The sequence below is a fragment of the Phaseolus vulgaris genome, chromosome 11, assembly GCF_051622355.1.
Source record: "Phaseolus vulgaris cultivar YP4 chromosome 11, ASM5162235v1, whole genome shotgun sequence".
Lineage (NCBI taxonomy): Eukaryota > Viridiplantae > Streptophyta > Magnoliopsida > Fabales > Fabaceae > Phaseolus > Phaseolus vulgaris.
Window position 1 is genome coordinate 53,751,511 of NC_143508.1, and position 69,644 is coordinate 53,821,154.

Consider the following 69,644-nt stretch of genomic DNA (forward strand, 5'->3'; position numbering starts at 1 on the left):
TTTCAGTTCAGGTCTAATTTAATCCCAAAAAGTAACTCTTACGGAGAGAGATTCCTTCCACTTATTTACATATTCTTAGCCATATCACTAGTGGGCTCTGATTCTGTTAATGTTGTAGTTGAAGTTAAGTAAATACTTAAGGACAGGACAATGTTGCAGTGTTGTGGAGTTAATGTCTGTCAACTGATGTCAGGAAATCTGTTAAGAAATGTCCCAAATAATGCTCTAGGACTTGCTCATGATGCCCTTAGCTTTGAACTTCATTTTGTTGGAGATCACACATCGACTAGAGATTGAGACATTTCATTCTTTATAAGTAGGTGCAAACCTCACCTCATAAGCTGATTTTATGAGGTTGAGTTAGGCTTAAAGTCCATTTTTTAATATGGTATCATAGTCATTTTCGAGTCTATCTTAGCGAGTGTTTGTTGGACTTATCAGAAACAAAACGTTTTGTTGTAGATGCTCAGTATGCCTCTTGGACTACCAGTCAGAGGATAGGCTTCAACAGATACCTGCATGTGGCCACACATTTCATATGGGCTGCATTGATCTTTGGCTTGCCACCCACACCACCTGCCCTCTCTGCCGCTTCTCCTTACTAACCATAGCTAAATCTTCGACACAGACATCTTATTTGCAGGTAGATATCACCAACTTCGATCATTTTGTACTCATTTTGCAGCACTGAGTCTTACATATAAATGGTTTTGTGACTATTTAATTGATAACTGTTTGGGAAGGAGTGTTTGCAAGTTACTACTCTGCCCCACATGGTTTTAATCTTGACCCTTCTTTGATGACAAATCAATAGAATATACCTTTTCAAGATTCTAAGTGTAAACATGTCATATTAATGGATATATTGATATCTTTCTGATTTTCTACAAAGAAAGTATTGAATAAAAACAGTAAATAAATTTAATGCCTTCTTGGAAAGATAAAGGAGGATTCATAGGAAGATACTGTAGGAGAATTTAGAGTTATTCAATTGAATAACTGTTTATACTAGATTTGTGGTTATTCTCAATAGTACCGAACTGTTTAGATCACTGATCAATGGTCATGCCTCACACATATACTGACAAATGGAACAGTCACAGAACAATGAAGAAACACAAGCCGTGGAAGCATCTGAATCAAGATCTACTATGCATATAGAAACCACTGTCCTCCGAAATGTCTCTGGAGAAGTTGCAATCAGCTCTCCCTGCATTGATGTTGAAGGGCAAAATCAGCAAGACAATCAATAAGAGCATCTTGATATGAGAGACTCTTTCTGGTAATTTATTTTGCATTTTTCATATTTATTGCAATCAATGTTTGCACCTCAATTGAACAGACACTGACAAAGCTACAACATGGTATACTTGTTCTATAAAATATATGGTCTATTTACAAGGTAGCTTCGTCAGTTGGTGAGAGTTTTCTAAATGAATTATCAGTGTGTTTTAGAATTCGGTCATGTAGAAGGTTGCATGAAATGATCTGTTGTTGCACTAGACTTTATACTAAATTCATGTCTGATGAAAAACAAATTTCTTATGTTAATTTTCTCAGTCGTTAGTGTTTTTTTTTATAAAAGCTTTCATGTTAGGCATCATTATGCAACTTGACATCTCATCTAAGTTGACACTTCAAGTAACAACAATCATACATATGCTATCACGTGGAAAAAAGTATTATTAAAAAAAAGAAAATACAAAAAAAAATATGGGAGGAGTAGACCAAAATCCATATATTAACAAAACCGATATTAGCTAAACTATACATATTCATAAATAACCCAGCAGTCATTAGTGTTTGATGTTAAAATGGTTATAATGAGAGAAACAGTGACAAGATCTAAGAATATTGTGCTCAGCCTAAGATACCATCATAAATTGGAAGTACCAAGATTCCTAGAGACATATCATCCAAAAAGCTAACCTCAAGTAATAGGAACTTGAGGGTATTTTCTTACTAAATCTTTATTACTGAGTATTGTTTAATTAGTGTATGACAACCCTAAGATATTATTATTTTGGAATGGTGATTGTAAAATATTTTGATAGTACTCGGTCGTTGGGTTCAAAATAAGAAATAGAGTGAAGATGAAGTTATATCTTTATAATTATTTTGTAAAAAAATGAAAAATTTGTTTCCCAATTCAAACAAGCTTTATGTTTTAGCAAAAGATTATGAAGTTGACTTCCTTCTTCAATATATTACCTTTCTTGTTATGTATCTCCTTGGGTTCATTCATGAAACTTGAAAAGGATCATTACTTGATTTAAGATTCAAACTTTGCATATTGAGTAGTTGTTGTATCATGTTGATAATCGCTTCTATTATTAAATTGATGAATCCAGATATATTTTAAAAACATTCGCCTTAACCATTTTTTATAAGGGTTGAGACACTCCTAAAGTGTTTGTATAAGGATTAGAACACTCCTGAAGTATCTTATTTTATTTTATTTATTCTTTGCTGATAAAAAAAATTATTAAATTGATCGAAATCCAGATAGATTGGCATACTTGGATCTTCCAACTCACTTGAAGCCCTCCAGAGTGCACAACAACAATCTGCATAGATTCATACTTCACCAAGAAAATGTCTTCATTCGGGAAACTACAACTTTGATGGCACATATGAATTGACTCATAATTGTTGTAACATATTATGGTTCCCTGAATGAATGGATCTTTCAAGCATTGTAATTTTAGGTAGTGTACCTAAAATAGTTTACTTCGTAAGTGAGCACAATCTTTTGGCTTTCATTTTTTTCATTAAAATTGCAAAGGGTTTGGTATTGAATTGTTGGTAAAATTTTAATACACAAACTTACTTTTAAGAATAACCAAATTTTACAAGGCAAGTTTCATGTAAAACTATAAGACACAGTTTTAGGAGAAATTCAATGAGTGATTGAAATTCATATAAGGGATTGATATGCACCAATAAGTATAAAAACTTATCACTATATTGGCTGTGTTTTTCATCAACAACTCAAAAATGATGAGTAAGATCTGTTCCTTAAGCTTCTTAGAGTTGTTCTTTGAAGTTACAAATGTGATTCTTCATCAAAAGGTTGAGTTTAACTGTGATATATCAGTGTGGCATCAAAATATGTTTGGTTTGTGGGTAGTCAGAAAAACTTACAAAATGTATAAGGTCAACAAATTTACAAAATTTGAGTTTTCTTTTTATAATCTTGTTAGGCCATTATCCACTTTATAAAATAATAATTACATTTAAAAAATAAAAAATGTCAAAAAACATTTTATTAAACGATATATATTATAATTTATACATATTAAATAATAGTCTATTTACGTAAAACTATCAAAGTGTAATTATACTTATAAGTTAATTCATTACAAGGAGAGTTGTGAATTTATGGGTCAATCTCAACTCACTCCTATAATATCCCATTTTATTGGCCTATTAAAGAAGTGGGTTGAAAAACCCTTAATCCTGAAAGCTTCCTGGGTTAGAATCAGAACCAAAGATGGATTTGCCTGTTACAAGACTTTAATTAAATCCTAAATATTTTTAAAATTGCACAAGTCTTTTAACATGTTTTAAATTACAAATTTATCAAATATTTTACATTAATTATAGATTTATCTTTTATTAATTTTTACTATTTGCAACTTAATTGAAAGATTAAAGGTCAATCTAAATTATGTGACTAAGTTAAAACAACCCAACTTAAGTTCAAGTCAACTGATACTGTTTAACATAAATTCAACCTAAAAGGAGTTAATATGAACTTGATTCGACGTGGACTTAAATCAACTCAACTCGAAGTGAATCAGTCTCAATTAGATCTAACATTATTTGACTCAACATCGACTTAAATCAACTCAACTCGAAGTGAATCCGTCTCAATTAGATCTAACATTATTTGACTCAACTAGTTTAATGCGACCTAACTCGATTACTTTACATTGAGACCTTTTACCAAACAACAAACCCTACGAAACTTGTAGAAAAGACTCTCATATTAACTTTATATATATTCATTAACTTTATCCCTTGTAGAACCCAGACTTACACTTGCAATTTAGCAGGAAGTTTCCTTCTTCTCTTGCTGATCCATTGTATCAGAAAGAGTCACTCCTCTGGTCTCTGGTAAACTCAACAAGGTGAAAGTGGAGCAAATTATAAGCACTCCAAACACCCCATAAGAGAAAATGTTGTTGTTCCTCCCTGCAGATATCAAAAACGGACAGAATATGCAACCAAACACCACAGCTTGCCTCGCAAGTGATGCTGCAGTGTTCCTCACGCATGTGGGAAATAGCTCTATCATGTATATCAGAAACACGTTGAAAGCAATGCATGCACAGAAAAACGATGCCACTGCTACCCACACCTTCACACCTTCTCCTCCATTGCTTATCACCACACACACTATGCAACATATTCCACTTCCCAGTGAGAATGCAAAAATGGATAACTTTCTTGAACAGTTTCCCAAGAAATAGGTCACCACGCAAGAGGGTATTTCCATCAAGCCATGGAACACAACAGCAAGGTAAATGTTGTAGTCCAAGTTTCCCACTGCTAGTGGCATGCCAAAATACACCATTCCAATGCCAAAACCTAACCCCATAACTGCCACCATCCGTTTTGGAGCCCAACTTGCTCTGAACAACATGGAAAATCATAGTTTGATTACTTGTATACAGTCTTTCTTTAGTTTAGAAATAAATATATAAAATAAAGGATAAATTTATAATTAAATGATATGAACTTTTGAGAAATGCATTAGTTTACAATTTTAAAATTGTTTCATTGTACAAAATTGTTTTTCTTTCGAGTTGTAATCGTGTTGATTGTAAATATATTATTACCATACGAAAAAATATTAAAATAATAATATTTGAGAGTTGTAATATGGTTATATAAAATATTGAGGTTGAATGTATGATTACCTAAACAACATTGCTATTGAAGAGTAAAGTTGAAAAAATGAAACCCCTTCTTTCTTTTTGTCTTCACTCCTTTGAAGATAACTCTGTTTATGTTGAAGACATGATTGAGTACTAAATAAGGACATGTCTGTTGGTGAAACACTAGTTTCTTCTGCTAGAGTACTCAATCTTTGTTGGTGTAAAGTTTGTTGAGGAGGCTCTTCTGGTAGGTTTTCAGTTAAATCCATTGCTCCACCACAGCATGAGACATTAACCCTTTTTAGACAGTTATGTTGGAGACATGATTGAGTACTAAATAAGGACATGTCTGTTGGTGAAACACTAGTTTCTTCTGCAAGACAAAATCTTTGTTGGTGTAAAGCTTGTTGAGGAGGCTGGTTTTCAGTTAAATTTGCACCATTTTCCTGAACTCCTTTAAGCATTGCCATTGCTTCTTTCACTCGACCTTGCATGAGAAGCCACCTTGGAGACTCGGTGACAAAAAGGTAAGCAATGAGAGAGTAAGAAATGGCAGGAACAGAAGTCCACAGGTAAAGATATTTCCATGGAGAATTTCTGTTGGCATAAGCTAGACAGGGCAAGGACATGTACCCTGATGTGAAGAAGACAGAGTCTATGATCCCCACTGTGAACCTCCACTCAGTGCTCACTTTCTCTGTGAGTAACACCAAGCAACATGTGGAGATGGATGACCTGCAAAACCCAATGAGGAATTTCAAGGCAGAGTAGATCCAAATGTTGGTGGAGAGCATGATGGTGAGTGAAAGCATGGACATTGATAAACAAGAGAGAATGATCATGTTCTTCCTTCCAAGAGATGTGTCAGCCAAGGAGGCCAAGAGAAAGGAACCAAGAAGGCAACCAAGGAAGAAAGAGGATTGAGGTAAAGCTGTGATGAAGCTGCTGGCACATTCAAGGCCAAACTGTGATATGATTGTCCTAGAAGAGGGTCCATCCCATGACCAAGAGGACTTTGGGAGGTTGCAGATGTGAGAATGTGAGGTGCATGTTGAGGTGTGGTTGGTGCAGTGCCATGTTGGGTAATCATCAGTGTAGATTGCTATGAACAATTGCTGTGAATCGAAGAACATTGCCACTGACACAAGGATGCATTGAAGGAACTGTGTCCACCCAAAGTTTCCCAAACCCTTCTCTATCATTGACACACTCATGTTGTGTTGCTCAACAGAACTACACTCAGATGCATCTTTAACCGAATCCTCCATTTCAATTCTGTGTTTATTAGGTATCTTTGTTGATCTGAACTGAGATAATGGTTTCAAAATATATAAGTATCATGAATCTTTTATTTTTTATTTTTTTATTTTTTTTACTTGGTATTTCAAACAATTCAAATAACAAAAATCATTTAAAAAATATATTATTAAAAGAAAATAAAAAATATATATAAAAATACTAGATCAAAATTTAAATATATAGATAGATTATATGTATTTATAAAAAAAAAATTAGATATAAACCTATTATACCAATAAAATAATTCTTTATAAATAAATTTTAAATTAATCAATTTTAAATAACATTATGATATCATTGAAGTGATGGTGAAGAAAGGTTAAAAAAAAGGTTGCTGGGGTTTTCCTCTCTGATTTCAAAATCCAGATTGTGTGTACCAATTGACTTTAGAATATTTGAAAGAGTGTTTTTGGATGTCTTTTGGAGTTATTCAGAAGACTGAGTAAAAGTAGAAAATAAATGAAAATGAAATACAAGTAAATATTAAACATGTAGATTCATTATTTTCCTTAATATTAATATTCCATGAAGGTAGTATATATTATAATTAATATTTAGTTAAAAAAAATCACATATATAAAAATAATTTTCAATTTATTTAAAAACCTCATTTAACCGATTAAAATTAATAATATATAATTAAGTTTTTTTAAAACATATAAAGGCTAATCTCTTTCTATTCCTAGGTGGTGTTCTGTTTACATAACAAAAAACTAATTAAATAAAAAAAAATGTGTTTTTATTCTTGTATTTTTTTTAACTTGGTTTTCATAATTTAACTTATTTTTAGAATTTTTAAGAACATGTGAATTTAAATATCTCTTTATATTTAAATTTATCATGAAATTGAAGAAGTTACTGAATTGAAGTTTAAAAAAATATAAACTAATTTATCAAAAAGAAACAAAAATGAATAAGAAAAAACATATATGTTTTTCAAAACAAAATTATTTTACTTAAAGGTACTTTAAGTCACTTTAATAAAGTTGATGGTAGAAAGTAGTCTCCCAATTTAATATATTAAATATTCTACTAAGAAGAAAAATCATTAAATAAAAATTAATTTAAAATATTATTTTAAAAACTAAAAAAATTATTATTTTTAAATTAGTTTTTATTATTGATAAATAATTTTTAAATTAGTATCTAATTATCTACTAAGATCTTTACTACCAAATTTAGATACCAATTAAAAAAAAAATTATTAAAAATAGAAACTAATTTAAAAACTAATAATTTTGTTAGTCTTTAAAATAATATCTAATTTAATTAATATAATAATTAATTATTATTAGTCTCTAAAATTAGTTTATATTTATTGATTTTCTAGTGTAAAAAATCAAAATCTATATCAATCAATTATTTTCACACAAAACTTAGCTCAATGTTAAGTTCTTGACAAGTATCAAATCATACAAAGTAAAATGAAAAACTCAAATATTATTTTTTCCAAGAGACTTATATAATATACTAGCAAAAGTATACAATTTCTTGCAATTAAACACCTTTCCTCTTGCAGTATGATCTCACTTTAAACTCAAAATTTGCTTTTACAATGAGTTTGGCTTCATCTTTCAAAGGCTTTTCTACCTATTTCTTCAATTCTTCCTTTTTTTTCTACAAAAAATAATTTAGATTTATAGTAATGTATTAGATAAAATATTAAAGCTTTAATGATTAGAATAACACCAAATTTCATTAAACAAGCCTTCAAGTAAAATATTTGTATATATATAAAGGATTTAGGCAGTTACAATTGAAGGGTAATTATAATCTTATCAATTAAATGAACCACAACACAGGCCTAACAATGGTCTAAGTATCTTTACCACGTCTCCAATATGTTGCTAAAATTGTTTAATTCAAAGGAAACCCCTTGTGTTTTCCCAATCAACATATATAAGTTGTTCTAGAATTGATTGATATGCATGATTATAGTAAATAGCATATGTGGTACTAATAGTTCATATACTACATATATTAAATCTTGGAATTTGAAACAGGATTTGGCTCTTGTTTGTAAATTATTCCTAGAATAAATAGGGATAAGTTTAATAAATTTTGCATTACAAATATTTTAAGTATTAAGTGTTTTTGCTATTAAATTGTTTGCAATCATATACCACATTTGTTGAGTATTAAGGGTTGTCTTTTTATTTCAAATTTTACTACTTTAACTGGAGTCAAAACAAAGACATGTGTTGAGTAATTTTCTCTTGCTTTTTGATTAAAATTTCTAATGACATTGGATTAGGCCATTTTTCATTTGCTTTAGAATTATTAATTTCTTATATTAAATTAGTTAATATAATTTTTTATTAAAATACTAGAATTATTTTTATGGTGTAATCGATATTGTTAATTTTATAATTGGTAAAATTGAAAAACAATTTAATCGGTTAAGCTATTAGTATGTTTGATCACAACTACTCGATTAAATAACACTATCTGAATAATAAATTATTTACAATTTATAGCTAAACTTCAAGGAGAAGACATTGTGTGATGTTTCTTGGTTATAATAGAATAGAATAGAACTTTTGAGGATAAGCAAGTTTAACCTCTTTGTTTATTTTTATTCTTCTTAAAATCCTTAAAGGGGTTAAATTGGAATTGGAAATAATATTAAAAGTTTAGAGTAAAAAAAATTGAAAACGGGATAAAAGTTGAAGAATTTCACAAGTTACGAGATTTAGATTTAAACAAGAAAAATGATGGTTGGTTTGTCAAACTAAATTTTTTTATGGGACATGGTATAGTTAGAGATTTTTCAGAATTTATCCTCCCACTTAACAACTACTTTTATAAATATTTTATTTAATAATTTAATTTATATTATAATTAAATAACTTAGATTAATATTTTATTATTGTTGGTACCATTTACATTTATTTATCTTCTAAAAATATTGTTATTTTATTATAATATAATATTTTGTGGAATAGAAACGTTGTGGGATAGATAACTTTTTTTAAGAGGAGTGTAAAAGGAAAATTTCCTTTATTATTATATATAGTTGTTAAATATAGGGTGTCAAAATAGTTTTTTACATTTTTTTTTTATTTAAGAAAAGTTGCTGTCGTCTTCCATTTTGGTCTTCCTGTTACCACAGACGCAGAAGATAGATGGAAGATTCAGTTCCTGTTTTGACAAACTGTGATTGTGTTGTGCAGGAAAACATGATTCAGAGTTCGGAGGAAATGATAGAAAATGGTTTGCGAAGATTTGGGTGGTCAGGGATGGTGCAATGCATCCTTGTGTCAACGGCTATGTACTTTGATGCACAGCAATCCTTCATGGCCATCTACTCTGACCAGTACCCAACTTGGCACTGCACAGATCCCACAACATGCACCTCACATTCCGACATCTGCAACCTCCCAAAGTCATCTTGGTCATGGGATGGACCCTCTTCTAGGACAATCATATCACAGTTTGGCCTTGAATGTGCCAGCAGCTTCATCACAGGTTTACCTCAATCCTCTTTCTTCCTTGGTTGCCTTCTTGGTTCCTTTCTTCTTGCCACCTTGGCTGACACATCTCTTGGAAGAAAGAACCTCCTTCTTCTCTCATGTTTCTTCATGTCCTTAACTTCTGCTATCATTGTCTTCTCAACCAATGTTTGGACCTATTCTGCTTTCAAGTTCCTCATTGGCTTTTGGCGTTCGTCCATTGGAACATGTGTTTTGGTGTTGCTCATGGAGAAAGTGAGCACAGAATGGAGGTTTACTGTGGGGATTGTTGAATATCTCTGCTTCACTTTGGGGTACATGACCTTGCCTGGAATAGCTTATTTAAACAGGAATTCCTCGTGGAAATCTCTTTATGTGTGCACGTCCGTTCCTGCAATTTGTTATTCTGTGATTGCTTACCTCTTTGTTACCGAGTCTCCGAGGTGGCTTCTCATGCAAGATCGAGAGCAAGAAGCCATGGCAATGCTTACAGGAATGTCTAATTCTTCAGTAGGGAATGGGCCTGATTTAACTGCAGGCCTGCTAAAAGTTCCTGTTGTTAAACAAAAGTCGATTTTCGAACTTTACTCATCAATAGCAGAGTTGTTTGAGAGAAGTTGGGCTCGCAAACGGGTTGTGGCAATAATGGTGCTTGGTCTTGGGATTGGCATGGTGTATTTTGGCATTCCTTTGGCCGTGGGGAACTTGGGATTTGACATTTACTTGGCTGTGGTGTTTAATGCCTTCATGGAAATACCCTCTTGTGTGGCCACGTACTTCTTGGAAAACTGCAGAAGAAAGCCATCGATTCTTGCATTCTCAGTAGCAAGTGGGATATGCTGCATATTTTGTGCGGTGGTTAGCACTGGGCTGAAAGTGGCCAAGGTGGGGGTATCATTGGTAGCATTTTTCAGTGCTGTCACGGCTTATAATGTGTTTCTCATATACGTCATAGAGCTGTTTCCCACGAGAGTACGGAACACCACGACCTCGTTGGTGAGGCAAGCCGTTGTGTTTGGTAACATATTCATCCCGTTTCTTATATCTGAGGGGAGGAAGAATAAAATTTTCTCTTATGGCGTGTTTGGAGTGGTTATAATGTCATCCTGTTTGTCTTTGGTCTGTTTGCCAGAGACCATAGGAGTAGCTCTTTCTGATACCATGGAGCAACAAGAGAAAAAGGAAGACATACCTGCATAAAATGCTTCATTGGGTCAGCTTATCTTGCTTTTGTAGGTTCAGTGTCTTTGCTGCATTGGAAGGGAAAGATCTTTATGTTTTCATGTTGAATGAAGTATTCTTACAAAGTTTAATCGAGATTCAATCCGAATAGCTTTAATGTAATACAGTATTCTTTAATCCTTTTTGTCAAAGAATGCAAACAGTCCAACGTGCACCATCACAAACCCAACCAAATGCATCAACACAAACTCAACTCTCAACACCAGGCAAACACACCCACATACAGCAACATAAACCTAACAACCACTGCTTTTTAACTCCTAAAAGAAAGAATTCAACAATTAGCTAACTTATATTCTAGGAAAAGTTTCAAAATTGAACCAATTTACTATGAAGTGTTAGCAACTCCAAAACTTTCTCTAAAAGGTTAAAGTTGTTCCAACATTCTTTTGACCGCTTTATCTCATCCACAATGATAACGGAAGAGTCCAATTAATTGGTCACTCATAGATGTTTCATGTGAATTTGTCACTCTAGAAGAATTTGCCCCAACATTTGCATGCAGAGGTACCTGAATTCATGCCCTTTTAGAAGGATGGAAGAAGCCAATAATGAAACATAATTTGTTCAATTTGGAGAAAAATCAATAACATGAACACTGATTTGTGAATTTGGGGAAGAAGATCCCATTTTACCCAGCTATTTACAACGATTATTTTGTTTTTAAAACAAGAATATTGCTAACATTAAATTTAATGAACAATTCATATCCATACATGTACACTTAAGCGACAAATCAGATTTTTCTATCATTTTCTGTCAGCTCAAGATGGAAAAGACCAAAATGAATCATTTTAAAAGGTTAAAAAGATCAACTAAACTTTTTAAATGTTAAAGGTTCAAATTAAACATAAAAAGTAAATTAAAAGGACTAAATAAAATTTAACCAAACTTTTTTGCAGTTTTGTATGATTGAAGTTAATTAGTTTGTGCATTTTTGGGACTGTATCTCACTGACTCATCTAGCATATTCTTACACCAGCACCAGCATAAATACGCTAAGGATTTGATTGCTTTGGCTGGTCTTCAGAATTCCTTAATTAGGAGGGCAAGCTCCTTCCTTATCTAATCTTTGATTGTGCCGGTAGTCAATGGTGACTTAAATGACTAGACTATTCCTTGGCCTCATATCACATTTTTTATTAGCAGGTTAACAGTTTGTGCAGTCTTCATGACATTTACATTTGGTATTATTTGCCCCGTCCATATCATGTGATATCGACTTGGTTCTCTCTAACATACTATATTTCCATGCCTATCTTGTTTTTAGACTTTAGTGGTGTCGATTAGGCTGATTGTCTTGTCTCAGTACAAGTTGCTACAGCATTGGCGCATGTTTCTTGTACATGATATCATGTCAAAACACAAGAAACAGTATAACGCCTCCAAAATCCATAACCTACAGTGAGTCTGAATATTGAGTGATTGCTTCTGCATGCACTCTGATTACGCGGCCTTGTCTATTGAATTTGGTTTTCCTCAAACGTTCTTTTTAGATTGAATGGCAGTAAATGACAGTGCTACCTAGAAATCAATCAAAGTTCTGTATATTAATCTATATATAGAAAGGAAAATACAATCAAGTCACGAAACCATTCAGTCAAATATTTTTCCAAAATGATGTATACTAGTATCAAGAACATGAACAACTAAATTCAAACCCTCCTGAAGTTTCATGTTCTCTTCAAATATTACTGATTCAAAGCGACTGTGTATTCCTCTCCACAGGCACATTTTACCACATGACGAATCTCCTATAAAATCAGAAGCATCTTCATGAGTGCAAGGGAAATTAAGATAATGACAAGTTTCATTAAATATTGTCTCTTTGATTATTCCTATTTGAGGCCCTGATTTTTCCGGATAACTATTTAAGTTTCTTGTAACAATTTTTGTGGATTAAACTTATCTTACCTTGAGTCTCTCGACTTGTTTCTCTAGAGATTGCAAGTATTCAGTTTCTCCATCTTTGTCGGACAAAAGTGCTTTATATTCCTCTTCAAGAGCAGTTAAATCTGCTGCTTTCAGCTCCGGCTAGCGTAGTTCGTTCATTAGAATTAAATAAAATAATTTACAAAATCATTGATTATAAGCCACAGATTTATTACTTGCCTCAATAAGAGGAGAAAAATAAACAGCTTACCAATCTAAATGAATGTATAGGGAAAAACTTATATATAAAATGGAAATCGTTTTCCACTTGACCATCCTAATAGTGGAAATTTTGATAGTCACACGTTTCTCAATAATTCTTGCAGAATAACAACAGACCTTAAACTCATTTTCTCTGCACTTCACTTCCTCGATGGCCAGTTTTATCTATTAAGACAAAAAAAGGCATGATAGTAAAAGAAGCAAATAAAGTATACAGAAAATATAGACATAATAGCATATTATAAATCTAAATCTTCCCATTCTTATTTTCTTGAAAGAACTAAAGGGTGGAAAAGAAATCCTAGAATATAAGACTGTACAACCCTAATTACGCTTCAGGGTCATTTTTTTGCATCCCTATGTTTGCAAAAATCAATCAACGACTATTTTAACAAACTTATCGAGGGGAAAATGGCTGCATCTAATTAACTTTGTTAAAACTTGAAAATTGGCAATTTTCGGAAAATAACTTTTGCCAACCACAAAAAGAATATCAATTCAGAACTTCATCCATGATTAGATGAAACACCATTTAATAGAATGAACAGAAATTCTCATCAAGTAGGCAGCTATAAACTGGAGAAATAAAGACTAAATTGAAGAAAGTTTCTTTGTGACTCTCAATATTTTAATTAAAGAGACTGTAGGCAAAAGTCTCCTTGCATATCCATTTGCATACGTGAGGTCAATTGTCCAAAAAATTCAACAGATCAAACTTCGAAGAAACTGAATCTTTTTAAATTGGAAGATTAACATATATTTCAAACGGCAGGGTTCAACCTTAATCACGGTAAATGGGATGTACCATGTATATATTCAATCATGTATTATAAAAAATATGGTTGAAATGGAAAAAGTGTAGAAGCTGTAGAAAACGGAAATGGAAAAAGGAAAGAGAAAGAAGGTTATTTTGGAACGTATTTTCAAAAATTAGCAGGGACCAGGAGAACTTAAATTTGATTAAAATTATTTGCTTAATTTAAAACGGAATTTTAGTTTCTAGAATAAATTAAATATTTCATTGTATTTCCTATAAAAAAATTGCACTCGGCAAAAACAACTTTAACAACCAAGCTTGAGTAATTTATACTTCACAATCTGAAAGGGATGCAGATAAGTAACCTTGCTGTTCTCGGTAAGAACCTTGGCTTTCAGAGTAAGAATCTCATCAAGCGTTGCTTTAGCCGAATCCAATTCATTGATCAAATTGTTCCTTGCAACACTCCCCTGTCAAACAAAGATAAATTAGCAGCTTCCAACTCCATGTAGTATACATTGATGAAAGATGAGGCCTACCAAGTTATCCATGACAAGGTTACAAATCGCACCGGTCTCCCCTGCAAGATGAATAGAAAGCCCGCATATCAAATTTAGTTTCAAAAAATGGATTATAAAATGTCCGTTAGTTTAATAGCAAAAAATAAATAAACAACCGATTCAATGTTCAGCCTTGACAAAACCAAGGTATCGCAATCATTACTGATTTTGTTACAGTTAGCAGATATAAGTAGGTATTCATGGGGTGGTTTGAGTTTAAACTTAGACTGCTGCACAAAATTCCACTGGTTCTCAATTTGAGAAATTAAACCAAGCCATGCTATCTTAGAACCAGTCCAACAATGCGGTAAACAGTCATACATAACTCTAATGCATCTTAAAGTACAAGAACATTGGCTTGATCATGCGTTGCTATTAAATTTGTGTTAATTTATTTGAAAATGTAACATGTTTATTACTCTTCTTTTAAAAAAATGCTTTGGTAGAAGGAAGCGAAGAAATAGATTCTCCTGGAAGTTTTGGCGGAGTTTTAAGAGTCCCTTTCCGTAAAACGTTGTGTCAAACACCACACTAAAGTATAGAGCCATGCCTTCAGCTTTACTTATTTGCCCAGCAACCTTTCCGGTGACCTGTGTAAATTCAAACAGAAAGTGACAAGACATCAGAAAAGCATATAGATCAAATGATTAAATCAATAAAACCTGATAATGGAAGACAAAATCATATCATATCCTAATAATTTAATAAATAAGCAAGCTCAAGAAGTTTGCTCAAACACATGCCAAGGACTCTTATTTTCATAGGAACTATAGGATATATTCTGCTTATAGTTATTCGAAAGAATAAAAAAAGGCATACCAAATCATGCTTTTGCAGTTCACTTCTAATCTTCCGAGTACTGCTGACCCATTCCTGCCAAATACCTCTTTTCAGTACAAAGTTGCAACTAACTAAATGAAAGAACTCGCGTGAAAATGTAAGCAGAGCTGATAACAGGATAAGATTAATGGGACATGCTGGAAAATAGATTTACTCAGTGAATAAAAACTAATCCCTCTGGATTTGAACATAAGAAAAAATAAACTAATATCAATGGACTCGAAATATTTTTGAAAATAAAATCTGAATTAAATAAATTATATTTATGGGAAGATCTCATTAAGCAAAGTGCTAACCAGCAATGATTAAAGAATTGAAAGTGCAGAACATGTAAATGTATTTCAAAAGGAATTATTTCCCAAACATAATAACCCTTTTGATGTCAACATTTGTTGCTAATTCTTCAATTGCTTTCATGCATTAAGCCTACCCTCCAAAGGTCACAGAGCAATAACAAAGAAGAATAATGAAAGTCAACCTGTTGCTTCTGTAATTTGGCATTCATCTCCTCTGCAACCTTGCTATAGTAAGCTCTGAAAGGGTAAAACAATTTAGATGAATTTGCATCGAATGTATAAGATTACTCCATAAGTATCTTCAGATACCTCTTCTCTGAGAGTTTGGAAGATAACCCAACTCTCTCTTGCTGGATAAGCTCCAAAGTCTGTTGGTAGAGAGTCAGGGACAAGAATACCAAGATCACAGCTCAAGGCATCAGACTTTACCAAAACAAGAAATAAGATTCAAATTCTTCATAACCAATCCTAAGACCCCATATTATCAAGCTTTCACTTCAAATCTCCCTAATAACTCTAGAATTACTACAAAAGACAACTTTTAATTTAAAATTAATTTTACATTGTTCCAATGCAAGTATATATAGCTACCACATATGAGTTCTGTTTTTCTAAACTAGTGAGAACCTATAATGAGTGGAACGAACAAACTTGACTTAGGCTCTGAATGACTAAAATATCATCTAAAGTGAACTTTAATTCAACCTCACAAAAACCAGCTTCATAAGAAAATTACTTTGTGTATCCATTTATATAATTTACCTATATCTCTAGTCAACATAAGATCTCCAACAGTTTTATAAATTAGCTTATACATAACCTAATTTTCATTTAAAAAAGAAACTAAATTAATTCATTTTTACTTTCTTAATTGGTTTATACTGTAAATGCTTACTGAGAAACTATGACAGTAACAATGAACATATCACGCTCTACACTAGAGTGGGAAGAGGTAGCTCAACTGAAAAAAGTAAAAACTGTTCCAACACGTTCACAGTTAAACCGCAGTAGTCAGTTTTGAAATACTGATGCCAAAACTTATATTATGGAACCAATTGAATCATACCTGGGAGAGTTTGATTGTGTTAAACTCCAAAGAGGCCATCCTTTTCTGTTTTTCCAATATCTTCGAGCATATCTCGCCCTTTGCGGTCCTCATCTTCTCAGTGTCATCCTTCAGTTGCGTGATTCCCGATTTTGCTGCACATTCACATAACATAGCTATTTCAGTTCACAGTATGCATGAACTTTACAATTTCACCTTGTTACAAACTTATAATTATTACAAGTTATATCAATGACGATTAATCAGTTCATAGAAAACTAAACTCCATAAATAAAATAATAGTGAGGCCATGGCAATTGAAGGAAATGGAACAAAACGACGTGAAATTGGAAAGTGATGACCTGAGTCGATGTCGTTTTCCAAAGTGCGTACGTTGGTCAACTGCATTTCTTCTTCGACGGAAATCTTCGCCGCTTCATCTTCCACATCTGATTCAATTTCAGGTTTCATTTTCAGTTAGATTAAAATGAATAAATAAATGAAGTAACAGTGAATTTCGCAGGTACCGTTCATTTGAGAGCGCAGAGTTTTCATGTACAGCAAGTACTCCTCCATCTTCTTCCACAATCGGAGAAACGAGTTTCCCGGTGAATAGAAAACCGTTAACCGATGTAGTGTTTCTGGATTTGGAGGGAAAGGGTATTTATATATCCAATTCTCATATGCTACCTTCCCTTTTACACTCTGTTGCCGAAACTCTGGCGCGAGAACGATATTCGCATTTTTTTAAAATTTAATAAAATAATAGAAATTATTTTTTACAATATTTTATTTATTTTTTCTGTTTGTTTCATGTATGAAATATTAAAAAGTGAAAATTAAATAAAAATGAGTATTGGAAAGTTAACTATTATCTATCTTATATATATAGAAAATAACTATACTCAAAGACTAATTAAATAAAATTATATAAAAAAATCATTAAATATTTTATAAATTAACAATTTATTATATTCATATAATCATGTGAAATTAAGCCTCGAATTAAATATAGCAGTTAGAGAAATACAAAAAGTAACAATCATACAATTCGAACATCACTTTCATAATTTACTTGGAGAGAGTTTATTTTTACAACTTACGAAGCTTCATAATAAAACCAAACATAATAAATAGACAAACGTCCCATTTATTTGGTTATTTTCCAAACCTGCAGTTTAGCTGTTAGTACTTTTCCATGTGAAAGAAACTAAAGGAAAAGAAGAGTGGCATTTTGTTAGAAAGACATTTATTTATTGTCCTAACTATAAAAAAAATATAAACTTTAAAAAGAAAGATAAAAATGGGAAAAAAAAAATTGCTCTCCTCTCATTTTCTTGGTAATTGTGCAGAGAGAAAACTTAGTATGAATCTCACTTCATTATTTAGTAGACTTGAATATTTGGTTCTCATAAAATGAGATCATACGAGTTACTTATAAATTAAACAATATTCACATAAAATGGTTGGTAATTTCTTCCTGTACCATATTATTTAAGATAAATAATATATACACCCAACACAAAATTTAAATTATAACATTATCTTGACTTTATTTTTTATTATGGACGTAGAAATGCGGAAGTGATTGTTATATATATTTTAGATTTCGATATCCAGAAAAATTCTTTTCTTGTATTTCATTTAAATTTGTTGAGGATCAAAATTCAGAACTCATTTATATTTGTTTATTAATCTTGACATTCAGAAAGTCATTTATTCTGTCCAGATAAATTTAAATTTTCAGATGACAAAATCCGAAGGGTCATATTAGTTTCAGACTTCCATAAACAAAATACATTTTCCGTCAATGTGGTGAATGCAGATTTTATTTGATATGGGGTTGGGAGAATTGGCCAAAATGGAAAAGAGGTACTTGTAGCAACTTTTAATTTTAGTTTATAGTTTCTCTTTGTTTATCATTTCTATAAAACTTGAAATCATTGTTTTAAAACTATATTTACTGTCAAAATTAATTTAAGTAATTTAAATCTAAAAATAAAAGAAAAATAAAACAAGGAAACTTAAAAATAAATCAAAATTACAAATTTCTAAAATTACAAGACTACATTCAAGATAAAAGAAAAGAAAATCACTTGAAGTAAATTTTCCCTGAACATGGATCAAAATTTTAGCCTCAAACTTTACAAACACCGTTTATTTTAATCTTTGTTGTAAGTGAAAAACTTAGTTCTGAAAATTAGAGACTAAAGTGATGGTTTTATAAAGTTAAAATATCGAACACTTGCAATCTCAGATAGCACAGGGAGTGTTCAGTCTATTCCTTACATATCGAATAGTGAAAATAGTGTGAATGTTGCCTCAACTGATCTGAATGGTGGCTTCCTCCATTCGAAGTTTCTCAATAAACTTGAAAACAGCAATTTTTTTGAATTGGAAAGAACATTTGTGACATTTCTATTCTTTGCGCGCTCCATTTATATTAACCTCAATCAACCCAATAAACCAGGGTACGGAAACTACAGAACATACATCTATAGGCATCCAAGTAAAGCACTCCCAGCAACGTTAAATAAAAGCATTGTAGGTTGCTCATCTCTTGGTTTTATCAAGAACTTCAATGTATCTCTTTGGAACTCCATATTGTTCCATCAAATGTCTAGCTAAGTCATCGATAACTCCTCCTTGAACCAAAACTTCATGCCCTTTTTTACCTGCAAGCAAACAAATGCTTTAGAATTTCAGATACACGATATAATAAACTACAAGTCAAAGTTCACAAGGCAGAAAGAAACCATGGATGTTGTTGCAAGGTGAGTCTCTGAGCATATTCCCCAACCCAATACAAATTTCAAATCCAAAAATTTGATTAACCAAACATGGAAACATATACACTCGCTGTTAGTTCACCTAGTACCTACTCTGCTTGCACAAAGAAGGATGCAAAGGATACTGAAGTGCAAATAAAACATAAAACTTTACCCTTGCAAACCACTCCCTGGTTTTGTTCAATTGTTATACTAAGAGAGAAACTGATATTAATTACAATACCCCTATTAACTCAAAAGAGACCATAGCGGTCACACTTACTGCACCTCACAAGTACCATATTAAATCAGTTTGTTTCACATATGACCCCTTACTCATCTACCCTCTGAGCACTGAAATGAATTCCCTCAAACTGTCATTATTTATTATTTATTTACAAGAATTCACCCGATAATGAATAGTTGATATATATATAATATAATTACATATACCAACCTTGGACTGCAAAGCAAAACACAGACGGCACCACTTCAATGATTTTAACACAAAACCAGATTTTAGAGAAAACACGTTTCACAATAGTATAGTTCCCCCGATCAATTCTATTCTTCTTCAGTGGTCAAAAATTTCATTTTGTTGCTTCACTAAAAAATATCATTCCTTTAATGGTATAATATCCTTATTTCCTAGTTTTCTTGTTACTCATTACTATGTTAGCTCATTGCATATTACCCTTAATATGTTTGTTAACGTGAAAAAAAATGCCTTATCAGAAGGCAAGATGACCAGCATAAAGTAAAGTAGGACATAACAGCTGGGAACTAAACATGTAGTTTTTTAGGTATCAGCATTTTATCAACCATGGAAAGATAAAAACAAAATATATATTCTACATGAATGCTGGGGAATAAACAACAGAGATTTGATATCTTATCCTTTCCACCTAAGAGACCACAATGTAGTTTAATAATCTCAGGTAATCATCAGCATTCTATCAACTATGGAAAGATAAAACCAAAGTATATATCCTATACGAATGCAGATATATTAATCAGACAACACAATATGAAATTGGATTTAAATCAAGAAAAGCAAAATCTAACAAAAATTGGTAATACAGAGTACAGACACTCGTATGCTCATAAATCCCATATTTCTTGATGAAGCACAAACCAGGATAAAACTTGTACTTTTAATGCAACCAATAAATACCTGGCAGTTCTGCGACAGTGGTGCTGCATGCAAACTTCTTCTGCAATTCTGACGCCAATGCTTCAGCATCTATAAGAAAAGTTTCCATGCCAGAGAGTTTGGTAACCTTCTTGTTGCCTTGCCGTCTCTCTGTCAACAACTGAACTGTCTTCAGTGCACCTTTACGAACTACAGATTCATTCCCTCTTGTTACAACATGGTGCGGCTGCATACGGCTCACAAATGTTGATCCTAAATCCTTCTTGTGAATTTCTGTAGGATAAGTTGTTCCTTTTTTAATAGCCCCCTTGAACAGTGCATCACATAATAGTGCATCAAGAATCACAATTGATTTATTTGTTGGTTTAACAAGATTTTCTTTTTCACAATATGTGAAAACAATATCAGTAGCTTCAGAAGCACTAAAAAGTTTTCCCGGGTCAGCTCCTACAGATGAAAATATGGAGTTGACATGTACACTTGGTTTGTAGATTTCAACCACTTCAAGAGTTTTCGACGAACGAGTTTCATTAGCAGACTGAACACTGGGCTGCTCACTTTTCTCAACTTGCCTTTTTTCGGGCTTAAAGGATGAATAATCAACATGGTTTCGGTTTACTGAAAACAGCATGACTTCCTTTTTGTGTTTATCTTCTTTCACTGATATCTGTACACAATGTGAATATATATGAAGAGAGAATCCAGAAACAGCATTGCAGAATATATCAATGCAGAACCAGCAGAAGACAAATTATTAAAAGGACCAAATACAATTGAAATTATCATTTGATCATGATGTATTGCATAAAATAGGCATGTAACTCCCTCGCATGATTTAATTTTGTTTGTCCCATCATGCAACTTATTTTACTAGAATACATTGATAAGAAACAGCAACATTATAAGAAACATCCCAATAGAGGATCATTTTTTCAGTTTATTCCAGCAGCTATATCAGTGATCCCTTCCAAAAGCAATCCATTCACCAAAAACTTCACAAAAGCCAGTAAGTTCCAACTCACAAGAAATTACAGATTTCGAATCCCCATTTTTCTGTTCAATCATTTCTCAAGATCGTGAGTTTTGAAAATACTGATTGTTATATAACTTCCAATTAATACTTTGCTCACTAAGGGTACTATTCTGGTCCCAATCTCCTATCTCCATTCCAATTCTTCATGAAAGGAAATCTATAGCATAAAAATGTTGTCAAACTTTTTTCTTTTTCCCATAGTGCCTTGACCTACGTACCTAAAATGCTAAGAGGTTACACATCTAACGAGCTAAGGAGGATACAAAGTGTCAAAATGCTTCATTAATAGGTGTATCCTGACAGAAGAGAGCATTAGGGCAATGACAGAAACCTACTTTAACACATTCTAGATTCTAAGTTTATGATTCATATAACAATTTAAAGATTTTCCTGTAAAATATCAGCAAGTTTCTATTACTATTGTACTAATCCAAGTAAAAAAAAAAAAGCTGTAGATGACAAACCAAGCCAGAGGTGGATTTTGCTTGTAACCACTTTGATAACTTTTTGTAGGAAGATTTCTTGATATCTAGAGTAATTCCTGAAGGTCTACATGGCAATATATGGTTTGACCTGCAATGCTCAAAAACAAATAATTATTAGATTACTGAAGGTAAAGCTGACTTCTGAATTCAATACACACAAACAATGTATGTTTAATACGAACTGAAATGAATTTAAGACAAAAAAAAATGTTGAATATAAATGGCAGTACATCTTATGAGTCAATTGGGAAAAAAAAATCAAAACAGAAATCCGATACTTAATTCTTCAGCACTGCTGTCCAGAGCTAAATTTTCAAATTTAGCTTAAATGCCCTGCTCTTGGTGTAAAAATCGAGATCTTGAAAAATCTCTACCGAAGTTCTCACATGATGTAATCCAGTTGAAAGTACACTCCACATAGATCATATTTTTATGCCAGTCTTATTGAGCGAACTATCTTTTTAAAATATATAAACCACACCTAATTGTCAACTGAAATTCCTGGTTTGCAAGATTTTTTGGCCACTCTATTTCAAATGGTTCAACTTTGTCAACCAAGAGGCAAAGAGAGAAAGTCCCACCATAGAGTGCTTCCAGGCAATGGAAGGTCTTTGTCCTTCACTGTTGTGTGCAAAGCTTGTAGAAGGCACTTATCTAACAGGGAATCTATATCTGCAGTTGATAGAGTCTGTTGGTCGTTAGGGTCATTACCAGACACAGTGTCCGATAACTTCAAATCAGACACGCCTTCAGTTACTCCAGTCGCAGCATCCTTTTCACCATTATTCGATGGCATCAATCCAGAGGTGGAATCATGTTGTAACTCATTTACATCCACAGATTCCACCACTTCGTCACTTTTTGGGTTGCTCTGCTGATCACCTGATGTATCACCCGCCACATCAGTTGAATCGGAATCACAAGAAGCTTGTAACCAAGAAGGATCCTCAAACACAACATCTTCGAAAAAACCTGCATTAGGCACATAACAGCCTTCCGCAGATTCCCTGCAAATCCAATGCACAAGGTTGATTCAATTTGACAGTTAGTTGAACTGAATAAAAGCATCGCCAGGCTCTCTCTAGCTATACTTGCCAAAGCAAATCACGATAGTAATGAGTTATTCTTAGTGCCTTTCCGCGTAATCCAGCTTTCAATGCTTCAGCGCTGCTCATGGTGGTACTCCCAACCTTCAAGAGAATCAATAAAGGTTGAGCAAATAAATAGCATATGCACCAAAAATGTAAAGGGTATTCATAATGTCATGATGTGTCATCTCATCCACATACAAAACACACTATAATTGATTTCTGATTAGTTGAAAGTATGAAAAACAAATGAGTGCATGGAAATTAAACTCAAGTAAACACAATGAAGCAATGCATGTTACATACTGCAATGGGAGCAGGATTTCCGGGTACTTTAACGGCCCAAGGCTCCCCTGCCCGAAACGAAGGAAGACCTTCGGGAGGCACCGTTATGCCTGGAAACATCAAGTCTGCGCCTCCGATAACAAACCGTGACACCTCACCACCCTTGAGCACGAACGCCGGCAAAAGCTCAGGGACAATCCACAGTGCATAAACTGCGTGGAATCATTCTGAATTTAGTTCTAGTTCTAAATTATCAATGGAATTCGTAATTCTCAGGAAAACTAACGACACGAAACGAAACGAAACCTGTTGGGAAAATGTCATTGCCGCGGCCATCGACGTCGAAGAACATCGGAAAACCTCCCTCCACGGCGTACAAATGGACGCGGTTTTGAAACTTGGCCACTGCAATCTCTGCCTGGTAAATTCCTTTGTTAATTACAGCATTATATGTGAATATGTTGAACGAACTCATCGTCGAAATGAGAAGAGCTTAAGAAATTGAATTCACCTTTGGAGGAAGCAAAGCGTCTAAGTCGGAATCTGAAACCCTTTGGAATTTGTCCTTAATGCTTCGTCTCAGCTTCTTTCTGTCCGCACCAGAGAGTCTCTGGTGAGATTTCGCCTCCACCGCCTTCTTGAACATTCTCTACTTCTCTCCCACTCACTTCAGTTACGTGCACCAAACACAACCCACGCTGAGTTTTCCTCCTTTCTTTTATTCTCTCAATAAACCGTAACCTAGCTTACATTTTTCTCACCTTCCATCCATTTTCTAAATAGGACTTGTACATTATTATCCGCACCCTCCCCTTCTTGTCCAAAACAGAAAGGCAAGAGGATTAGCTCGTCCTACATTTGACCCGCAAAACAAGAGTTGAGTTGGCATGTCCCGCATAAAGGTTGATCCATGGGCTTGTGGGTCAACCCATATAAGAAAAAAATTTGAAAAAAATTTATAGATATTGTTCTTACACTGATCGGGAAGAAGTCATTTCCTCAAATAATTGTTTTTTGGTCCTCATATGCGATCTTAGTCTGAGGTGGGGTGCATGCAAAAGACACTCCAACATTCAAATAAAAATTCGGTATTCGATGATTTGAGTATTAATTGTTGTAATATATGTGTACATTTGTCTTAGGTGGATTGCATATTTATAGTATCGTGGGTCTCTAATTTTTAGTCTAAATTAGGGAGAGTTATTGAGTTAATCTCGACATTAGAGTAACATTTTGTCATGTTGTGTCGAGAAATGCTTGTTGAGTATTGAGAACCACTTCAACCGCATCATCCCAATGACCTTTGGGTAGCCACCCATGTTTTACTTTTTGAACAATACATGTTGAGGTCCCTTTGACCACTTACATAACAAGTACCAAAAATTGGATTATTTTCCCTAAAACACATGTAACAATGATTTTTTTTTACTCTGAAGGCATTACATAAGAGGAAATATAACATCTAGGGATTGACTAGCCTAGATGTATTTTTTTATGGTAAAAATAAAATTATAGGATATGTTGATTATACATATTATCCTGTCTCATCGTGTATTTGACTCGTACTTGAAGATTATATGAGACGAACTTAAACATACCAATAAATTAAAATAGTCGATCATACCCCAACTTATCATGGACCGACCCACAAAGCGGACATCCATATATCCAAACCTAATCTTCCACAAAATAAATAAATAGTAATTGTCCATATTTTTTTTAAAAAAATGCTAAATAATTAGTTATTTTAAAAAATTAAATTAAATTTTGTAAAATTAAGAATAAAAACATTAATTTCAAACAACAAATAAGACAAAACACGGCCACTAGTTTTTCAAACTAGCACACAAGCACAAAATCATAAACAAAACAACTAGCAATATAGAAAAGCTTTCAAACACTTCTCCAACCCTTAAATTTAACAAATTTTCAAAAATTTGACGTAGTCTTAAATTAAGGAAAACCAAAATATAAAAAACTTATGTTTGTATTTCTCATACATTATTCAAATATTTGCGTTAATTATTCACATTAAAAATTATTCACATTAAAAAAACTCAAGCCAATTGTCTTTTTTTATATCTTTTGAAAAATATTATACTTTGTCACCACTTTCTTAATATTTAGTAATAAGTAAACTTTTAAAGATATTTCAACATTATAAAATTAACTTATAAAATTGTAATCACTTATACATTATAAAATATTTTTATCTTTAATTGATAATAATATTTTAAAAAAAATCTTTTTTAATATAGTACAAAGAAAGTTATAGTAATAACTCATTATGCAAACCATCATTATTCAATATAATTGTTAAAGTTTAGGATGTATGTGTACCTGTATGGATATTGGGGACTGAGTAATGTTGATCCACGTCGATACAAGGTGTCTTTTTCACTCTTGGTTGTCCTATTCTTCAAGTCTTCTTTCTCTTCGCGTGCTTCGGTCGGCCGGCGGGGTACCTGCGATTGCACTCCGACGCTCAAGTCAGCGATGGTGCTCAAGTGTGAATTCTCTGATAGTATGGAAAACGTACCTTTTCCCCCTTTTCAGAAGTCCCTTTAGTAGGTTGACCTGGGCCTTGGCCATGTGGGCCAATCAGTTGATGGTTAGAGACATGCTTAGTGGTCTTTGGGTCGTGCCTGGTGGTTTCCTGAAAACCAGGGGAGTGGTCTAGAGAACGTGTTTTTACTTCGTCAATGGTTGTCATAACTGCTCTTTTCTACACGTGTAACCACGTTCTGGATTAAATTAGATTTAATCGACATAAACCATTCGGTCGTCCGGCTAGAGGTCATGGAAGGACGAAGACGCAGGGTTTTGTGATGATTTTACCATGAGTATACTGCGGTCGTCCGGTGCCGACCGGTACAGTATGGAATAAATCTGCTTATAGTTTAATAATAACTTTTCAGGTTTATGATGCACTATGCATCCATTAAATACTTGAAAGTGATGTAAGATAATAACAACATATTTGAAAGTTCTATGGCTGATTCAAATTTGAAGATAATAATAATATCACATTATGTTTAACATCAAAGAGACTAAATTTAATTGGTTTAATTTACAAAGTTATATAATTAGTACGGTATCTTTAAGTGCATACAAACTGTTTTCTGTTTTCTATTCACCCGCGTATTTTATTTCATTTATTTACCATAACTCATTATGCAAATTAAACAAAACTTTGTAGGAAAAGTAACATTTCATTACATTCTTTTATAGCACCATTCTCAATTATATAAATAAAGGCACACAGGTGTATCAATAAATGTGTTTAGATTAATTTAAAACATTTAAAGCGTAAATTTCCATAAACTTATGCTAAAAGCTACATAAAAAATGCTCCTTGATAGAAAAAATTGTCATACTTAAACAAAACATTTGGAATTTGGTTGAATAATATGGATTTCCTCTATCTTAAATATTCAAAAAAATAATGCTTAAAATTAAAACATCAGACGGTATTTAATAATAAGAATGCAAAATCAAAATGAATTTTTACACAAATAAGTTTTAATCATTCTCTTACATTACTCGAGTAGGTTTCTTCTTCTTTCATTGCTAAGTAATTTTTGAAGTTTCATTTTCTATGATGTGATGGATATATCTGTAAAAGGTATATTGACATTCATGGAGAACTCGATGTCTATTATCGAAGGACAAGAAAAAATGTCAATTGTTCTCACAAGAGTCGAGTAGGTCTCCTTCCCTTATATCGTTGGGTAATATCCGACGTTTCATTGTCCAACATCTCAAGTTCAAGATAGAGAAGTGTATTTGTTAAAGGTACTTCAACCTTCAAGTCAATTTTATGATAGTTGAAAGAAATAAAAACTATTCAATATAATTTTCCTTGTCCCAACATCAACCTATTTATAAAGTTGAAATGAACCTTTGCATGAATGAGTTTAGATCAATATAGTTATTAATCTTGTGTTAACTGAGATAAAAATGTTACTAAAATTTCTATTAAAATTATAAATTAATGGATAAAAAAAGTTATTTATTAATTATGTAATATTGTAATTACATTATAAGGGCATTTGCAATTTTTTAATCAAAATAACTATTATTTATTGTGAATAGTTTTTCACAGGTAGGAAAACTAATAAAGTTGATTATGTTTACAAAGGTAATCATAACAAAAGAAGTATACAAATTATTTACAAAACATAAAGGGTGAAATTGTAAGAAAATATATATACTAAAATAAATCATTAAAAAAATTATGAATGGTATAGATATAAATAATATATATTTTTCTACCAAAATGTTGCATTATTGACATCCGGTTTAAAATTGGACAATTTTTTTAATTACTTCCACTAGTCTTTAAATCAAATTTTAAACATTTTATTTTTAAATAATCACCCGTTTACATTTAGTAAATGCAATTTACTTTTTTAAATTTATTATTTTAAATGCAATAACCTCTTAAAGCTCTAAAACCTCTTGGGACTGAGATAATAAATTAAAAAAAAAGTGAGATAAGTTGTAATTCTTCGCATTTAAGGCTTGTCAATTCTTTATATTCTCTTAGTGCTTCTTTTCTCAATATTTTTTTTTGTTTTCATATATTGTTTGGTGATTATTATCTTTAAATAATCTCTACTTCTTTATATTGATTATTGATTTTTTTTTTCTATATCATGTATGAATTGAAATACTCATGAAAGATATTTATAGTTATTTATTTTTTAAATGTCTTTTCTTTATTTGTAGCATGACTGTGTCAAGATAAGAGTTAGAACGACTTTTATATAGGTTTGAAATATCCTTCAATATTCTGCGTTAATCTTTTTATTTAATTTTAGTTTTATCATTTTTTTCCTAATAATATTGCTTACCAATTAAGAAAACAAAAAATATAACAAGACTTGTTTTAAAAATACAGGCAGAGAGATCGAATTCTCTATTTTTTTATTAAATAATAATAATAATTACTATTTTTAAAAGGTATTTGTTGCATACTGATTTAAGATGTACTTAAAAACCTAAATTTCAAAGATAAATAAATATAATTTTATATGAATGAACATTTCATTCATTCAACGTACGAACGACCATAAAGTTCGATATACTCTTTTGTGTTTATAGTCAAAACATATGTGAAACTGATCAAATAATCATCCATTTGTGTAGGTCGAGTAGAGTTACAAGAGTCAATATGCATACGTTCATAACAATCGATTCAAGAACGACCCATAATCTCAAGGTAGTTTTGTTTTACACTTTGTTGTGATCGGTCAAAGGACGATATGTATTTGTTAAGTATAATGTCCTAACAAGTGACCAAATAATAACCCACATAAATCGAATCCGTTTTACATTTATTTTGATGATAAACATGAAGAAAAGAGGAGTCGAGTTCAATTTTAGTTTTCAACTCATAAAGAGTTTTTAGATAAACCATGTTTCTTTTAATAACATGTATCAAGTTCTCAAAATGTTAAGATATTATCCGAAAAAGTTAAAAGATTCTCAAAAGATTAAGATATTATCCCAAAAATTTAGAAGATATTTTGCTTAAACGGTTATTTTAAAAAAATTTAAGAAATTCATGAATAGATAAGAGAAGAATAAGAGTTAGAACTTGAGTTTTTTTAGTTGACTGAATAATAAATAAAAATGAGAAAATTTAGTAAATTCGAGTGAGAAGCGGAATTTTCTTAATTTGATCTCCAACAGAACATTATTGAATTTTTTTTTAATGAAGAAACAAATAAGACGAAAAGGATAATGCTTAGTTTATCTTAACCCTTGATACTACTTTTAATTTTTCAAAATTTTCGAGTTTCCTCAATATCAATTTGTATCACAGGTATTTTTTTACAATCACTTCAAAGTAAATATACCTAAGTTTTTTAAAACAATTTTCCTAAATATCATTAACTTTACAATCACAAAATATGAATTTGAGTTTTGTTTTTTAAACACTGAAAGAAAGAGTAACAAAGAGTATATAACAAAGCTTTAGTTTATTAGAATTTATTTTGTTTTTCTTCAGCCTTAACCATCACAGGTAGTGTATCAAATCGTAGAATGATAAATTGAAAGAAACAATTGTTAGGGGTGAAGAGACGTTGGGCGGTGAATTAAAAGGTAATTAGGTTGAAACAAAAGAGGATTCAAAATAAAAAGAGAGGACAAGACGACTGGGACAACCAACCATTTCAAAACGCAAGAGAAAGAGAAAGAGAGAGAAAGAGCGTGTGCTTTTTGAAATTTCTGAATCAAACTTCAATATAGTAAAAGACGAAACCCTCACTTGCTGAGTCGTAGAGAGAGAAACTCAGAGATCTGATTCACGCACCTTACCTTGCTCCAGATCCTCATTCCCGAGCTCCGATTTAGGGTTCGATTCCGATCGATCCCTATCCGGCCACACCGCGTTCCTTCGATTTCCTCAGCTAAGCTTCTTCGTTTTGGATTCGCTGATCGACCGATTCATCGATGGCGGCGATCGAGGACTTGTCGGAGCTCGCCGATTCGATGCGCCAAGCGGCGGCGCTGCTCGCCGACGAAGACGTCGATGAATCCAACTCCTCCTCCAACAATTCTCGAAGACCGTCTACTTTTCTTAACGTCGTTGCACTCGGCAATGTTGTAAGTCTCCGTTTCTTCGTGTTTTGTCATCTCATACGCAGTCGTTTTGCTCACTGCTCTGTGATTCCGATTTTGCAGGGTGCTGGTAAATCAGCTACTCTCAACAGTTTGATCGGACATCCCGTTCTGGTAACTTCAACTCCGAGCTCACTCTTAAACCCTAGTCTGTTACGCAAGTGAAACTGAATGGTGAATTTTGTATTATTCTGCAGCCTACTGGTGAGAATGGAGCTACACGGGCTCCTATATGGATTGATCTGCAGCGAGACACTTCGTTGAGCAGCAAATCCATTATATTGCAGATTGACAACAAGTCTCAGCAAGTCTCCGCAAGTCAGTTCTTATTCTCCTTTTCAAACTGCTAGCGCCGAAGTGCCTGATCTGTATATTTTGCTTTTATTTTTTACTGACGAACATATTTGCGTGCTTTGTTGCGTTGCCGCAGGTGCTTTGAGACACTCGTTGCAGGATAGACTCAGTAAAGGTTCCTCCGGCAAGAGTCGAGATCAGATTTATTTGAAGCTGCGCACGAGTACAGGTTTGTTAATGATTGATGATTTTTAGTCACCTTACTATCTTCAGGTTGTTCGATTATATAGAATTATACAGCTTTGAGCGGGTGAATTGTCTGACATCATACCTGTTGTTATGTCTTTTTGGACTATCCATATGTAGCCACCAATGAAGTTTGTTTGATGAAAATAAGTCTTGTTGAATTACAGTAGCCATGCAAAAACTTGAGTTTCTTGTTGCTGCATATACTTACTATGCTATGATATCAGATAACGACACACTCGAGTTATATGTGCTGTACTGTTTTCTTTAAAACAAAACGTCCCTAAAATACTAACATTCTTTCTACCAACTTATCTTCCCAGCACCACCTCTCAAATTGCTCGATTTACCTGGGCTGGATCAGCGCATCATGGATGAGTCAATGGTAACTGGTGTCCTACATTTCCCAATTGGTTCCCAAACATCCTGCTTTTTGTTATCATTGAACAGCTTTGAGATTCTGATGTTATTTATTGTGATCCTTGCATAGGTTAGTGAATATGCAGAGCATAATGATGCCATTTTGCTAGTTATTGTACCTGCAGCTCAAGCACCCGAAATTGCTTCATCTCGAGCCCTTAGATATGCAAAGGAATATGATGGAGAAGGTAGACTGTTTCCACAGTTCTTTTTAGGATTATTCTTATGTATAACTCGTTGAATTTATGAGCACTTGTTCGATTTCATTCTCTATTAGATATTAGTTTTGTCATTGTTAATTGACTAAATATGCAAAAACATTTATTCATAGGTACCCGAACCATAGGTGTAATTAGTAAAATAGATCAAGCTGCTTCAGACCAAAAAGCACTGGCTGCTGTACAAGCTCTCTTATTGAATCAGGGTCCTCCAAAAACCGCTGATATACCTTGGGTTGCATTGATTGGTCAATCAGTTTCAATAGCTACGGCACAATCTGGATCTGCTGGTTCTGAAAATTCTTTAGAAACTGCATGGAGAGCAGAAAGTGAAACCCTCAAGTCCATATTGACAGGAGCTCCTCAAAGTAAGCTTGGAAGGATAGCTTTAGTGGAGGCCCTGGGGCAGCAAATTCAGAATCGTATGAAGCTTCGGCTTCCTAACCTTCTTTCTGGGTAAGTTATATGTAGTGATATTTTGTCATTTAATTATACGTATTGTTGTTTTGAGTTGTTTCTTGTTTATAGTAGTGAAAAACTTATAGCTGGATAATAGATCTGCGCATCCTGTTTCTTGGCTTTTATGTAAAGTCTTTTGTGTTTTTAGTTTTCATGTTTATTATGTGCTTAGCTGCTCTATTAATCTTTACTTTGCTGGCACTTTTAAGGTTACAAGGGAAGTCTCAGATAGTTCAGGATGAATTGGCTAGGCTTGGTGAGTCAATGGTTACCACTTCAGAGGGTACACGTGCTATAGCCTTGGAACTTTGCCGTGAATTTGAGGATAAGTTCCTACAGCACATCACCAGTGGCGAGGTTTGCTCTCTGACTCTTATATTTAATTAAATTTTTTTATTTATTTTGATGTTAGTTATTTGGGGATGTTATTTTTAAGCCTCAAATAATCTTTAGCTTCATATTCTGTATATAGTTATCTAATATTACATTTCCTTGAATAAACCGTATTTCCGGGCCCAATTTAATTTTATATATCATTAAATTATCTGGCAGGGATCTGGTTGGAAAATTGTTTCTTGTTTTGAGGGGAGATTTCCTGATAGAATGAAGCAATTACCTTTAGATAGGCATTTTGATATCAACAATGTGAAGAGGGTAAGATTTGGACCAATGTGTTGTTGACATCTTTTTTCTGCATTACTTTTTTCTTCATTGTCCTTGTCCCCTTTATTTTTGGGGGGAGGGGTGGTTACTACTGTTGCTTATCCCTTTTGTCTGTTATCAGATTGTGTTAGAAGCAGATGGTTATCAGCCTTATCTTATTTCCCCTGAAAAGGGATTGAGATCTCTGATCAAAGGTGTTCTAGAGCTTGCGAAAGAACCATCGCGTCTTTGCGTTGATGAGGTAATGCTTTAATGTAGAATGAACTTGAATTATATTTAACTTCCTTTACCCTGTTGAGTTTCTAAATGATTGTTGCTTGTTCCTTGTATCCTGTAGTGTTTTTTCTTTGTATGATCATTTGGTTTGTCATTAGGTTTGAAGTTTGGATCTAGTGTCTATATTCTTTGCCCTTTTCCTTCCATTTGGATGTATTCATTCTACCTATTGTGAGAACATGTTACTTGTAGTGGAACGATAAATTTTTGTAATTTAAATTGGTTCCCTTGAATAGCTTTTGAGATTTCTCTCGAAGTGCACTGTGGATCCAATTGCAAGGTATTGGACTTGAGTCCCACACTAGAAGCATGAGATTTTGGTGTGGGGTTTCTAAGGTTCCTATTATTTGCACATCTTAAATGATGATTGCATCATTTCTATGTAAATCTTATGATTGTAATTCAATCAACTCAACTGATAGACCACTATTATGGAGGAGGGTAGAATAGGAATTGAAAGGAATGTTCATGTTGTCATATATAGAACACATCCGAATGATTGTCCAGAAAGAAATTATGGGAGGTGATACGCAGTTGGGAAGAAATGAGATTAAAGGAATATAGGAGGCTAGAATAGTTTGGTGTTTGAATTGGAGAAAATGGGCTTGGAATAAGTGGTTATGCTAGTCTCTGTTGTCTTTATTAGAGGAAAAGCGTTCCTATAAGAAGTCTAACATTGTAGTCGTACCTTGCAGTTATTGGCGGCACTGTTCATTTCTCGTAGTGTTCCTTCTATTATACTTTTTACTCATGGTGATTCTCATTGTCTTATGCTCCAGGTACATCGAGTCCTGATGGATATTGTTTCATCTGCTGCCAATGCTACACCAGGTTTAGGAAGATACCCACCTTTCAAGAGAGAGGTACGGTACTTTGTTGTTCTTTTTCATTTTCTACTTGATACCGTTATTGATTTATTATGTTAAATTTGAGTCCTTTTCCTTGTCGTGAATTGTTCATTTATACACTTTTTATTCTTAAAGGTTTCCCTTGGTGGGGAGTGCACCTTCTCTTTCTTTTATATGACACTGTTTAAAATTCTTTCAAGGTTGTCGCAATTGCAACGTCTGCTCTAGAAGGGTTTAAGAATGAGTCAAAGAAAATGGTGGTTGCACTAGTTGATATGGAACGTGCTTTTGTTCCACCTCAACACTTCATTCGCTTGGTACAAAGGAGGTAATTTGGACTTTTCTGAATGGATCTAGATCCTCTCATTTGGAGATCTGTTCCCTACACTTTATTTGTCTTTTTGTTATAAACTATTTTTCTTTGGGTAGAAACAATGGAGATACGAACTCTTCCAAAGAGAAAAAATGCAGAAAATAAAAGATAAATCTAGAGTCTCGAAGGTGCACATAACCTCTGGTCCTAGCCCTTATCTTATTCCCCTTTCCACTCAATTCATGCCCACCATGTACTACCTATCTTTCCTTGTAGTATTTTCCAACCAAATTCTAATATCTCCCTCTGATTAAAATCTACACTTAACTGGGATATCCCCTTTATTTTGCATATTGTTTATTCTTCTTTATTTTGCTTATTTGTAATATTATACATCTAGATATCTTCATAATTTATATTTGTGAGGTCAGTATTGATCTAATAATTCTATGCTATTTACTTTAGGATGGAAAGGCAACGTCGAGAGGAGGAGCTGAAGGGAGGCCGACCCTCAAAAAAAGGACAAGATGCTGAGCAATCTCTACTTAACCGGGTATGTGGTCTCTTACTGTAACAAAGAAGCTGTATATAAATTTAAAAAAATATAATTTTTCCTTTTACAACATTAATCTCTTGATTTATATTATACTCTTCTTTTTGTGACTTGTTGAATTTAAACTGCTTATTGTTAACTTGTAGGCCAGTAGTCCCCAAACTGGTGGAAGCATGAAGTCAATGAAGGAGGACAAGAAAGAGAAGGAAAAGGACAAATCTGGTCAGTCAGAGAAAGAAGGGCAAGAAGGCTCGGGTTTGAAGACTGCGGGTCCTGAAGGAGAAATAACAGCAGGTGTGTCCTATTCTATATGCTACTACAGTTTGCCGACAGAAATGTCTTGCAGTCTCAAATTGCCTTTAGCACTCTCTTAGGTTGTTTTTGCGTAGGTACTATTTTTGAATTTTGACAGGATGCTCATAGAAGTATCAGGAAAAAATTGGGTATCATCTGGGAAATTAATTTGAATTGGGATTTATACAGTACTGTAGTAGTTCAGTGGAATGACTGTTATTCTAATATATATATATATATATATTTATGTATTTTTATTATTATATTAATTCTTTTAAATTATTATATTTTTCTATTCATATATTATTTTATGTTGTTATATATTTGTCTCAATTATATAGTACATGGATAATCATGTATTAATATTATGGTGTATTTTTAAACAGTGAAACGATTATTCAACACTCCTCCCCCTACAGATAGACACTCTAAACTTTAATTTTGTATATTGATTTAACACCTTTTCCCATTTATAAATAGATACCCTTTGAACTTCAACTTTTGTCCAATTGATCCTTAAAATTTAATGTATTTTGTAAATAAACACCTACACTTTTAATTTTATTCTTATTATTCCGTTAAAAAGTATTATCTATTTATAAATTAATGAACTACTGACATTTAAATTATTTATCTTAAATGTTAGTGGTTCAGTAATCTTTTTCTTCTTTGTTGTTACAATTCACGTCTTTATATATTAAAATGTAATAAAAATATGAATTTAGAAATAAAGAATAAAATCAAATAATTAGAAGTTCTATTTGATTTTTTAATCCAAAATTGTTTTTGTTTTAATGTTTGAAAAAGTGATTTATAAAAAGAAAGTAATTAATGTTTGCTATTAAAAATAGATTTATAGTTGAGGTTTTTTGTTAATTGTTTAACCTCCATTTAATATAAGGAATTAAATACATTGTTTATCTGCAAAAAGAAATAAAGTTTAAGGATCAATTAGGATAAAATAAAGTTTAAGGATTAATTAGAGTTAAATTAAAATTTAGGGTGTCTATTTTCAAAAGATGTAAAGTTTAAGGGGTTAAATGCTCTTGCACCTTTTAAATATTACAGCATACTTTATTGTATTATAATAGTGTTGTCTTGTCATTATTATAATAAGAGTAAAATGGAAAAAACAGCAAAAAACTCCTGCGCAATTATTGAACTATTGGGGACGACTATACCCCATTTTTGGATGCATGCCCAAACACCCTTCTCACCCAAATAGACCCGAGCCTCTTTCTTGGTTTCATTTCTCTTGGTATCATTTCGGCAGTCACTTCCTTCTCACCTATACTTTTTATGGGTATGATGGGTGTTGGGCCTGCATCTCAAACTGGGCCACTCTCCTACCACAAAAATGCGGAAAATATTAGAACTTAATCATATCTATATGATGTTATTATATAATAAAGGACAATTAATAACATATAATAATTATATATATGTGTATAATAAGAAAGAATATAAAATATTGTTAAATAAAATGTATGTTCAGTGTTTTAAAACTTGGACTGCACCCACCTCTTCAACAGGAAACTGTACCTATGACTAATAAATGTTCTTGAGATTGGATCTGCCATTCACCTGTGTAACCCAACTCCGATTAAACCTGGGTTATTCTTGAAAGACCGAATGGCAGGCTTTCATAAAGGAACTTAACTCTTAAAAGCTCTGTCAATTCGGTTTCTTTGGCTAATTAACCCAGACTGGTATGGGAGCTATGCCTAATCAGCACTACTGATGCGTGGATTTGGAAATTTGAATTTGTTAAACTTTATATTTCAAACTCATTAATAAGCTAATCTTTTTTTTTTTTTATTGTTTACAGGATTTTTGTTGAAGAAAAGTGCTAAAACTAATGGTTGGAGCAGGCGATGGTTTGTGCTAAATGAGAAGACAGGAAAGGTTGGTAAAACTATTGGCCAAGTTTTTAAATTATTTACATGAAGGCTTTTATCATTATTTTTTTAAAAATCTTGTTTCATTGTCCTGTAATTGACGTGCTAGTCTTTTGACTCATGGCTACTTTTTCTAGATGTTAAAATATAAATATCTAAGATGGCTTGTTGTTCTTTGCACTGTTCTGAAAATTTGAGAAAGTATTTGGTAGTCAGGTCCTGTAGATTTCAACTGTTTATCATATTTTTGAAACTTGGATTCATCTATTTTCATTCAGATATGAAATATATTGTCTGCCACTTTTACTTAATTTACCGAGTAGTATTGACTTTAACCTTTCACTTCACAGCTTGGGTATACAAAAAAGCAAGAGGAAAGACATTTTCGTGGTGTTATTACATTGGAGGTAAGGAGTACTTTCATTAATCATATACAATCATGTTTGATGAATTTTAGAGTACTATCTGTGCATCATATGAATTATGCTGGAATTCTCAACTCAGCAATTCATAACACTTGCTTGAATAGATGTTGCAGGTGCCTGCACTTGGCTGGCTTAGTTTAGTGACTGTCATCAAAATTTTCCTTATCACTGGGTATTTTAGTATGCGGTTGGAATGCTATAATTTAGTCTTGAAAAGAATTTATTTGAAATATGATGATTTATAAAACCTTTAAAATATGACATTGCACATCATATTTTTTTTATAAAAAATTTGAACGAGATAATTAAATTTTCAAGAAAATTTAATTGTCTGTCTCAAGTCATAAGTTGTAATAAAGCAATGGTGACTTTGTTGGTGCAACTGATGTTTAGCAATATGAATATTGAATCGGTCTGCTGCTTGCCTGAGCAAACGTTTTGGAGTTTTATTACCAAGGTTAAGTTGACACATGTACCAAATTTACATTCTGGACATATTTGCAGACCTTAAAAAGAATATTTACAATTAAGCTGCATACATCCTACCCTCCCTAAATCCCCCTCTAGGTCGTGCTTTGGACTACTCCTTCACCTTTACTTCTGAATATTGATGACTTCGTGCTTGTTATTCTAATTTGTCATGACTACGTGTCACTTAACTTTTAAACTACAGGTTTACTATGTTTGGTTGTAATCTGAAGTTTACACTTTCTCAGTTATGGCACTGACATTGATTTTGATAATGCCAGTTAATGAGTAGAACAGTGCATATATTAATTTTTGACAAGCATATGATTTAAATTGCTAACAGGAATGTAACATTGAAGAGGCTGGGGATGAAGATGATCCTCCATCCAAAAGCTCAAAGGACAAGAAGTCCAATGGACCAGATTCTGCCAAAGTCAGCCTTGTATTTAAAATTAGCAGTAGAGTTCCTTATAAATCTGTTCTGAAAGGTAACATTCTCTGTTGATATAACTGTCAATAGTATATGCACACTTTTATTTCTTATAAATTTTAGAAACCATTTTAATTACTGTGCGTTTTTCTCTTGCAGCATACAGTACTGTTGCTTTGAAGGCTGAAAGCGCATCTGATAAGGTTGAATGGATTAAGAAGATAAGTAATGTTATACAAGCAAAGGGGGGACAGATTAGGATCTCATCTGATGGTGGATCTACCATGAGGCAAAGCCTCTCTGATGGTTCCTTGGTTAGTTGCTAGCTTAAAGGCATTATTAGCATGCATTGCTTTTTTTTGGTGCATTCATTAGGCTAGAATATTAAAGCCAGTTCTTATAAATTAGAGTCTGCCTTATTTATCTATAGTAAGTTTAATAATATTATGATTCTAATGTTCTTTAACTAGGGGTGGCAAAACAAACAAATTCGCCTCATTTTTGTCAGTCCCACAGTTGGGTCGCCAAAAATAGGTCGGACTGGCTGGCTTGCCATGGTCAGGGTGTTATTCCTGCTATTTGTATTGACTGGCTATTATTATATTTCATATCTATTCTCAGGATACAATGGCTCGAAGACCTGCAGATCCCGAGGAAGAACTCCGATGGATGTCACAAGAAGTTCGTGGATATGTTGAAGCAGTATTAAATAGTTTAGCTGCTAATGTACCAAAAGTAAGATTCAGCTTTTAACATTTCCTATTTTTATAATTTTTTTTCAGCTTTTCCAGTTTTCATGCATTTTCTGTTACTTGGTTTACAGGCAGTTGTTCTTTGTCAAGTTGAAAAAGCTAAGGAAGACATGCTGAATCAATTATATAGCTCTGTCAGGTTCAGAAATTTGTTATTTCCTTCTATTTTTATTCTCTTGTGTTGGATTACTTTGTTTGCGTTTGTCACTTGTCAGTCTCATTCTTGAAGATTTCGAAGGAACTGAAGAGATTACAAAATGTCTTCAAATTCTCTTTACATTTCTTAAAAATTTCTGGAATGAGACTAACAAAATTTTGGGGAATATTTTGCTGCACAGTTTCAGACCTGCAATACATTGTGGAACTGAATGTTGGCAGATAAAAGCCACCAACATAATAGATTTAATGTAATGGAGGCAAGAATGTTGCATTGAATGAGTTGACGTGTTGGTAGATAAATGCCAACAAGAGAATAAATTTAATGTAATAGAGACGAGGATGTTGCATCAAATGAGTTGACAAAACTAGACAATATTGGGAGTGAATGCATTAGGGGAAAAAGGTAGAGTAGCAACTATAGTAGAGTCTTTCCTCTGGTGGTTTGTGAATGTGTGGAGATGACATCGTAACAAGGAAGGAGAGTAGATTAGATGGGGGGTTAGCTCCTTAATTAGAATAGAAGGCAACCAAGTGAAAGCCAGGCGAACCAATTAAGGAGGATTTATTTTCTTATTATAAATACTTCACAAAAACTTAGGAGAGAAAATAAAAAATAAAAAATTATTTTCTTCATAACTTAAAATTATCTTATGCATCTAATTTGTAGAAACTCTTTCATTTAGTTCTTCTAAATTTTTATTTGTAACTTGTACGTAAGCTAATTTTAGCTTATGGAGATACTCATTTTATTTGTTTGTCACTTCAAGAAGTGTTTATGGAGAAACTTCTCCAAATAAATCCTCTATCAATTATCTTGAAAAACAGTATGATTTCTCTGAACAAAATTGAGGATGCTAACCTATTTATGTGTATGTATGTGTTTCAGATGTGGCAATTTTGCTTTATGATTAATAGGGAAAATCTTTGGTATTATTTGAACCTGACACATGGCTCATTATTGATTCAGTTGTTAATTTATAAGTTACATGCTAACTAATCTGGATGCTGTAGTTTTGAATATGATAATGACGATTATTCATATATAATTTAATTGTTAACTTGATATATTTTGTTGACCTTTTTTTTCCATGATTAGTGCTCAAAGCACTGCTAAGATTGAGGAGCTGCTTTTGGAAGATCAAAATGTTAAGCGCAGAAGAGAGAGAATCCAGAAACAATCCTCACTTCTTTCAAAATTGACACGCCAACTGAGTATTCATGACAATCGAGCAGCTGCTGCCTCTGGCTGGTCAAATGGCAATGCAGGTGTGTTCAACTGCTTTCATTATGGATGGATGGGTGTGGGTAATCAACATTCATTGTTTTTTGGATGGGTGACCGTTGATTAATAATTTCAATCACACACAAAACACTGTTATGAATGTCCTAGAATTCACTATATTTTTTTTTATTAGCAGTTACCAATTGCTTGTTGTCTAAAGTGCTTTGTTTTAAAGGATCCAAATCTCATATCTTACTACCTTGTTTGTCCTGGTAATTGACCTCAATATTCATGGAGGCTTATTTTGTTGAAACTGATTTTTATTTTTTTAAATACTTGGTTGATACTGGTAGTTTCTTTCAGTGTCTTTTACCAGTGGGTACTTATATTATTTAGGACTTAGGGTTTAGGATTTCTTTCAGTGTCTTTCTCCAGTGGGTACTTATATTATTTATTTGTTTTGCAGAGAGTAGCCCAAAAAGCGGTGGACCAGGTGATGACTGGAGATCGGCCTTCGATGCAGCCGCAGATGGCCCTGTTAGTAGAAGTGGTTCTTCAAGATCGGCATCCAACGGTCACAGTCGACATTACAGTGATCCTGCACAAAATGGTGATGCGAACTCCGGTTCAAACTCTGGCAGCCGTCGAACGCCTAATCGGTTACCTCCAGCTCCTCCGGGTTCTTCAGGTTACAAATATTAACTTCCGGCTGACCGGTGATCATCGCTTGACAGTTAATATTTTAATACATTTTTGGAGGGTGAGGATGCTCCTGCCCCATTTCATACACCTTTGAGTATAAGGCCATATCTCAATTCTTTGTGTCTGCCGGTGGTATATTTAGGTGAGGAAGTGTTTGTGTATATAGAAGAAGACAATAGTTTATCAGTATATGTTTTCCGGCATTCGTCTCATTATCCGGAAGTTTGGTATCAAGGTGGACTTGAATACATTTATCATGTTTTGCTATTCAATATTCTTTTTACTTCTATTATAGCTTTTTTAATGTTTCCTTTTTTGTTTAGAATTTGCACTCTTCTTGGATGCAACCCATGTATCTTGTTTTGTAATGATTGAAATAATACACCATCGCTCATGGATCTGTAACGAACATTTGGGGAGTATCTTAAGTTTGGGTTTATTTTTATTTTGGTCTCCTCAACTTTTCTCCTTACATTTTCGTTATTCTCAAATTTGGTCATGTTTTTTTTTTCATTCAAATAGGCTTTTGTAAAATTTTCATTTTCTTATGCCATAATGATGATGTTAAATTTTTACTTTAGTGCATAATGCGATTTTTGTAGTATGGATGCACAAATTTATCTTTATTTGGATAAAAAGTTGATTTGAGATTAAAGTTGGAAGATAAATGATTGAGATTTGGTCCGCAAAAACGGAGTTGTCTATGTATTTAAGGCTGTGGCGGATTTTTGCTTTCTCCACCACCATTGTTGCCTTGCAAGAAAGAATGCATTTCCAAAAACATTATTCTGCAAAGCATATATATGTTTTGGAAAGTTTTTTTTGAAAATCTTGTTCCATAATGTTTATTCTTAAAAATTCTATTATGGAAATAATATATTTTGATAATTTTATTTCGGAAAGTGTTTTGAAATATTTTTCGAAATGAGGAATTTGGAAGTTGCTTTAATAAAGACTAAAATGACTATTTTGAAAATTGTGGCAATTTGCCAAAAAACTGTGGGAGTGCATGAAGTAAAAGCCACAATGGCTTTCTTGTTGAAAAGATAACTTTTTTATGTCAATCATCCCATCATCTCTAGGTTCTTATTGTATTTTTTAACAATTTAATATATATATATATATAATTTAATCATAAAATTTGAAGTTTGAATCAAGTTATAAGTGGAGGTGCAATTGGATGCGATGAGCACGACAGTTTCATATAAAGATAGTATTAATCGATATGTTAATTAAGAATTTAGAACTTATGCGAGGCACTTAAGAGGGAAAATGTCACTTAGCTTACGATCCATGAAGATATATTGTAGGATAAACAAGCCATTGAACTTAAATATTTCGCAAGAAAAACACCCCTAATAATGTAAACGTTAATTCATTGATTAATTGCATCACTTCCTCTATACTAGCTTTAAATAGTAATGCAAGAGAGAAAGAATAATCAAGAGCTTCGAAAAAGGTTTCTGTATCTGTATTGAAGGAGGCAACAGAATCACCAAGCATCTCCACCAGTTAACTAATATTTAAAAAATGGACTATCACAAAATTAATATTAAAATAATAATGATACAATTCAATAATAGGAGAAGCCAGGAAGAGCTAAGGGCACAAAAATTCCTAGAATAAGCTGTTGTATTAACACTTAGTACTCTATAGACACTTGTAGCCACATCTAGAGAAAGCCGAAATATAACAAGCAATAAAAAAATACAACACACTAAAAACACCACTGCACCCTTGTTTTCTAAAGATGCTTGCTTCCTCCTTACTTCATCAACCTCGGACCTGAATTATTATTGGGAATAAATCAGAGCCCAATGAACTCAATAATTAATAACATCCTTGAAGGAAAATAAAATAATCTTCATGCTTTCATAATCAAAGAGCAAGTACAAAGCATAGGTAAGGTCCAAAAACAAACAATATATACATGAAAATCATTAAACAAAAACCAATTTACAAGAAAAAAAATAATTAATTGTTATATTAATTAAATTAGATACTATTTTAAAAATTAAAAAAATTATTGATTTCTATTATTAATAAATGATTTTTAAATTGGTATTTAATTAGCTACTAAATTTTTTGCTATCAAATTTAAAATTTAAATAGTTGATAGTTAGAACCTTGATAGCTAAATAAATACCAATTTAAAAATTATTTATCAATAATAAAAATTAATTTAGAAAACAATAATTTTTGTAGTCTCTAAAATAGTATTTAATTAGCAACTAATTATTTTTAGTGTTTAAAAATAGTTTCTATTTAATAATTTTCTAGTACTGATAATATATAATTTTTCTTCATTTTTTTTTATCTATGGCATATATTATGTTTATTCCCATGATCAAGTTCTTCATAATCTGAGTATTGTCATAAATATAATTTGTTGTATAAAATGTTCATGTTCCCATTTGGTTGGTCTTTATTAGATGACCTCTTCATGATAAATAATAATATTGCCAAATCTAAGTTGGTTTTGTGGTTTGACTTCGAATTGGTTTTAGATCCAAACCATGCCTACCCTTTAGAGTATAATCATTTCATTAGTATAATAGGTTTTCATCTAGTTTTTTCTTAGAATTCTTTATAAATAGATATAGTCTACCGTTTTTGTTAACATATGGATTTTGGTCTAGTCTCCTCATTTATTTATTTTTTTCTTTCTCTTTTCTATTTCAATAATAATATGTGATGACATATGATTGTTGTTACTTGAAGTATCACACTAGCTAAGATGTCAAATTGCATAGTAATGCCTAATATGAAAGCTTTTATATATATAAAAAATGAATTACAAGTCTTTCTCTCTCTACATATATGTACACACACATATATGTACACACACACACACATATATATATATATATATATATCGGGTATATAAATAATTAACATCTAAAAGTATTTATGTTTAAACAGATCAAGTCACAAGTATTTATGTTTAAACAGATCAAGTCACAAGACTAAAACACAGTTAAAAGTAGCAAGTCATATAATTCTAAAATTTTATTCTATACAGCAGATTATTGATAGACAGAATTAAAAAATTTATCTTCTTTTTATCGAAAACAGTAATTATAGTTTAGTACTCTCACTAAACTTTTTCCCTTAATTGTCATAAATATTCAACTTCTCTACTATTTTAAAGATACCCTCAAAGTGAACTGATTACTAAATCTGAACTAGCTCTTACATTCCTATAATACAAACTACAGAAAACTAGTACCATAAACTCTCACCTCAAAACAGCATTGTCCCTGAGTAGATGATTCAACTGCATGGAAATATGGGACTTCCAGGATTTGAGCTCACTAGCCTCTTTTGCCTGCAAGGTCAACAAATAATTTGAAAAATGAATAAAATGTAGATTAATAATATTTTTATCAAATTAAACACATGTGCTAACAATATTTAGGATAGATTTAACATACTATAGCATCCTGCTGGTCAATGAGATTCCTAATGTTTTCTTTGATCTTCTGTATATGTATATCTTTTCCTCCCATGTCTTTGCTGTACTCTTTGAAAATATTGACATATCTAGAATTCAAGTCATCCATATAATGCTCCAAAACAAACAAATTTAAGTCCAAAGCTCGAACTTTCTGCATCAGAATCTTGAGAACCGTATCCCCAGGCATCCGGCCAACTTGTTGACGGGTTTCTTCAACCGGATCAGGAATGTTACTGTTTACTTTCTCATGATTTGAAGAAGAGATATCTGAAGCAGGATCAGAATTAGTCCCTCCAAAAGCATTTTGATGAACATCTTCAGTTTCTGCAGGAGTAGGATGGTGTGGTGATACTGTTCTTTTATCAGTATTACCCTCTCCAGGAGCTAATAGATTATCCTGAGTGTTTATCAAATCCTCCAGCATCCTCTCAACAGCATCCACACCATAAACTTCAACTACACTTAGAGTGCAATAAAATTCAGAAGCATAGTGACTTTGAAGATTTAGCTTTAAATATCTCACCCATTTTGGTTCCTGAAGAACAAACCTTTGAGCATGCCTTACATTCGAGGCAGTGAAATTCCCAAGGAAAACCCATTCATCTGTTGGAAAGCTCAGACTGCCAAAAAGTTCAAAAGCTTTTAAATTGGAAGAATGATGCTCAAAATTAGCTATTTCTATTGTATCTACTAAGGTTTCTTCGGAGATTTCTATAATGACAAATTTCTCTTCAACAGAACATGGATTTCGAAGATACTTATCTTTGTCTCTGCTTAAGATATTAGAGGCACCTTTGGCTTCTTTGTTAGAGCCTAAAACTTTTGCTCCCTTTGAGGCTGAAGCATAATTGTATTCTTCACCACCTGGCTCCACTCTATGCATTACCCTTACAGATGAACCATTGCCAGATTTAACTTTGGAACTAATTGCTCTACTCTTAAATTCATCGAGACCAAGAGGCACAGACCAAGATAAATGATCAGATTTTTGCACATCATCTTCGAGTCTGACCGAAAAATTACCATTCTCAACTTCATGTACCTCTGTAATGGGAGTATCACAATATTGCTTATTACAAGTACCAGGTTCAGCATAATCGTGTGTTTCTTCATTGGGGAGTGACTCAGAAACAAATCCATTGGGCTGGACATCTTCAGATTGTAAAGCCTCAGGAGGAATGTAAGCAATAATTTCTTCTACCAAATCTTTCTCTGCAGTATCAGGGCTCTTACACTGTCCGAGCTTATCTTCCTTCCAATTCGGTAAAGGAACTGAATATTCTTCAGACCCATCTACATCCATACATAATAAACTGACTAATAAGAACATAGATCATGCACCATGAATCTGCAGTTGAATATTATCATGTTGAAATATGGTAAGAAAGGAGTGGGTAGGGGCTGATTCTCCCTGCACCTTTTCAATTCAAATCTGCACCCAATGCACTGAAGTGAAATGTCCTTTTTGCTTATAATAATTTAAAAAAATTTGCCTTCCAAATATTTATATTTGTAAGTCAAATCAAAAGGTTCTGAACTAATGTCACTTCCGGATTTCGCTATCCAAAAGCTTACTTGACCACCATAAATGACTTTCTGGACATGGAAATCCGGAAATCATAACTCACTTCCTCAATTAAAAACTTAAATGAAACACAAAAATGAACTTCCGGATTTGGATATCTAAATCCGGAGTATATAACAACCATTTCAGGATTTCTGCAACCGTAAGAAAAAATTAAGCTAATGTGGGTTTTAAATTTTATGTGGGGTGCATGTCTTAAATGATATGGTGCAGGGAGAAATTGCCGTGGTAGGTTGTGAGGTTTCGTACAATTTACTAGGGTTTTGGGATCCTAAAAGAGAAGGATTTGGTGAATTGGTGTTTGTGGGTCAGTTCCAAATCCTAAACCGAACAGAGTATGATTCATTCCATTCCATTAATGCAAAAAGAAAAGAAATTGATTGATATACTTGCCTGTGGGAGTGGGGGTGTAACCGTGACCGCGAGAGATCCATGAGCTTAAGAGGAAGATTAGAGTCCACAAAAGAAAAAGGAAAGAGAGGGAAACTGCATACCCAGAAGCAGTTTTAGCTTCTGTTGTTGTTGTTCTTGTTGTTGTTGTGGTTTTCGTTCTTCTTCTTCTTCTTTGGAGAAGAGCTTCACGTGATGTCTGCATTGCAATTGCAATTGCACACGCAGATGCACACGAGTGTCTGTGCTCAGCACAACAACTGCATCAAATTCCCTCTCTGCCACCTTTAATAGTTGAACAACATTCAATTCATTCTATTGAGATCAGAAAAGGAAAGAAATAGGGATCTTATCTGAGTTGGGGTTTTGAAGAAGGGAACTCTGTTTTTGCAAATCAAAATTTAGAAAGAGAAGAACCAAACAATTATAAGTCTTTATTATTCAATTTCTACAGCCTGTCACTGTAAATTTTTTAATTATCTATTAATTAGATGTGATTTTAAAAATAATTAAACTTTTTAATACTTTAAGGTTCATTAACAGTTAAAATAAGATAAATTACATGAGAGGTTATTGGATGATAATTAAGTTATGATAGATTGAGTTAGGATAACTAAAATTTTAATTTTCTTGAGCTTATATGTGGAACTTTTGTTCATAAAAGTATTCTAGTGTACCAAGATTTTATGCTTTTTTTAATCATGTTTTATTTGTATAAAACTTCTTCACTAATTCTCTTCTATTGAACAAAATTTTAAATAACATTAAAATTGTTAACACTTTGTATATTTTTTTAAAAACTATCCTTAGTAAAGATGGGATATACCTTCTTTTCATTCTTCCCCTTAATTGCTTTTTATCCTATTAGATTCATCTTTTCATTTTGGTACTGTAGTAGATTAGGATACTATGAAAGATATATTATTATTATTATTACTAGTCTAGTAATAAATTTTTCTTACTAATTACTAGCAAAAATATATGCATTTTATTCATATTTTGAAATGTTGTTTCCAAAATGAAAATTACAATTTACAATTCTATAATTCACAATTACAGTTTCAAATTTTTTTTCAAAAAACAAAAATATATTTGGAAATATACTTTCTAGATCAACGCTTTTAGAATACGTTTTCTAGAACGTATTTTATAGTTTTCTGAGCACAATGTCAACCATTCACACTACTCCATAAGACAAAATTGGTATTTCAAAAATTGTTATATTTTAAATTTAATTTAATATTTTTTTCCCTAAATAAACTATAACACTTATCTATTATTATTCAACTTGGTCCATCTATTTTTTTAAAGAGAAAAACTTTAACCGTTGCACTTACATCCAATCTCATTAAATATTTATTTTTATTGATCTTAAAACCATTTAACTAAATTTAAAATAAAAATTATAAATCAAAGATAGAAAGCATTCATTGTCAACATTTTTTCTTCATGTAGCATGGTATTCTTTATTGTTTTTTTTTCTTCGGTTTTCAGTATACATCATTGCAAAATTTATTACGAATATTCGTTTTTCTGACAATGTTCATTCTCACATTACATGAAGATTAAAAATACATTATACAACTTTTGAGTTTGAGATGAGTCTGCAGGAATTTGTGTTTTAATCTGGATGTATATCTTGCCCCACATGAAGCCAGGAATCACCACCTTGTTGCTGCTCTCCATCAATACCAGCATATTTAAGTAATATGCCAAACAAAATCTTTCCCTGTTTTGATATATTTATCTTAGAACAGTGATGCATCAAGAAAATGAAATACATATTACTGAATTCTAGCAACAAAACAAGGCCAACCTTTACTCTTCTGTAGGATGCTAAAGTTGTCAAAGGTTCATTTGACTTTTGCACTTGTCCCGAATTTAGTGTAAGGTTGATTAATTGGCATCGGTTACAGCCCCCTAGCGACTGATATCAAATTAAAAAAATTCAGCAGAACAATTACTTTCTCTTTTATCCCAGTCTTATATTTTTTGTAATTAGGATGTTTAGGATTTCTCCAAGCTATTTCTTATAAAGAACTCATAGTTACGGGGAATCAGTAATAACACATAATAATAATAATAATAATAATAATAATAAGTAAGAACAAACTTTATCTTAGAAGTCAATTTTGTAGGAGGGTTAAATTAAACTTAAATTTCATCTTTTTTTCTTTTTAAAATGATATTAGAGACATTTAAAACTTATCCTAATAAGGTATTGAGTCTTGTGGCACTTTCCTAGTTTCACATCCGAGATATCCACTTCTCGCTATGAGGGGTATGTTGAAGAAACCCACATCAAATAGAGATATGGTCAAATTATAGTATATATTTGAGTCCAAATATCATCTTATAAGGTATTTGCTCAAATAGATACCATAAATCAATGCAAGTAGCGTAGTTCAAGGTTAGTCAAAAGGGTTATCTACTATGTCAAATTTCTCAATAATAAGAATTGTTCTATCAGACCATGTAAAGGTTATTTGAACTTACACTGAAATACTTATTTCCAATCCTAATGTCCCTCCATCCATCTTCAGCATAAGGCCTACCTCCAGACACCACAAGATTGGGACGAAACCTACTTGCACTGACTTTCGCTATTGCTCTTCCAGATATGCCCTTCTGTACATCTATGAACATCATTACAGTTAGGAAACATTTAATATTCCAAAATATTGGGGTTGAGAGACTAAAACCAATACAACAGTTTGACTAGAATATGAGAACTTCAATATTATTTTTACTGGAATAATCTGTATTTGATTTCAACATTTATAGGATAGCTGATAAAATCTAGCCTCATATTTACATATAACAAATCCACTATACTAACTAAAGGAAATAAAGGAAAAGAAGAAATAAAAGGTATACAAGGAAACAATATTTGTACAACATGAATGGATATTTATCATTCCTAGCATGTTAATAAGCTCTCGGCAGCCTTTCACAGGAAGTCTCTGAGCTTTGTCCTATCATGCAATTATGTGGAGTACTAATAGTACATTTAATTTTGCAAAGAATCTTCCAAGGGACTTTATATTTTATTAAAGTCATCAAGTCTGATGTATTACTTGTGGTATGGTACTTCCAAGGATCTTATCAGTTAGACCCTTCCTTTCAATGTGGTTAAGCTTTCTTTCTACCCTTTAAGGTTCAAATGTGTTATTTGACGTCTAGTCTCAAACAGTCTAGACATATTGAATGACTGTGTTTGGATGATAAAAAATGAGATTATGTTTTGAAGTAATATTGGCTAATCAAACGTAATCAGAAAGTACATAAGATCTCACCATCCAATTTTAAATGTCTTTCTGCTTTGTTTATTATATTAAAATCTCTCAATTTTAAATGTCTTTCTGCTTTGTTTATTATATTAAAATCTCTTTTGCATTATTACGAATATCGAATAATCAAATCAATCAGAAACAAAGCAATCCAATATGCATCATGAACGAATTTTTTATAATTGCCAAATAGTTATTAAAATCTTCCATTACATTCTATAATGAAATTAAAACACAAAAGACAAGAACTGGTATATTATATCGAAAATGGGTACATCAGCATACCTGAGCTTAATCTTCTGTTTAGATCAGAAACACTTTCCTCAGATACAAGTAAGAACTGTGCTTCATTGGCAAAATTAAGTTTGTTGTTCATATCTCTACATGTGGCTGCACCTTTGATTTTTTTTAACAAAAAATCTCGATTGAAACTAGAATACCTTAACAAGGAGCAAGTTCTACCAATGGCTTCGCTAAACCATGCATTGGTCTCATTGTCATAACTATATACCTTGTACCTGTAAAAATAAAAATAATTCCAAGCATGAGAGACCAAAATAAAATTGAATCCGTATAACAATTTATTAACTTTCTAAATCTTACAATAGAATATCTTTAGCAATTACAACACAAAGTATTAAGATTCATGGGATACCCTTATATTCAATTAATCAAAGGCAGTGTATGTACCAAACTAATGAAATCACCCATAAGATACATAAAAATATTCATAATCAATTCCGAAGTGTATAGTAACTTACTCAGCTACTCAAAATTTATTCTCACAATCCCTAGAACTTTCTCAAGCATAATGATATATTTCCAAACGTATGTTCATCGATATCTTTGCAAAGTCCAATTTAATTAGTACACAGAGAAAACTAATTATGCATATAAGATTGTATACCTCTGACCATATAATTCAATCTCCTCTATAGCATCCTCATAAACTTCTGACTCAAGTGTAATTTGCAGTCTTTCTTTGCAAGATGGAGAATCTACAAACAAAATTCCCTGACTAAGGTCTATAAAGGTGCTTATAAAGCCCATTTCAGGAACCTACACAAAATTCAGATCAAACAAGTCAAAACTTAACAATAAAGCATCATCCACAAAAAGTAAAAACTGAGTAAACATGCAATAGAGACAGAGTTGGATAGAATATCATCGTTAAAAAAGACTTGTGCACATTCAGTCCTTCATTCATCTATAATAAAATTAAGAGTTTGAATTCAAAAGGTTCCCAAAGTCGTAAATATCTATCAACCATTCATTTTGGTTCATTTTAATCCATTGTTAATGGCATAAACTAACTCCCATGAGAAAAGAGTATCACTATTGTGAATTCACCTACACTTGATCTATTTTCATAAAGTCAATCAAACCGAAGCACCAAACCAAAACTGACAAAAAAGAAAGATTGCAATTCTCTAAGTGTGCATCCTGCATCCACAGATTATCTAAATTTAAAATCTTGTCTGCCATACAAAAGATTACCTTTTTCTGTGTAAGTATTTCACCGGTAAGGCTTCTAAGAATCCACTGGCGATCATGTGTCAGACCTGCACAAAATTTAAAGATATTGTTGTCAAAAGCTTAAGAAATTGTAGCTTGAAAAAAAATCAGAAAATATTAATTAAAATAGTTTTACTCCATAAGTGGAATGTTGTACTCTTTGTTAGTAATAAACTTAGTTTATAGACATAAATATCTCATTTAAGAGAAGCAAAATATCAAATTATAAATGTGTAAAATCAAGAAAAAAGTACCATTGCTGCTAAGAGGCCAACTCCTTGCACTGAAACCTCCGCATGATTTTATTGGATATACTGTAATTGATTTGAGATAATAACCAGTACGCACAAAACCATTCTCTAGACCTGCAGGTGATCAACTGAGTAAATGTTCATCTAAAACAATAAAAACAGAATTATACCGTGAAAATGTGCTTCAAATTGATTATTAACAAATACAAATAAAAAAATTGAATTTGATATATGGCTCCACATGTTGAAATTTTTTGAGGAAGGATATTATCCCCTTTAGTGTCTGTTTCTTGAATGCAAATTCAAGAAGGATTTTGTAGAGGAAACATACAAGGATTCATTTCCCAAGGAAAGTGTATGAAGCAATGTAGACACAAGCTTTTTATATACAAAATCTAGTTCTTTTTCCAATAGATGGGTAAGCTACATAAATCAAATGACACCATCGTATCTATCCATAACTAATTCTTCAAAAAATTCATTTAATCTGGAACTCCTTTAGACGGTTTTCCTTAGACTATTTCACAGACTAACCCTACCTCTATTTATCCATTCATTTCTAGTATGGCATCACAGCCTATCTAGTTTTAATGTCAGGCCACTCACATGTCTAGTCATGTACCTTCATACTCCAATCCAGATGTCCATTCTTGGGTAGGGAGCGTCTTAAGATACCCCATATTTACTAGAAATAAGGCAAGATACCAGTTATAAAGTCTGAACCACCCCCAACCTCTCTTAACTACCTTTGGCATTGAGTTATGCCTAGTCCATTTCTAGCTGGCTGCATCAAGTATTGTGCATGAAAAAAACAGTTGGTTTACATGCTGTAGGATCCAAAATCAATGTCTTACACACAGATAGGCCCCAATTTCCAACACCATCTAACTTTTTTCTTGCATGAAATATTCAACCTGGAAGTTTTCCAGAAGTTGGAAACAACTTTGTGGCAAGTAGTGGTTGTGTTCTACTATTTGGCTTCCTTATTTTCTTTATCTCTAATAAGGTGCTTTTCCAATGATGTGTGACATTCTAATAATGACCTGGAAGGCCTGTTTGATAAGTTCCAATGGTTCTGATCTGATTTGGGACACACAACTATTTGGAGCCACATAGTGTTTTTTCCTTCTAATTGTCTGTTTTCTAGGGTGTTCCTTCTTGTGGTACTCTTCTTCTGTGCCTGTTTTGTAGTGGTTGCTTTCGGCACTTGCAGTTTTCTTCAATTTTCAATGGACTCAACACTAGAAATGTCGGAGAAGATAAATAAAATTCATGGAATCACAACGACCAATGTTGTACCCAGCCAAAAGATTGAGATGACTACTACTCATAAAGGAAAGAGCAGGCAACCCAGTACACGGGGCTACCACCAAGTGAGGTTTGGGGAGGGTAGATGTATGCAGCCTTACCCCCACAAGCAGACAGGTTATTTCCACCATTTGAGCCCATGACCTCCAAACACAAGGCAACAATTTACCATTGTGCCAAGCCTTGCCCTCGCATAAAAGAAAAATAATCAACAGCTCAAAATCTTTGATATCAGTTAAACAGACTTCCTAAAGATATTATTAGAAGACCCACATAAATATTTACTGGTGAGAATATCTTACTGAAAATTGTTAAGCAAGCATACTAAGTAGCTGCATTAAAGTATGCACTATATTCATGTACCAAATCTGTTTGTGCCTTTTCATGTGGGAAGGAGAGTAGCAAAAGTACAAATGCAATAAAAGTGCAAGTCCTTGTCATTTAACAGACATAACCAACAAGACGTGAATTCATCAACTACAAAGAATAAATTAATGTTAGAAAAGGAGGTTGACCTTCCATTTGATTTCCATGGTCAATGTGATTTTGAGGTGACACAAAGGAACTTGCAACAAAATCAACAAATTTCTGAAAATCAGAAGATAGACAATATAACAAAATTAGTTTTTTCAAATGGATAACCAAAATCTTGAGAAATGAACTTAATCCAACATCAAGCAGAATTAGAAATTCGCAATAACATAGTCTTTGATTTCCTATTGAAAAATGAACTTAATCGAACATCAATATGTTATCCCCTTTTCCATATTAAGAAAGTATAGGTTTACTCATGATAAAATAAAGAATGAATCCAGAACCAGATGAGCTACACAATGGTTCCAAATGTTGAACAAAAAATGCAAAATGATCCAAAGATTCCCAACCTTGGCATCCTCATATGTTGACATGTAGCCAAAGGATACTCTTACAGCACCAACAGGTTTACCATTGATTATATCATGATCATCCCAACAAATGTGGCCAGCCTGAATACAAAAAAATTTGTCATATGTCATACAATTTTTCTAAATTAAATTAAAATAGGGATGCTAAAGCATCACCATACATTCTATAACCCTAACTAGGTTGCCACTATAGAAGTATGTTATATAATACACAAACATCATTGGTTGATAGTAAGTAAAATAATATGTAGAAATACCTCAGTATTTGAAATAAGATCCAGATGAGACAAGCCAAGGTATTTTGCACATGCACCTGGATTGCAGAAGCATCCTGTCTAAACAGATAGCCAGTGAAGATAAATAATCAGAATTAAATCAATAACCTTAATATAAAAGCATGGCAAAAATAAAAATAAACAATTAGTTTACTACCATGACTACGTGAATTTACAAAAAGAAAACAGTGACACGAAGAAGACTGTAATTAATACCCTTAGCTGAATAGCTGAAAGTGACGCCAGCTTTTCTACTTCACGATATCCATACCAAGAGCCATCTAGCCGTTTCAAGTTGAATGAAATTATTGATCCCATTTCATGATGCAATTTCTGGGTGAAAAATAAAAAAGTATTAATTGGTTCCATGATACTAAAGATGGATGTAGAGAATAAATGAAATTACAAGTGATCTGCTTGCTATATGTGCATTGTGTGTCTGATGAGTTGAATTTTATTTTCAAAACAATAACTAAAGTAAGTATATCATTTCCTATGTTGGTTTGCAGTGTTGTATTGGCTACCAAACGAAAAGGTATATCAAATATGAGAAACTATGAAATTCGTGCATGTTAGTTAATCCTTTGGTGCTTATTTGTACAATTATAAAGACTTGAGTCTATGATCTTTTAAAGTGGTTGTTCATTCATTTAGAATACAAAATACTTTCTAAATTCTCTCTAAACTCCAATATAACTATTAAAGCACAAATAATTATAAATAAACAGTCCTTATTAAAGCTGTAAATATGACAAGAATTTGTGCACAAACTAACCTTTGAATTATGATGTCCGTAGAGGATGCAGACACTAGATCCATTGCCATGCCTCATGGCCAAAAGCATTTTCCTTGTATACAAGGCAAGAGATGCTATATGTCTACAAGGCAACAAATTTTTGCATGCTTTAAAAGATAAAAATTCAAATCAAACAATGTTGAAACAACTTAAAGCGAAAGATATTATAATAAATTACATTCAACAAGTTGGTGTGTTGAGATTCAACGTCAATTAGAGACATGTTACCAATGTAGTTCCTATAATGCTTAGGCAATCCTTGTTTTACAAATTATTTTTGTATGGTTGACTTAGACCCAAAAACCAAATTCTTAAACTTCGTAACACATCATAATACACTATACCAATTTAATACCCATTCATTGTGAACCTTTGCTCCCTCCTTTTCACCTTCCTTACCTACACCCAATAATATCAACAATCTCCACTTTGCATTCATGGGTTATCATTATGCAAAACACAAGAACACGGCGAAAAGAAATCTTCCCCTCTGTTATCGTAAATTTAAGATTGCTTTGAAGGATCTCCCTTTTGTTGGTATATGGCCCTTGAGATAACCAATAGAATATTCATCTTACAAATTATAAATAAGTACCAGATGCTTCAAATAAATATTATGTCTCCAAAACTATGTTGACAATCATGATCACATGCTTCTACAAAATCTTGAAATGTTTTATATTAAATTTTGTTTCTTGCAGCATTAGAACTGGTATTTAACCAACTTGTGATTAACCATGGTCCAAACATAGACATAGAATTTAACATTATTTCTGCAACAGTTTGATATTGTAATTAATTTGGATAGGATAATATTTAAGAGCCTCTGTTTACGTTTTGTTACATTATGCCTTCATAGTTTCAACGATATCAGATGCTTCGCCTGATATTGCTAAAGACAGTTTGATGGAGGACCATCCAATCCCCCATATACAAGAATAAAGACATAAGAATTGTCTGTATAAATAGTAGAATAGTCATGTATAGGACTTGTATTTTCAACTAGTTTATACAACTCTATATACCTTGATATTGCAGATACAGTTAGAGAAGAGAGGATTTTGAAGCCATGGCGGATAGATACTATGCTCAAGAATGAAACAGTTCCATCCTCAAACAGTTCCTCAATGCCTTCCCTTCTTTTAACAAAATCAATATCAGCAATGGATGCACTAACTGTTCCTGTGATAGGGTCCAACCAATCAAATAACCAAGTACAACCCGCAATGAGGCAAATAAATGCTAAGCCACAAACCTCCACTAAAATAATTCTTCTTCAGTAACATGGCAGCATCTGCAGTGTAAAAGAATAAATTAGTCAATGACAGAAAAACTTTTATAGAGTCAAATTAATAACCATGAGACACAAGTTTCATGCTTAAAGGGAAACAAGGGACAATTCATCAACAGAATTCACACAGAATAACATACAGTGAATTAATACAACATAATCATCTTGAGATATAAAATACCAACATAGATGATTGTCCTTATTAGAGTTTTTAGGTATGAGAGAAAACAAAGAAAAGATTAACAGAAAGTGTATTGTATTGTGATACATTCGAGTGAGAAATAAATTTCAGATTTAGTACCCATTTAGTGTTGTAAGTTAGTTAGGTAGCTAGTGAGCTGTTAACTAACTGCTTCTAATAGTACTATAAATAATAATGATGTATTGTTATACATGAGTGAGAAATAAATTCCAGATTTAGTACCCATATCTCTTGTTCTCTTTCTGTTTTTTGAGTGTGCTTAGTGTGCATTCTAACAGTTGAAATCAGTAGCTTACCATTTCGAACAATGAGAGCTCCAAGCCCAGTTGGGTAGCCAAAAAGCTAACAGAAATGCAGAAAGAAAAAACTTTAGTTCTCAAAGTAGTCCTTCGTCAAAATAAAATTAAAATATATACTCTTGTACCTTGTAAAATGAGATAGCAACAAAATCAGCAGGATACTTGGACAAATCAGGCGGCACAGTAGCACATCCCTTTGCAGCATCAATTAAGACCATCCATTGCCCATTTCTTGTGAAAAAACAATACAAAAGTAAACAAATATAAAATCATCGATGCTTCATGCTTTAGAGAATTTCAGAAGATAAATAAAATGTTCTCTCTCTCCATATATATAGACAAACATTGCACACAAAAAGAGAGAGTGGCTTAAAGAAAACAACAGCCCATTGTTTGCTTCTTTCGGAAAAAAAAGGGTAAGCAAATATGCAAATATCTATGCCCTATTGAAGGAGTCAATAAGACAGAATGATGTATATTACTTGCAAACTGAAGAAATTCCCAAGCTCTTGCTTGAGTCTTCCTTGATAATCTTCACCAAGTCTAGACCAAATCTCAACCCAGAGAAATTGCACTCGGAGGGAAAGGCAAACAAATTATACACATCACCTGCATTGAACAAACAGATATAATAAACCATCTAAAGCCCAGAAACATATCCATGACCTAAAGAGCTACCTGTTGGCTCTCCTTCTGGTGATCCAGCAACATTTCTCCTTTGAACCTGGTGTAGTGACATCTTTGTAGTAAGTGTGTCTCCTGTTATTCCAGGATGTATATCTTCTTCAATATCTACTGCAATGGCTGCTGCTCCATGAGCAAGAGCATATCTATACTAGTTAAGGAGGAATGCTGTTATTAATCATCTAATGTAGCAGAGCAATCACAATGGAACAAATTAAAAACATATTCACTTTTCAGAAAGTAAAGGAACATTTCACTAAAGCAGTGTTATTGCAAGAGAATATTATATTCAATAACAGTCAAAATGAAAAAATAAGACATTCTCTGAAGACAAACTCAAGAAAGTAAAAGAAAATCACTAAAAAAATTATATAAAATAGTCAAGTCCTCCTCAGGTCTTGTTGAACAGAAAAATGGTTTGAAAAAAAATGGAATTAGAGTCACATCAGGACCAAAAGAAACATCTTAATGACTTCCAAGACATCTAATGCCAAGATTCATCCCATTTTACTAAACTTAAATAAAGGCATTGTTTCATCAGTACAGCGATATATTGAACAGTAACTATCATGATAAATTCATCCCTTTTCCTTACAACAGCTCTGTGACAAGAAAGAGAACACTAGAATATCATGATGTCTTCTACCTCCATGTTGTAGAGCATTGTTAACCTTCATTATACAGAAGTTGGCCAAAGGTAATTGTTACAAAATTGAATAGCATATGATTTTTTAATCACGTAGGATACTCTCTTATCCCCAGAACACTATTATGATTCTCCATCGTATACATAAAACTACTGCTACGACTCCATGGAAAAGCCTCTCCAACCAGCTTCAGCGCTGCTGTTGCCCCAGAGGTAAATATACATGTGTATTCTTTAGGGGATGCGTTGCAGTAGTCAAGCACCTGCATGACCGATAGTTCAATAATCTGAGCAATTGTAGAAATTTCCAGAACAGATATAAAAAATGTACAAAAAAGAAACACCAGTAGCAACTTCCTAGTGAACAACTCCTAGTTGGACATACCTATTTGGGTGACCCAACATGGTCCATTCCAGTCAACCAAAGCAAGACAAAGTCAACCCAGGAAAATCAATTACGATCAATTTGCCATTGAACTTCATACTCTCTCATCTATCATCTATCTCAAATATAGACTAACAAATTCTTGCATAAAACATTAACTCTTACATATTTCTATCTAGTGGGCTTAACTCATATTTTCTGTATGTTTTTCCTTTGTATAAACATAACTCTATGTTCATCAGATTATTTTCTTTTTCTCTATTTTAATATTAACATTTACTTTTCACTACAAAAGTCAAATCTCAACATAATCATAATTCAATTGCAAAGAAGACAGTAAACATGCTTAATAATTAAAAATTTAGATATACCTGCTGGCGAGCATTCTTCACAATGTCAAGAGTTGCAGAACTGGAGTCACTTTGGCTATCTATATCAACGTTTAAGGAAATTTACTTCATAAAATCGGCGTCAACCAGCAATTAAGTAAAATCACTCTGCATGCAGTGTTAAGAACATTGAACTGTAAATATTATGAAACACATGAGGATACGAGGATTTCCGTATACGTTATTGGTGAGATCGTTGAAAACTGATTCCATTTGCAGGTCAGAGTACAGAGTTGCTCCAGCATGGTCCAAGTATACAAGATCTGTGAAAGCATGAAAACCAAAAATAAACAAAAGAAAATAAAAACAGAAACAGTTGAAGTAGATATTCGATGATTTTGATAGCGTTTGAAAGTGGAAGTATGAGTATGACCTTGAAGTTGTAATCTCTTGAATTGAGTAGCTCGAATTTGATCAATGGAGTTGGGAGCGTTAGGATAACCGTAATGTTCACCGAAATCTCTGAGGAATTGTTCTTTGCCACCGTCGCCCATCGAGTTGAGTGCTGGTGTTACACGGAACCGTAGAAAGAACCCGAACGAAGCTCCAAAGGCAAATAAACACAAGGGTGTCGCTTACAAGAGTTGATGGAAAACGATTGCAGAAACGTTTCTTCCGTGATAACGAATATATATATATATATATATATATATATATATATATATATATATATATATATATATCCCAACACACTCACATGAAATGTCCATTTTACCCTTAATAATTTTAAACTTTTTCCTTCCAAATATTTATATCCGTAAGTCAAATTACAAAGTTCCGGATATACAAATCCAGAACTAATATGTGACTTCTGGATTTCACCATCCGGAAGCTTATTTGGACAACATAAATGACTTTCCAGATATCAAGATCCGTAAACAAACATAAATGAGTTCCGAATCTTAATCCTCAGCACCATTTACAGTACACCATTCCGGATACAAAAATCCGAAACTCATAACTCACTTCCGGATATGACCATCCGGAAGCTTAAATGAAATATGAAAATAACCTTCCGAATTTCAAAATCCAGAATGTGTAAAAATGACTTCCGGATATTGAAATCCGTAAGCAAATGTGTGAAAAGGGGTAGAATGAGATTTTAAAATTTTTGTTGGGTGCGAGTCAAAATTGATTGGATGCAGGAAGCAATTGCCTATATACATATACCACGTATGCGCCTTTTTTTGTACATCAAATGTTATGTTTATAAGCTTTTTCTTCCTCCACCCTCGTAATTGCTATATGTACCTCTGTAATGTTTAAAATAATCATTCTTCTTTCAGTAATTTGTATATATTACTTCTTCTAAAAATGTCTCAAAACATGTTTTCAGAACATATAAGAAACGCTTTCTCTAACAAGTTTTTCAGGATAAGTTTTTTGTAATAACTTTTCTCTAACATATGAAATGTTTTTCTTAGTACTACACTACATAAACATTCATCTTCATTTGTGTAATTTTAAAGTTTTTTTTATTAATTTCGAGAATCCAAAAAAAACTAAAAAATGATATAATATTCACCAAACCCAACATTTTACTATTTTTTCTCTTTGTTCGCATGGTCTCTGATGTCTTCATAAAGAAGAAGACATAGTAGTAACGCAATGGTTGTAACACAACGAGTGAGGGTATTTTAGTCTTTTCATTAATAATATGGAGGTGTATATAGTAATTACGGGGTGGCAGAAGAAAAATTCTGCTTTAACAATGTTATATTATTGGTTAGAAAAATTTATCATCATAATGCTTGAGTGGATTATAACATATTTATTTAGTAGAATTTTCACTTTGAGAGAGAAACTATCCACATATCGTAGTAATATAATGCTTAGGCAAAAGAAAAATGAAAGTTAAGAAAAGTGAAAATTGTGTGTTTTGAGCATGATAAGTTGAAATTACATGTGTTGATGTGTTGAGTTGAGTGCTGAACATGTTTTATGCAGATTTAGACATCATTATGTAACTTGACATCTCAATTAAGTTGACACCTCAATTAATAACAATCATCTATTATCACATGAAAAAACTGATACATATTTCTCTTTATCTTCCATATACATTTACAAAGTTTTTATAAAAGTAGTTTTAGATTTCAGGAAAGCTTAGATTTTTTTACAACATTAATTCACTTCTACAAGTTATTATATTTGGTTTAATCTTCACTTTTCTTTATTTATATTTCAACAGTGCAATTTAGTTTTACGCACTCCTCTACTCTTTTTATGAAGTTCTAAATTTTTAGGGTTGATTTTCTAGTTTGATTTTTGTTCATTTGGTTGAGATTTGATTTTTTTATGATTCTAAATATTTGTATTTCAATGTTTTTTTTTATATTGGATTTAGTTGAGATTTTTTATATTGGTTTTTATAGATTTGTTTGGTTAAATACTTTCAATTACATCATCGATTCAATTTATGTTTATGCAATTCTTTTTCCTAAGGTTAAAAATTCATGACTACAATTTGAATTGAATATTGTGGATTAAATCTAACTAATTAGTTGGAATAATGTATACATTTAATTTTGTGGTTATATATAGACCTGGAAATCGATGACATGCATGAATAAGGGAAAAAACTAGATAACTAACCATGTCTTTTTACATATAACTTTAATACCTTTGTTTTTTTAGTAATTAGAACTTCCAAAAGTTTTAAAATTATCAAATCCTTATTTAAAAATTTAAATTTCAATAATGATTAATGTTTATGGTGAACATATTATTAAACCTTAATTGTTACATGTATTTCATGTTATAAATTTGTTTAAGACATGTAGGTGACAAAACATTCATCAAAATACCACTTTGAACAAACATAAATGAAAAATAATTAACAATCACTTCATCTAAATATATTAATTCCAACAATAATCTGATTTTCTTAAGGATATTTGATTGCATCTAGAATATTCAATTTAAAAAAAAAATTCTCCAAACTCCATGGTTAATGTTCCAACGTGCACATTTGTCTTAATTATGGTTCTTTTCAATAATGTTCTTCCCAAAATGAGTGAATGGATATCTTATTTTTAACCAATTTCTCCTTTGAGGGTTTTTTTTTGCACCCAACAAATGAGAAATAGGGTAAAAGTTAAAAGTGTTTTATTTAAGTATCTTGCTAAAAGTAAAATATCATGCTAAATTAATATGCTAAAAGAATAACTTTCGTAAATAATTTAAGTCTTAAATTTAAGATGGAAAATGTTAAGAGAGAGTTGAAAAAAAAAAGGAGAAAATAAATGAGAAATAAATTAAAAGGGTAGAGATAGGATTTGTGATTTATTTTATTATTCTCATTAATTTCTTACAAACAAATCAAGTGTATGTTTGGACAAATTTGTCCATAAACACTTTTAGAAAAAAATAAGAAGAAAAAAATTGTAAGTTTTTTATAAGTTAAAATGAGCATAAGGTAATTTGTAAAGGGATTTATACAATTTTTTTTTTAATTTGTACATATACATTAATTTTACTTTATATAAAATCATCTTAATTTTTTTATTCTTATAAATACTCATGCAAAAAATTATCATGATGAATTAATTTATTTTCCACTGTATCCCTTCCAATGAAATGACAGAGTTTTGGATGGAGTATTTAAAAAATGTGAAGAGTTTAAAATTCTAAAATGTTTAATCACTTCAATTTACCTTACCCTTTGTATTTTATTTAGATAGGATGAACACTTTTTTTTTCTTTTTTATTTTTTTAAAAATAAAAATAGTCAGAATTCTTAATTTTTAATGTTTTTTATCAATTAAACGAGACTTAAAATTTCCACCATACAAAATATATAATGAGGTGTTGCCATTTTTGAATGAGACTTTAAAAGTTTGAAAATTAAAAGTTTAGTTTGAATTTTCTATTATACACATTACCACTACTAGCTAAATTGTTGTGTTGCAATAATGAATGACAAAGTAAACGAATTTGTGTATTTATCTACCTAACTATTTATTTATTTGTATACATAAGGCCATAATTGTCTTAGATTTTTTTTTTTAAATAAATAAATAAGGGAAACTTTAAATTATTTTCAAGCTTTATCCCATATAAATAGACATTTTGAACTTTAATTTCACTCTAATTGATCTTAAAATACTAAGTTAAGTAATTGAAGTGGGTGTAAAAGGAAAAGGAGTTGGAATATTGGATAGAGTTGAATTTCCTTTAATGGGCTTAATTAGAATTTGAAGAATAATGTGTTGCAAGTTTTAATATCCACCAACCTAACTCAACTATCTTTCATAATCACTTAAATAAAAACTTTATTTCTCTACTAATTTTTTTCTATACAATTTATCACATTATTGTATGAATATTATGAGTAAATATATCATACCATACATGGTATTATATTAAGATTATAAAACAATATTTCAATAGAAAATTATTTTTTTTTATAAAATTTGTTATTTTAGACATCACTATACAACTTGACATCTGAGCAAGACTGATAAATCAAGTAACAACAATCTCTACACTAAATTTATTAAGAGTTAAGTATACTTTTTTATTTACTTAAATGTTATATCATCGAAATATTTCTAATAATGTAAAACTAAATAAAATTATTATTTTTTAATAATTTTTATACTACAAGTATTTGATGGTCTATGATATATTTAATTTATTTGATAAATATTTATCAATTAATAACTAATTTTCTTCTAAAATTTTTTATAATAATTTTGTTCCTCTTTTAAGTACTTGTCAATATATGTAAAATGTTATTTATAGAATTTTAAAGATATATTTAAGGATTTAGTTAATGTTGTTAATGGTATAATAATTTAAAAAATATTTTGAAAAAAAAAGAAAAGAAAAGGAAGGCATGGTGGAAGAAAAAGATGAAGGAGGACAAAATAGACTAAAGAAGAAGGTGGGAGAAGGAAGATGAGATGTGAGAGAGGAGAAGAAGAAACATAAAGAGAAAGAGAAAGAGAAAGAGAGAAGTGATCGGGGCACAGTGTGAAACTCAATTTCATCTTCTTCAAAGTCTCAAATTCAATTTAGAGGGAGCTGTGCCCTGTCACGTGTTCTTCTGTTCTGTTCAATTCGTAGCTCAAATCTTCAAAAATGTCGCTCAATATGAAAACCCTAACCCAAGCATTCGCCAAAACCGCTGCGGTCATAGAGAAGACGGTGCAGACCACGGTGCAGGAGGTCACGGGCCCCAAGCCACTTCAGGACTACGAGCTTCTCGATCAGATCGGCTCTGCCGGGCCCGGGCTCGCATGGAGGCTCTACTCGGCCCGGGCCCGTGATCCGGCCCGCCAGCACCAGTACCCCGTCGTCTGCGTCTGGGTTTTGGACAAGCGCGCGCTCTCCGAGGCCCGCATGCGCGCGGGCCTCACCAAGGCCGCCGAGGATTCCTTTCTGGATTTGATTCGGACCGATGCCGCCAAGCTCGTTCGCCTCCGGCATCCCGGCGTCGTTCACGTCGTCCAGGCCCTTGACGAGAGCAAACACGCAATGGCTATGGTCACCGAACCCTTGTTCGCTTCCGCTGCCAACACTCTTGCCATTGTTGACAACATTCCTGTTCTTCCTAAAGATCTCAGGGGAATGGTACCTTGCTTTTTCAATGATTCACATCTCGTTTCGTTTTGTTACTTGATCTACTAGCTTCATTCGATCTACTCACTGCATTGCTCGTTCTTTTCGGAATAAACTTGTTTTATAGAATGAGTTCGTGATGTTTTTATGCGTTTCTCGGACTTTTAAATCCCTGTAATTTAAATCTGTTTGTTAGTTTAGTTTCTGTCGTTAATTCTTTTGGTCCCTGTTTTTGAATGCATTAGTCACGTTAGTTCTGGATTTAACATCGCAATGGACTATAATCATAGTGAATTGTGCTTATTAGGGACTCGGATGACAATAGTTTTAAATTTAGGGATTTGCTTGGCGTTTTTCTAAATTTAGGAACTAATGGGGGGTTACACTTCTTTTCACTTGTTGCTGATGAAGGAATCTTTGCTTTTCAGGAAATGGGACTGTTGGAGGTGAAGCATGGTTTACTTCAGATTGCAGAATCCCTGGATTTTCTCCACAACCACGCTCATCTTATTCATCGAGCTATATCACCCGAGGTGATAATCTTTCGTATTACTGTGGCTCATGGTCTTAATTTGGGTCGCAGTTTCTTAGTTCTTGTTAATGTAGGAAATTGTGGACGATGGGGCCACAATTGTGGTCGTTGACACCTAAAAATGTCTTGACGCGATGGAAATCACAGTTGTGGACTGTTTTGTAAAACCTTGCTTCGACTTAATTTTCCCCACTTATTTTTTGTTTTGTTTGTTTAGCCATCCTTTTTATAAAAGAAGAAATTCTGGCTGGTAAATATTGCCCGTGTGTGGCATCTAACTGGAAATGGTTTGTAGCAATTAATTATATTGGAAATTTTTGTTGTACCCGTCAGCAGCATCTATGTATTTCTAATTGCCACTTTCATAGTCTCGCTTAAGCTTAAAGGTATTTTCTGCTCTATGAATTTTTACGGAAGTGTCATTTTTCACCTTTCACAGTTCATTCATATGGATCACTTTTTGGTTTAATAGTTAACCTGTGGTACAATCCTTTTCTGTTCCTTTGTTAAATTTAAGATTGGCGAATTAAAATAAATTGTATATATTCCGCAGAACATTCTTATCACCTTGAGTGGAGCCTGGAAACTTGCTGGATTTGGTTTTGCAGTTCCTGCTACTCAGATCTCTGGTGACTCATCTAATCTGCAACCCTTCCATTATGCTGTGAGTGGAACAATTAATAAGATTGTATTAACTTTGTTCACTTGACCTCCTTGATGTGTTAAATACTGTAACACTTTCAGTAATTTACTGTTGCATACGATGTCTATTTTTTTTTAATACTAATAACTCATCTCTATAAATTTGTTATATATATTTGATCAATTCAGTGTTATATCACCAATCATATAATCTTGTACAAAACGATTCTTTTGTGTTATATGTTTCTTCTTTATTAAGATCTCAATATTTTCTTCCTTTGATTATATTTAGACACAAACTCTGCTTTCAGTAACCTTATATTCCTCTGGAAGTAGATGTTTCTGCATTTTGTAATCATACCTGTGCTGTTACTCTTCCTGGTACATGATTTTGTATAGTATTTCCTTGTGACTTGATTTTCTTGATTATAATTGTAATATATGGGTCTAAACTGCGATTTATAAGAAGGCCACATAAAATTATCACTTCTAAATGACAAACTATACTATCTACATCTCTATCTAATTCTCGTCCTTAGGAGCAAAGTAAATTTTGCTTAAACAATCTGTAATGTATCTTATTTGACTTCAACTGCTGTACAGGAATATGATGTCGAGGACTCTATTTTGCCTCTTCAGCCATCACTTAATTACACTGCTCCTGAGTTGGTGAGGAGCACTGGGTCTTCAGCTGGGTGCTCATCTGATATTTTCAGTTTTGCATGCCTTGCCTACCATTTAATTGCCCGCAAGTCTTTGTTTGACTGCCACAACAATGTCAAGATGGTACATACAAATCATTTTCTTTTTACCTTTTGTAATTAAGTTTTTGTTTGACTGCCACAAGATTGTGAAGATGGTAGATACAAATCATTTAATTGTGCCCCCCCATCTCCCCTGCCCTTACTTCAATTAAGTTGCACTGATTTCAAAGTTACATATTTTTTTTTCAAACTTTCTGAATAGAGATTCTCATTGATGGTTGCACGTGTCCTGTCCTTGAAGAGACTTTTTACGTATTTAAATAGAAAGAAGGAAAATCATTAGTTTCATTACTTGACGACAAGATTTTAGGCTCTATTATTAATTTGTTAGATAGAAGGTAATAAGAAATTTTGGTTTTGTACTTATGCAGTACATGAATACCTTGACTTACTTATCCAGTGATGCATTCTCATCTATCCCATCAGAACTGGTTCATGACCTGCAAAGGATGCTTTCTCCGAATGAGTCTTCCAGGCCAACAGCAATGGATTTTACAGGTAAAGATAATTTGGAGAATAAATACATTTCTCCATTGCTTAAATAAAGAAACACATGACATCTTAAATAGTTCTTTATGGTGAATGGGTTTTCTTCTCTATCTGAAATTGCATCCCCATAAACAAGAATCAGTGGTTTTTAGAATTAATGCCAAACTCGCCCTGCAAGGTTCTATGGACATTTTTAGGTGCTGGAATGTATGGATGCAATGGCCTATAAGCCCAAACTCTCTTCTGCTTTAAGGATGCATCCTGTGTTCAATGCATATCATTATTAAAGAGGATTGGTGGGAATTATCATGTGGAAAGATTTGCTTGTTAGGCTTGGAGGGAGAATGTGGTGGTGTGCTGGAGCTTGCTGCACTGTTAGCAACCCTCCAAAGTTCAACCTTGAAGACAAGGCTGAAGCTGAAGACTGTGGCAATGATAGGGCACAAAATAATTTAGAGATTCAGAGAGAGGTATTGGACATTCATGATTCACATGTCAAGTGGGCTAAAAGACTTGGAAGGTGTACACTAGGAGGAATAGAGGGTGATGTTGTGATGGCTGTGTTGGAAGAGAGAGGGAAGTAGGGAGGAAGTTAGTTAAGTGAGTGTGGTGCGGTTATTAGAGTATTAGAATCGTCTGTGTGAAAATTAGGTATATTTGTTATGTAGTTCTCTACAAGAGCCGGTAGCTCTCTATAGGAGCATGGCTCTTTGGCAGTATCTCTACATAGGAGCCTGGCTCTCTATACTGTAATTTCCTAGTTTACTGAATAAATACTCACCTTTCTCTTAATTTCATTTGGTGATTATTGTGTTATTGCCTATACTGTTTCTAGTTTGCATCAGATTACATGTGTAATTCTTCAGGATCAAGTTAGCAAAATCATTAGGTTGTCATTGAACATTGCAATTAATATACTGTCTCTGCTGGCTGTTGGAGCCTTTAGATAGTCTGCTGAACATGATTGCCAAATTTCTTGGCTCCTTTATCATCTCTGTCATCACAATAATATATGCTTCTCACTTTTGTAGGATCACCATTTTTTCGGCATGACACTAGGTTGCGTGCCCTACGCTTCCTTGACCACATGCTTGTAAGAATTTTTAGCTGTCTAGTATTACAAAATGGATAACATGCAAATTTTAGAGTTGAATTTCTTGATGACGTGTCTTCTTTTTCTTTAGGAAAGAGATAACATGCAGAAGTCAGAGTTTTTAAAAGCATTGTCAGATATGTGGAAAGATTTTGATTCCCGTGTATTGCGATACAAGGTATGCTACATGCTTCTTTGCTGAAATTTATGTTTTTGTTTCTGCTAGTCAATTTTATGAAGGTCTCTCCCAGCATACACAATTCATATACTCTTGCTAGCATTCACAATTCAGTATACTCTTGCTCTGTCTTATTTAGTCCTGTGCCCTATAACTTTGATAGCTAATATGGTCTCTCAATCTTTCATGATTTTTGAATTTATGTTGCATGTGTTAAACTCATGTTATTCCGCCTTCCCCAAATGTGGTTGCTTCTGAGTTATGATTTTCTAATTTTGCCATTAATGTAATCTGGACAAATAAATTTCCATGCAGGTCCTTCCACCACTTTGTGCAGAACTTAGGAATGTGGTGATACAGCCAATGATTCTACCAATGGTTTTAACCATTGCAGAGTCTCAGGTATTAATATCCCTCTTTCATTTCCTCACTTCCATAGAATATCTAAATTTTTTAGTCTCAGAAGTTATTAATAATTACATTGCTCTGATTTTTTTTATTAATTTGGTTTTGATGGAGCTCAATGGTGTGGTTCGGTCCCTATATTTATCCCCATCCGTCCTTGTGGGATGAGGCTTTGTTTCTCGCTGTCTTGTGCGAAGCTTTTACTTTTATATAAGACTTTTTTTCCTGCCTTACTGGCTGTTAATTTATCAGATATCTCATTGCTTGTGTCTCCTTGCTTTATTTGAAACAGATATTCTGTTTTTTTGCTTTATCTTGATCTACAGTTTAGGAAATTTTACAATTCAGTCTCTTCAATGATGAAATGAGTTAATATCTCTTTTTTGGTTTTTGATAAACGAGAGTAGTGTATCATTAGTAAATAAGGTATATGCAAGGGCACTATTGATTAATATTTTGAGTTTCTTTTTTAATTTTATGTAAAAGAATAATATACATTTTCAGGACAAGAATGATTTTGAGCAATATACGCTTCCAGCCCTTGTCCCTGTGTTGAGCACTGCTGCTGGTGAGACACTGTTACTACTTGTGAAGCATGCCGATCTTATAATAAACAAGGTAGTTGAGAGCTTATTTCAGTTTCCTTATTTTGTTGATTGAAATATCTCTATCAGTGGCTAAGTTTATTCTGACTTTTTATACCATTTATTATTCTTTTAGACTAGTCAAGAGCATTTAGTTTCTCACGTTCTTCCAATGATTGTTCGGGCCTATGATGATAATGATGCTCGTTTGCAAGAAGAGGTCCTGAAAAAATCTGTATCCCTTTCCAAACAGCTAGATGCCCAGGTGAGTTCTCTTTTCTAACCGAGTAGGCTTGAATTCTTTTAATTATCACATGTTTACCATTGAATGTTAGTACTTTGTAAATTGGGATCACAGACTTCTTAACTTAATTTCTAATGTTTCAACTTGCTACGTTTGTTGTTGGGGACTGTTCAAACTCTATGATTTGGAAAGGATAACAATTATAACGAATGCACCTCATTGTAATTAAGTTACAATAAATTGAATAATCCTTACCATCTTAATTGTCACCTTATTTTTCCATTTCCCTAGTGCTGCCCAGCCCATAATCAGAGAATTATTGGCACTTCTTTTAAACTTCAATTCAATTGTTTGCTATCAAAGCAGGAATATCTATTATGTTTTTTTTTAAATTTTTTTTTTCTTCTGCCTTTCAGCTTGTCAAACAAGTGGTTTTGCCCCGTGTTCATGGATTAGCACTTAAAACAACAGTTGCGGCGGTATGTTGGTATTTTGTTTGAAATTTTACCTTTACTTGTAATGTCTTAGCTTGACACGTCTGCCTGTGCACTCACACATTGTGTCCTTTTAGCATCTAACCCTAAATCAGAATAATTAGATCCTTATTTGACTACATGGTTGTTATTTAATTAAATGGTAGTTATTAGCATTTTAAAGTTTCATATAATGTTTTTCGTGCTCCACATATTTCCTTCATTTAACATATGAACTTTCTGGTGTCAATACTGTTGTTTTTGTTATTATATTTTTTCACATTGCATTATGAACATCACTGTGAGGTCCATGTTTCATTCTTCAAACTCTTGCTGAGCGAGTGTTGTGGGGTTCCAATTCCTTGAACCTTTCCTGCTATTGTGTTTTCTGAAGCTC

General features: G+C 32.7%; 9 protein-coding genes across 19 annotated transcripts in view; 4 read left to right on the forward strand and 5 right to left on the reverse strand.

Moving 5' to 3' along the window:
* LOC137826235 (RING-H2 finger protein ATL7) overlaps nt 1-2,702 on the forward strand; it is a 3,841-nt gene extending 1,139 nt beyond the window's left edge. The window contains exons 3-5 of one of the 2 annotated variants that reach the window (XM_068632129.2): nt 463-643; nt 1,098-1,282; nt 2,506-2,702. In XM_068632129.2, the coding sequence (XP_068488230.2) occupies nt 463-643; nt 1,098-1,253 (337 nt within the window). In that variant the 3' untranslated portion in view covers nt 1,254-1,282; nt 2,506-2,702. The remainder of the gene's footprint in view (nt 1-462; nt 644-1,097; nt 1,283-2,505) is intronic. The other variant, XM_068632142.2, reaches the window with a different exon arrangement.
* A 1,097-nt stretch (nt 2,703-3,799) lies between these two features.
* On the reverse strand, nt 3,800-6,203 carry LOC137826231 (organic cation/carnitine transporter 2). Its single transcript, XM_068632122.2, has 2 exons — nt 4,926-6,203; nt 3,800-4,637 (listed from the first exon to the last, which is right to left on the reverse strand). Exons 1-2 carry the CDS (start codon nt 6,149-6,151, stop codon nt 4,052-4,054), a joined length of 1,812 nt encoding a protein of 603 aa, XP_068488223.2. The 5' UTR covers nt 6,152-6,203; the 3' UTR covers nt 3,800-4,051.
* Nucleotides 6,204-9,292: 3,089 nt separating this feature from the next.
* Nucleotides 9,293-17,182, reverse strand: LOC137829023 (tropomyosin). The gene is made up of 12 exons (XM_068635822.2): nt 17,056-17,182; nt 16,891-16,977; nt 16,550-16,683; nt 15,793-15,851; nt 15,666-15,720; nt 15,167-15,220; nt 14,898-14,937; nt 14,327-14,367; nt 14,153-14,257; nt 13,148-13,195; nt 12,791-12,910; nt 9,293-12,630 (listed from the first exon to the last, which is right to left on the reverse strand). Exons 1-12 carry the CDS (start codon nt 17,102-17,104, stop codon nt 12,568-12,570), a joined length of 855 nt encoding a protein of 284 aa, XP_068491923.2. The 5' UTR covers nt 17,105-17,182; the 3' UTR covers nt 9,293-12,567.
* LOC137829016 (organic cation/carnitine transporter 3) lies at nt 9,308-10,958 on the forward strand. Its single transcript, XM_068635815.2, has one exon. The coding sequence runs from the start codon at nt 9,308-9,310 to the stop codon at nt 10,832-10,834; it is 1,527 nt and encodes a 508-aa protein (XP_068491916.2). The 3' UTR covers nt 10,835-10,958.
* A 1,546-nt stretch (nt 17,183-18,728) lies between the features above and the next one.
* LOC137820444 (eukaryotic translation initiation factor SUI1 family protein) lies at nt 18,729-24,210 on the reverse strand. Its single transcript, XM_068624549.2, has 8 exons — nt 23,852-24,210; nt 23,647-23,758; nt 23,362-23,552; nt 23,063-23,157; nt 22,549-22,974; nt 21,947-22,055; nt 20,471-21,116; nt 18,729-19,203 (listed from the first exon to the last, which is right to left on the reverse strand). The coding sequence occupies exons 1-8, from the start codon at nt 23,984-23,986 to the stop codon at nt 19,082-19,084; spliced, it is 1,836 nt and encodes a 611-aa protein (XP_068480650.1). The 5' UTR covers nt 23,987-24,210; the 3' UTR covers nt 18,729-19,081.
* A 5,126-nt stretch (nt 24,211-29,336) lies between these two features.
* Nucleotides 29,337-41,055, forward strand: LOC137819764 (dynamin-2B). 2 transcript variants are annotated; one of them, XR_011082390.2, is made up of 22 exons: nt 29,337-29,955; nt 30,034-30,084; nt 30,168-30,288; nt 30,401-30,493; nt 30,834-30,895; nt 31,001-31,118; nt 31,262-31,604; nt 31,817-31,964; nt 32,160-32,261; nt 32,392-32,511; nt 33,326-33,409; nt 33,595-33,722; nt 34,173-34,260; nt 34,407-34,554; nt 36,383-36,459; nt 36,803-36,859; nt 37,689-37,833; nt 37,935-38,089; nt 38,246-38,510; nt 38,599-38,666; nt 39,783-39,952; nt 40,375-41,055. XR_011082390.2 is itself a non-coding variant. In XM_068623745.2 (22 exons), exons 1-22 carry the CDS (start codon nt 29,803-29,805, stop codon nt 40,608-40,610), a joined length of 2,781 nt encoding a protein of 926 aa, XP_068479846.2. In that variant the 5' UTR covers nt 29,337-29,802; the 3' UTR covers nt 40,611-41,055. The 2 variants fall into 2 exon arrangements, 1 of the variants encoding a protein (XP_068479846.2); XM_068623745.2 differs by having other exon boundaries at nt 38,397-38,510.
* Nucleotides 41,056-42,059: 1,004 nt separating this feature from the next.
* LOC137822735 (SUN domain-containing protein 4) lies at nt 42,060-46,464 on the reverse strand. 2 transcript variants are annotated; one of them, XM_068627720.2, is made up of 4 exons: nt 46,046-46,464; nt 44,045-45,360; nt 43,853-43,938; nt 42,060-42,395 (listed from the first exon to the last, which is right to left on the reverse strand). In XM_068627720.2, the coding sequence occupies exons 1-4, from the start codon at nt 46,245-46,247 to the stop codon at nt 42,149-42,151; spliced, it is 1,851 nt and encodes a 616-aa protein (XP_068483821.1). In that variant the 5' UTR covers nt 46,248-46,464; the 3' UTR covers nt 42,060-42,148. The 2 variants fall into 2 exon arrangements, with proteins under 2 accessions (XP_068483821.1, XP_090153162.1); XM_090297036.1 differs by lacking the exons at nt 42,060-42,395; nt 43,853-43,938 and having other exon boundaries at nt 44,045-44,523; nt 44,616-45,360; nt 46,046-46,445.
* A 1,004-nt stretch (nt 46,465-47,468) lies between these two features.
* On the reverse strand, nt 47,469-58,901 carry ABA3 (molybdenum cofactor sulfurase (LOS5) (ABA3)). Of its 8 annotated transcripts, none has more exons than XR_016517200.1 (23): nt 58,652-58,901; nt 58,443-58,541; nt 58,261-58,319; nt 57,607-57,767; nt 56,853-57,004; nt 56,657-56,783; nt 56,300-56,405; nt 56,172-56,217; nt 55,638-55,676; nt 55,408-55,558; nt 54,362-54,464; nt 53,803-53,919; nt 53,569-53,642; nt 53,291-53,392; nt 52,922-52,994; nt 51,102-51,212; nt 50,830-50,894; nt 50,240-50,391; nt 49,773-49,850; nt 49,618-49,672; nt 48,539-48,678; nt 47,859-47,969; nt 47,469-47,771 (listed from the first exon to the last, which is right to left on the reverse strand). XR_016517200.1 is itself a non-coding variant. In XM_068623760.2 (22 exons), the coding sequence occupies exons 1-22, from the start codon at nt 58,770-58,772 to the stop codon at nt 47,664-47,666; spliced, it is 2,454 nt and encodes an 817-aa protein (XP_068479861.1). In that variant the 5' UTR covers nt 58,773-58,899; the 3' UTR covers nt 47,469-47,663. The 8 variants fall into 8 exon arrangements, 3 of the variants coding, with proteins under 3 accessions (XP_068479861.1, XP_068479860.1, XP_090153163.1); XR_016517198.1 differs by having other exon boundaries at nt 55,408-55,564; XR_011082412.2 differs by having other exon boundaries at nt 53,569-53,646; nt 55,408-55,564; nt 58,652-58,900.
* A 4,197-nt stretch (nt 58,902-63,098) lies between these two features.
* The window catches only part of LOC137832926 (SCY1-like protein 2 A), an 8,982-nt gene continuing 2,436 nt past the window's right edge, over nt 63,099-69,644 (forward strand). Inside the window, exons 1-11 of the mRNA XM_068641331.2 lie at nt 63,099-63,855; nt 64,272-64,376; nt 64,929-65,039; nt 65,621-65,803; nt 66,153-66,279; nt 67,302-67,363; nt 67,455-67,541; nt 67,857-67,943; nt 68,451-68,564; nt 68,667-68,795; nt 69,191-69,253. Coding sequence (XP_068497432.2) covers nt 63,364-63,855; nt 64,272-64,376; nt 64,929-65,039; nt 65,621-65,803; nt 66,153-66,279; nt 67,302-67,363; nt 67,455-67,541; nt 67,857-67,943; nt 68,451-68,564; nt 68,667-68,795; nt 69,191-69,253 — 1,560 coding nt within the window. The 5' untranslated portion in view covers nt 63,099-63,363. The remainder of the gene's footprint in view (nt 63,856-64,271; nt 64,377-64,928; nt 65,040-65,620; nt 65,804-66,152; nt 66,280-67,301; nt 67,364-67,454; nt 67,542-67,856; nt 67,944-68,450; nt 68,565-68,666; nt 68,796-69,190; nt 69,254-69,644) is intronic.

Excerpts from the sequence above, each read along its gene's own strand:
- LOC137826231 (XM_068632122.2), bottom strand. The coding sequence starts at position 6,151 with ATGGAGGATTCGGTTAAAGATGCATCTGAGTGTAGTTCTGTTGAGCAA. Across the intron at positions 4,638-4,925 it reads TCAATAGCAATGTTGTTTAG|AGCAAGTTGGGCTCCAAAAC; the intron begins GTAATCATACAT and ends CATGTTGTTCAG.
- LOC137829016 (XM_068635815.2), top strand. The coding sequence starts at position 9,308 with ATGGAAGATTCAGTTCCTGTTTTGACAAACTGTGATTGTGTTGTGCAG.
- LOC137829023 (XM_068635822.2), bottom strand. The coding sequence starts at position 17,104 with ATGGAGGAGTACTTGCTGTACATGAAAACTCTGCGCTCTCAAATGAAC. Across the intron at positions 15,221-15,665 it reads CCAAATTACAGAAGCAACAG|GAATGGGTCAGCAGTACTCG; the intron begins GTTGACTTTCAT and ends GGTATTTGGCAG. Across the intron at positions 12,911-13,147 it reads GCAGAGAAAATGAGTTTAAG|CCGGAGCTGAAAGCAGCAGA; the intron begins GTCTGTTGTTAT and ends GAACTACGCTAG.
- LOC137820444 (XM_068624549.2), bottom strand. The coding sequence starts at position 23,986 with ATGTTCAAGAAGGCGGTGGAGGCGAAATCTCACCAGAGACTCTCTGGT. Across the intron at positions 23,158-23,361 it reads GAAATCCTGCTCCCATTGCA|GTTGGGAGTACCACCATGAG; the intron begins GTATGTAACATG and ends ATTCTCTTGAAG. Across the intron at positions 22,975-23,062 it reads TACTATCGTGATTTGCTTTG|GGAATCTGCGGAAGGCTGTT; the intron begins GCAAGTATAGCT and ends TTGGATTTGCAG.
- LOC137819764 (XM_068623745.2), top strand. The coding sequence starts at position 29,803 with ATGGCGGCGATCGAGGACTTGTCGGAGCTCGCCGATTCGATGCGCCAA. Across the intron at positions 30,494-30,833 it reads GAAGCTGCGCACGAGTACAG|CACCACCTCTCAAATTGCTC; the intron begins GTTTGTTAATGA and ends TTATCTTCCCAG. Across the intron at positions 31,119-31,261 it reads AAAGGAATATGATGGAGAAG|GTACCCGAACCATAGGTGTA; the intron begins GTAGACTGTTTC and ends ATTTATTCATAG.
- LOC137822735 (XM_068627720.2), bottom strand. The coding sequence starts at position 46,247 with ATGCAGACATCACGTGAAGCTCTTCTCCAAAGAAGAAGAAGAAGAACG. Across the intron at positions 45,361-46,045 it reads TTACACCCCCACTCCCACAG|ATGGGTCTGAAGAATATTCA; the intron begins GCAAGTATATCA and ends GTATGGATGTAG. Across the intron at positions 43,939-44,044 it reads TTGACCAGCAGGATGCTATA|GCAAAAGAGGCTAGTGAGCT; the intron begins GTATGTTAAATC and ends TTGACCTTGCAG.
- ABA3 (XM_068623759.2), bottom strand. The coding sequence starts at position 58,772 with ATGGGCGACGGTGGCAAAGAACAATTCCTCAGAGATTTCGGTGAACAT. Across the intron at positions 58,320-58,442 it reads TAACGTATACGGAAATCCTC|ATAGCCAAAGTGACTCCAGT; the intron begins GTATCCTCATGT and ends ACGTTGATATAG. Across the intron at positions 48,679-49,617 it reads AAACAGAAGATTAAGCTCAG|ATGTACAGAAGGGCATATCT; the intron begins GTATGCTGATGT and ends TGATGTTCATAG.